We start from the raw sequence: 72,089 nt of genomic DNA on the forward strand, positions 1-72,089 counted from the left end.
TCTCACTGAGACGGATACCTGGTGTCAAAATAATGGCCTCAAGCTAAATGCCAAAAAGTGCATAGTCATCCTTTTTGGAAAAAACAAAGTGCCCATGAACTACCACATACATGGTAGTCCGCTAAATACAGAAAATGTAACAAGGGATCTGGGGACCCAAGTAGATAGTAATCTCTCCTTTGATAATCATATTGCCAAGGTGGTTAGAAAATCCTTCTATGTGGCCCACCTAATCACAAAAAGGTTTGCATCTAGAACAAAAGAGGTTATTGTGTCCCTCTACTCATCACTCATCAAACCAATCATAGAGTACTATGCCCCATTTGGGATGTACATTACAAGACACCTGCAACAGCTGGAAAGACCACAGAAGTACCTCACCAAGAGGATTACTGGCCTCAAACAGATGCCCTATGCAGCCCAACTAAAGAAACTCCAGCTGTACTTGGTTGCATACCGCTTACTCAGAGGTGATCTCTGCCTGACATACAAGGCCATGTCCAACCCAGAATTGATGGACATGCTCCACCTAAAAAAAAACAAATCCCCAAGAGCCACAAGCTCTAGGGATCTAAACCTCACCACAATGATAAATAAGATGTGCTGGAGGGATAGATTCCTGTCCCAGAGACTCCCCATGCTTTGGAACAGGATTCCAATCTACATTAGGCAGAGCCCCTCACTAACACTCTTCAAGAGAAACCTTGATGAGTGGATGGGAAACAGAAATTTTACCCCAGAGCCATTAGTTTCCCACTGGACAGAGGCACAGGGAACTAATGGCTCTGCTGGACAGAGGCACAGGGAACTAATCTAAGGGGGTGGCAAAAGCCAACACATTCTAGCTAGGCTTATAGATGCCCTCAGGCAGATAGCCTAGTACTTACCTATGAACCTATAATGCTGAGGGATCATGGCTAACCAAGTTTGCAGCTGCAAGGAGTTTGTACGTTTCTTGAGTCTAGGTTTTGAGAAAAAGATGACAGGCTTTCTTCTGGATGGTTTCTGTAGTTGTTTTTTGTTAGAAGTCCAGGCTTAGCATTTGCTGAAGTGAGCTTATAGATGAAAAGGCCTAGGCTGGAAATCAATGGAGTGTAACCGTGCCATGTCATCAGCAAACATCAAGATTGAGAGTTGATATATGTCATGGGGAAATTTGGTAAAAATGGAGGAAATACTTATGACAGGATTGATCCCTTAGGAACATGTTTGATTAAGTTGGCTGCAGAAGCGGTGGAAGTTCCTAGTTTGACAGAAAAAGGTCAGTCTGGGAGGTAGCTAGGAAACTAGAGGGTTGCTTCCTGATTTATGCCTATTTTTCTAAATATGAGTTATGAGAAAACTTGGAATCTGATATGGTCGACACCATATAATCAAAGTCTTGAAACATCGAAAATGTAATAAAACACAACAAACTACAAAAACAAACCATTTAAACACTGCACTAAATGTACCTCAGCACCTTTCTATCACATGAATATATTAGCAGCCCTCTTCTCTCCACACCATTAACATTCTCTCAAGTTCAAATGGGGCTTTCTCTCATTTATGCAGTACTCTTAAGTGCATACTAATAAGTAACCCACAAACCTGACATACATGTCCGCAAAAATCATCTTCTAACCATACATTATATAACAAACAGCATATATGTGGATTTATTTTGAGTTAAAGCATCCTACTTTATTTATTTTACTGCATTTATATATGATTCATCTGTTGCCCTGGAATTCCTCTATCTCCATCCAGAATCATCTTTTTAAGCCCTTAGGCAATCATTGTCATTTTCTTTTGTATTAAACATGATCAGTTCATTTTATTTTCTAGTCATTCGCTGACTTTTTTAGATTAGCTTAATTATTTTTGGCTTAACTATAAAACTAAATATGTAGGCTGTACTTGGGGAGGGCAACACTTTGCTGTAATGTGGAGTTCAGTAACTGTTTCAGTACTAAGTGAGCCAGTGATTACTCATATAAATGATAATTCGTTAATTTATTCCAAGATACCGTTCCTCTCTGTTTGCTAGGATAAATTAGAGCACTTTATATTAAGAAATAAAAAAATGCACATCCACATGATGGCTATCTTGGTTTACTGTAGGAGTGTATTGTTTGTGACAGCCATCTTCATTTCTGAAGAACAGCCAAGTTTCTACTGCCTGTCTTCCAGAAATAATGTATATTTTCCAAGAGAAAGAGCAAACAAAAACTCCACTTGCCAGTAGCCTTACTGGAGTCTTTCAATAATGTGTTTTCTTCCATGTGTTACATGTTTTCTGCTACTAATAAATCTCAAAGAGCTGAACAGTTATTGCACAAAGTCAGGAATCTGCCAGAAAACAAAGCAAATAGGAATCTGGAGACCGTGGCAAGAATATGGATTTCAGTAGCTATCATATTTATGCCAAACAGATGCTAATATGCATAAATTAAATATTTGGAAAATGAAAACACTGTCTTATACCAAATCCAGAGTGTAGCTTTGATGCATTCAGTGGCTATTGCTCCTAACAGCCAGCTACACCATTTGCTTTTATTTACTATTTGGCCATCAGTTATTGATCTGATCCAAATAGTTCTTCTAAACTCTTCTCCCACTACACAATAAAAGTTAAGAGTAATGTGGTAAACAGCAACCAGTTCTCCCTGCTTATCCTTAAGTTCTCCTTTTCATTTGTATCATTGCACATCAGTGACATTCTTTAACTGGACAAATAATTATAAAAATGTTCAACATTAAGTTAACCAGTTGGTCAGTACATGTCTTGCTCATAGTCGACTGACTAGCTCACAGTTAGCATTGGGTGTGGGTAAGACTAGAGCAGATTGAACTGTGGCAAGAATCAGTTAAACAACTTCTATGTTCCATTTGATTTTAGAAGTGCACTGTTTGGTGTGGGTGAAATATGACCAATCTAAAGTTTGCTGGCACTTTTGGAGTCAACCATTATCTTAAACGTATGACACTATTTCACACTTCCTCAGGCCATTAACTGATTCATATTGCGCTACTAATGTCTTTGTGCTCTGTAGAACATAATGCACGTTTCAGAAACATTTCTACCGCATGTCTTATAAAACCTGTATGTAGAAATTCTTAAGACAAAAATGTATACCCATCAGTCATCAGGTTCCCTCTTCTTATTTTATCTTGGGCTACCTATTTTGTTGGTGTCCACCTTGGTGAGTGCCCCTTCAGCAAGCGTTCCTCCCTGCAGTACCTTTAAATGTATAAACCTCTCAAAAACACCACATTCTCTGCTCTTTTTCTTTCTGTCTCTATTATCATTTCCATTTAATTCTCTTCAAACTAGTGCCCCTCCCCTATTCTTTTCTTACTCATCTCTAACAATCTGCTCTGGACAAACTTTCCCTTGCTGTTAAAATGGTTCCTTTATAAAGTGCTTTTCCAATGTAGGCATTGCTGCAGGTAATACATAACACAAAAATGGCAATATCAGCTGTTCACCAGATGAGTCCTATTCTAGTGCAGGTACTGCTACTAACTCAGCCAGAAGGGGCCCCTGTTTGACTTGTTGAAAGAGAGAAACCTCCAGCACACTGCAGCCACCTCTGCTTCCACTATGTTTCACTTTAGAGGTATCAGCATAGTTTTGTATGTTTTCTGGGCCACGGAAAGGCATATAACCATGAGCATTGGAATTTTTTGGAAGTGTAATTGCAGAAGTGTGGGATCAAGAAGCAGCTGTTGTATGCCATATGTTCAGTACAAGCAGGAAGTAAGACGTATGTCCTTTGTTGGCAATAGCACAGACTAATTCAAAATGGAAAGAGATCATCCCGAGTTGTGTGCCTTGTCTTTCTTATTTGTGATTTTGATGGTCTGAATATGAAGGCACTATCCAAGCTTCATAGTAGCTGAACTTAAAAACTGGAGCTGTCAGCCATAATTATCTGGGTCTTACTGTCTATTTCAGACTCATTCATAGCTCTCAACCTAGAAACATCAAAAATCTGGACAAGGCCCATGAAAAAATAGGTACAAATCGGTACGCTGATTAACATGTGATTTGCATACATAATTACGTAACCCCACCCACTCCAATGGAATTGTGGGATACCAACTTTCAAATGCAAACCAAAGAACAGGCAACCAAAATATTGCAACAGAGTCCCCCTGCAGCCACTCCAATGTCCCATTACCTGGCTATTTCACCCCATTTACCATACACACTAATGTGTGCAAACTGCTTTACTTCTACAATGATTATTTGGATTTTATTATTACAGCACAACAATGCACAAACACTAAGATATCTGGTAAAAGCAATGCTGTCTAACAATGAAAATAGACTTGGCATTAAAATTTGTCTGCCCTTGAAACTTACATTCATTGAAACAGCACACCACATCCAAAGAAAATGCATCTGGCCAGTGGTGGATAAAGATTATCTTTGGGCTGTTTTCAAATCATTGGCCCCTTGCATATAAAACAAGAAACATATATGTGTTCTTTTCTTTGATGCACCTTCCTGACTTTATTAAATACATTCCTCATATAATACAGCATACTTGTTAGACAGACTGCATTTTAAATTTATTATTTAAACATTTTTCCAGTAGACTGTACTGTAGGTAATGAAACAAAATGCATGAGCCAACTGCCCAATTCAGAACGTCTCCCTCATAAAAGTCTACTTCCACACCACACCCACACTATAAATAGAATGACAGCAGTGTAAGCCATAGGCATCTTGCACAGTTTCTCACACATTTTCAATTCCATTTTTTTTGGGGGAGGCAAAGGGTCAAAAACCAGGGACACATTTTAAACATTGCTTGTATAATTTGGTAAAGTTGCTAGAATAAAATGTTGTGTTGCCACCATGCATTTCACTAGTAAGGCTAGAACCCAGGACCCTATGCACTACAGTCAGAGCAACATACCACTATGTTAAATCAGTCGCTTCCTGAAAAATAAGAAGACTGAAACTTACTGGCTATCATTTAGTGAATTTGTTTCTCACTTCTCACCACAGCTCTCAACATCTTAGCACAGAAAACCTGGACAAACAAAGCCAATAATGGGGGAATACAAATTTAGTTCTCACTATAGCTTTCAACTCTTAGCAGAAAATATCAGAGGGAAAGGGAATACAAATTCAATTCTCACTATAGCTCTCAACTCTTAGCAGAAAATATTTGAGGGAAAGGGAATACAAATTCAATTCTCACTATAGCTCTCAACTCCTAGCAGAAAATAACTGAGGGAAAGGGAATACAAATTCAGTTATCACTATAGCTCTCAACTCTTACCAGAAAATACCTAGGCAAAACTCACAAGTGGTGGTGGCTAGGGACTTTGGGCTCTTTTTACCCTGTACTAAAGGTAGGTTTGAGCCTGAGTACTTCTAGCCTTGAATGGGTGGCATTTTCACACACACACATGTTCTTTCATGCTGCAGATGCAGCTCTGCTCGCATAAGAAGCCATTCAGTTCCTAATGCTGAGAAATAAAGCTCGACTTACGCATAAACAACACACACACCGGTTATCTTCAGTTATTTCATGCTGCAGATACAGCTCTGCTCGCATAAGAAGCCATTAATGCTGCCAGCCAGTTCAGTTCCTAATGCTGAGAAATGAAGCTCGACTTACGCATAAACAACACACACACACCGGTTATCTTCAGTTCATTCATGCTGGAGATATAGCTCCACTCGCATAAGAAGCCGTTCAGTTCTTAATGCTGAGAAATAAAGCTTGACTTACGCATAAACAACACACACACACTAGTTACCTTCAGTTCTTTCATGCTGTTGAAGCCAGTTCTTCCATGCTGCACAGATACAGCTCCTAATGCTGAAGCTCTGCTCGCATAACCATTAGAAGCCAGCCAGTTCAGTTCTTGCTGATAAATAAAGCTCAACTTACGCATAAACAAGTCAGAATGTAGTTCCGTTCATGCTTATTAAGCTTCTCTTGCATATCGTTCCCGCACACATTTGCGGCCAGCCGGAAATGATGTCTGCAGGATGTGAGCTCCTGCCACTCAATTCCAACTGGCTGGTAGCCCTGACAGCACTGACGTCATTGCGCACATGATGACATCATCACCAACAGCATGAAAATTGAAAAACATAAGGGAAAAAATCGGAAATGAAGGGGTGCCACTCGGGAATCGTGACACCCCTTCATTTTGACCCCAAAACTCGGTAAAAACCGAGTAATTCGGTATGGTTGGGAGGTATGGACTCATTTAAGTTTTTTCCAGCACACTTTCTAGGTGACTCAGCACAGTGGGAATATCAAGTAATAGATGATGATCCCAGCTCTCAGAAAAAAATGGGTTAGAGAGGCCACAAGATCCTTGTAACTACCTAATTTAGTATCTGTAACAAAGATGTTTGTACAGTCTGTTTAGCCATGGAGTTATTCATCTGGGTGGTGGTGAGACTCTTTTTTTATGGTTTCAGAAGAGAACTACAGAAAATGAACAGCACTGCTTCATGACACTGCATGGCTCAGCATTCAGAGAAGTGTACATTTCTTACAGGTTATTTAAGAGATGCAATATGAAGCTGAGATTGCAAAATTATAAATTATCTATACTCATACTCGGTATTTTATGGTGTTCATTGAAACTCCTTTCCATCTGCAGTTATGCTGCTATTTTCTATAATTTTTCCCCAGCTCTGCTACTACCTCCTTTACTTCATTCCATATTCTATATTACAAATACAAATGTATTTGTATCAATCGCTGGTGTATTAGAATAAACCAAATCTAACTGTTGCAGACCTTCTCTACCACTAGCCAACATCATGGCTGGAATGAACACCCCAGACTGGAAGCTCAATGACCCTTTCCTCATAAGCAGTGACAACATTTTAATTGCTATACTCATGAATACATGTATACCATCGCAATGAAAGGCAGTTATAATGCATATCATTACAATCACATAACCTTTCAATTTTTTGCATTTTACTAAAATAATATAACTGCCCTATAGCACACATTTTTTTCTTAAGATTATTTATCTTATTTATTCCATCATTATTGCAGTATATAGTAAGTACATTGATTACACTTCAAAGTCAGCAGAAAGATAGGTAGGTCAGTTACTCACTGCTGTGTGGTAAGATCTAGTCATAACAGCTTACAAATAATGTTATGATCCTTTTTAAAGTTGTTAAAAATCTTGTTTCAAACTGCAGTGTACATGGTAACCTCCACAGGAACAATTCTGGCAGCAATTTGACAGTTTTAAAAGCTGTATACTTTGTACAACTATACCATTTAGCCTGTGACAGTGTGTACGGCTGAACAATTTTTAAAACTTGTCTGTCTGTATAGTAGCGCTAAATGTTATAGCTTTTAAAGCTGTAAAATACTTCAAGTTCCTGATCTTTTTTTCTGTAGTTAATATTGCATTCTGATAGCTAAAGCTTCAAATACTATAAGCTATGCTTTGCTCTACTCTGTGAATTTCTTGATATCCATGTCTCAGACATGCAACAACTTGGTTGTGATCACAGACCAAATCAGAATTCTCCATATCTTCACATAATCTCTGATTTATTGTTTTCCAAGATAAACTTCCCATGCCACGTGTGTGTCCTAATAGTTGTGTAGCATATTTTACTGTATGCTTTTATATTGTATCTAGCCATTTCTGCTGTGGTATTGGGTCAGAAGCACAGTGGCTGAGTGTTGACATGTATACCTTTGCTAGTAGCGTGCTTTCTTCATATGCATTTAAGGTTTACCCCTCCCCTGAGGTATTGCAACCTCAGAGTCTATTATATTAAGTTAGGGGGCAAAAGGATATTTACATTTTCTTTTATGGAACTATTCAGTTTACTACTTAAGAAGGACTTTTTCCCATTGTCCTCTTCATGTTTTAGTAATAAGTATAAATATATATTTGAGTACTCCCTTGAAAATAAACAAATACCCAGTGAGATCGACCCCATAAAATGAGTAAGCAAATTTAAAATCTCTACTGAAGTAAATACTAGCTTAAACAGAACACATGCAAAACATTTATTTGGAAGTATATACATTATTTGGCCATAGCTGTTTTGTCAAGTATACTTTAATAACTCATAACTAAGTACTAGGCTAGCTGCTTTTGTGGGTCATGTTAAACCAAGCCAGTTTCCATTTTAGTGTTTGAATTAACCTATCTCATTAATGTTAGATTGACCTTACCCAGCCCTTGGTATCTAATTATATATTACCCACATGATAATAACTGAGATCATGCCATCAATAATTAAAAGGGGTCCCATGTGTGGGATAAAACATTTAGGAACTGGCTCTGTTCATCAGTAGTACAGGAGGCAGTCCTGGGGTAAATGTTCTATTACATGTCTATAAATCCAGGCTGTGCTTGAATAGGGGCAGAGATGAACCTCATTTTACTTGGACTGGGAGTCTGTTCCAGAGCAGTGGTATCATCTGCAAGATATGCCTATCTCTTCAACCCATTCTGTTGATGTTGTAGAAGAGGTTAGATACCCAGACAGATTATTTGTGATGTCATCTGACTTGCTTGTCCATAAGCATTTGGTTGGAGAATGCCTTGTATGCTAGACACAGGTAACTTCTTAGCTGTCTATGGGATATACAGTATAGTGACAGGACCATGAGTCGGTCCATGTTGGACATATTGTTTAGGCCTGGTATCCTTTTCGTATAGTATCTCTGTGGGTATTCCAGTTGTTACATGTGTCTGGACAGACACATGCCAAAGGGGGCATTATATTCAATGACTTGCCTAATGAGGGGTGAGCAAAGGGAGACAATAACACCTCTAGATCTAGACACAATCTCTTTGCTTGTAAGCAGCACGTAGTTTCATATTTTTTTTTTCTATTCTGTTCAAGTATAACAGATGCCTTGCTATTAACTCTTTAAAAGAGTTATATACCCTGCATGTTAACTCAGATGTTTTACTTTTTCACTTGCATTTACCTCAGCTGCGCTAAAACATTTAGTGACTCCATTTTTTTTGTTAGTCCTAATATCCTGTGTACTGCAGACATCTACCTTTTGTACCCTATTGCCAATTCATTCACTTTTTATCACCCAGGCAGGGATAATGGTGAATTTCTGTCTCAAGCTTAGACACAGATGGGCCCTCCCTTTCTCCCCAAGAGGAAAATGGCCTTTCATATAGTGATATCACCATCACTCCCTTTAAGAAGGGTGACAACCAGGAAATGGGTATCAAATATATGGCCAAGGGCAGGCATTTCTACAATGAACTGATAAGGGAAGCCCTATCTGGTTGAATTGAAGACAGTGCCACAGCCATCCCCACCCATAATGCTGGACTACTCATTCCCATTGCCCAATACCAATGAACACACAAGCAAGGATGCATTCTTTGGTATCTCTGAAGGCATGTCTCAGCTTTAAGCATCACTTCAGATCTCATTCCCTCCCTATGGAATGGGTAACTTGAAGCAAGCCACTCCCCCCATTTCTCCCAGTGGTCTGAGATTATAAACAAATTTGAGTAATCTAGAGACAGTCAGGGCTCTTATCACTCACTGCCATAAAAATGGGCTGTCATATTAGGGATTTCTAGTTCCCACCTGCTGTCTCACAGATAATAACAATTATTTGCCTGACTTTCTGTACAGTGATCCAGAAACTCTTTTCACAGAGCTCATCTATCATACAAACATGCTTGCAGGTACAGTAAGGTTATCACCTAAATCATGCCTGATACCTGTTCATATTAGTTTGATTTTATTGTCTGCTAAATGTCTGACTCTTGTTCTTTTTGAATGCTTTTGTTCTTGGCAATCTATAAAGTGTAGAAAGTGCAATGTCCTCCCTGTGTCTGTATGGGTTTTGGCCAATTTTTTGGTGGTGTTTCTATTCCTTTTGCTTTGTTTCCCAATTCTGTATAATTTTTTTAGGTAATCAATAAATTGCTTATCTTGTACCTTTCCTTTATATTAATCTACCTGTGCTGATAATTTTAGATTATTAGTTGCAATAATACACAATAGATCCTGATCTGTTCTGATACTGTGCATTGCTTTTATCATGTCTATCTTTTTTAGTATTTTTTTGTAACTGTTCACTTTTCCATAATCTCCTAACAGTGACACTTCTTGTCTTAATTTCTTTATAAATTTCTCTATTTGATACTTCCATGATGCCATTTAAGTTCTCCCCTTCCTTTCCCTTACTGCCCTGTGTTTTTGTGGTAAGACTTTATCTGTTATTAATTAGCCGCACAGTCTTCTTCTTTCGGCTTTTCCCGGTTAGGGGTCGCCACAGTGGATCACCTGTCCGCTCATGATTGGCAGTGGAGTTTTATGGTGTCGAGTTGCCAGCCCGGCACCCAACCTTCCACAGAAGGCACACACATGCACACACACTCACACTTATGGCCAATTTAGAGTGTCCAATCCACCTACTGCATGTCTTTGGGATGTGGGAGGAAAACGGAGCACCCGGCAGAAACCCACGTGACCACAGGGAGGACATGCAGACTCCACACAGAAGGCATCCCAGCCGAGAATCGAACCGGAGAACCTCTTGCTGTGAGGTGGCAACACTAACCGCTGCACCACCTTGGCCACCCATTAATTAGCCGCACAGTAACATGTTCTATTTCCTTCTGTTATATGACATGAATTTCTATGAACAGCCCTAATTACTGTGTTCATTTGTTTTATCAAACTTGTAAAATTGTGGGTCTTATTGACTTTCTGTAGTCTATTTCTTTCATTGATCTTAATATGTCAAGCTCTATTAAGTGAAGCAATTCTTCCCTTAGATCATCTTCTCCTGAACTAAGGTCACATTCTTACTTCTTGTTTCCTGTGGGCATTCTACAGAAAGTTCCAGAAAAATCTTCCTGTGCCATATTCTCTTCAGCTTCACCCTGTGTCATCTGTTGCTCTTTCATATGGGACTCACTAGCCTATCACTCGAAAACCTTGACTGCGTCAGTGTTGCCACAGTTTCCTGTTCCTTCCCTTGATGTGCAACTCCAACTGAACTTTTGTACTGGTTTCCACAGTTTCCTGTTCCTTCTCTTGATGTGCAACTCCAACTGAACTTTTGTACTGGTTTCCTACTGAAGGCTCTAAAGTATCCTCATTTGGAAAATGATCAGATGTTTCCCACTCCACTGGTTTCGCCTTAGTTTGGGAATTCATTATTGTATCATACTGTGATGTTGTTAGAGTTAGATTTTTACACTAAATCTTTCATTTCACTGGTAATCCATAACTTCAGTTTCTATTTCTTTAACTCCTCCATTACTCATCTCCTTTTCTACTTCTCCCTTTGTTTTCTTGTTTCTTTGCATTGTAAAACTTTCCATATCTGGATGCCTTTGTCTGTATTTCTTTCCAAATATCTTTGGTGCTTTTTTCTCTTGATTAGTGTTGCTATCTTGTTTGCATAAATATTTCACCATATTAAATCTCTTTTTCTTTCCCATGTCCATATTTCTTTAGAAGTCTCCCACAAATCAAGTTTTTCCTTATTTGGGGGGCTCATTGTTCCATCAAGCTGTGACATAGCCTCTGTTAGACTTTCTACACTAAATCCTTCACTTCATGAGTATGCCATAACTTCAGCTTCTATTTTTTTAACTTCTGCTTTACTGATTTTCTGTTCTAAGTTCCCCTTTTGTGATTTTATTTTTGTATTCTGAAATTTTCCATATCTGTGTGCCTTTGCCTGTATTTCTGTTTGAATATCTTTGGAGCTGCTTTTTTGTATTGATTAATTTAAGTTTCTCCTTTGCGTAAATATTGCATCATATCAGATGTCTCTTTCTTTCCCATGTCCATATTTCTTTTTTTTTTATATTTTACACATTTCAAAAATGTCTAGATTTTGTTCTTTATATTTTTGCACTTCCTGAGTTATTCTTTTTCAAATGGTCCAAGGTTTCTTGGTCTGTTTCATTTTTTTCATGAATCTGGAGTATTAACGGAGACAAATTTGCATTTGAAGCTTTTGACAGCTTTTCTTGTGCAAGTATTTTTATTTTCTCTAATTTCTCTCTTAGTCTTTTTGTACATCTTCTGTCCTGAAATTCTGGGCTTCTTGCATAATAGTAACAATACATAATTTATTTTTTATTGTCAATAGTCCACTCTATCATCTTTGTATCTGTCAGATTTTGTTTTTTGTGGACTACTACTTCCTTCTACAACTGGGGGGGGGCATTCTCCCCCTGAGCCTGGCCTAACTCCATCGTATAAATGTTTCAGTGTCTTGAGGATTCTACACTGTGATTTTTTTCCAGTCCTGGCACCAGTGGATTGGGTACTTGGACTTGTGCACTCAGCTGTCTTTTTTATTTTTAACCTACTTTTGTTCATGATATATGCTATATAAAATACAGTCTATATATCAGTGTTGCCTTAGTGAGATTTTGAAAAAACAGGGTTCACCTCATGAAGGTACTCACTAAGATTTGGGGATGAATTCAATTCCAGCAGTAATTTTTCTCCTTTGCTTGCTGATTTTATTATCTCTCCATTCAGACCTCTAAAACCTGGAAAGGTTACTTGTTGTTTTATAAACATGCTTTTTTAAGTGGATGTGTGAAATGTCTGGCTTTTTTAATTTCTCCAAGTCTTTTGAGTTTCTAATACCATGAAGAGAATGGACCCCATTCCTAAGTAAAAGTACGATTAAAGTTCATGAAATTAATATTGTTTCACTCTTTGATGTTATCCAGTAGCGCTTTTCGCAGCACCTGCAATGTGCCCAGTAATGACTCCTTCTGCAGTTCGTATGGAGTTACATGTACTGGTAACATATCTAAATACGATTGTAAATTCTTTTTTATCAGACTCGTTGCTCCTACTACTATTGGAACTGTCTAGGTATCTTTCTTCCACATTGCTCTTGTTTATGCCTTCAGATCCTGATATTTTATGACTTTGTGCCTTTTTGTAGGCAAGACACTGTAGTCACGGGGTGTGGCAATTTCAATGATCAATGCTACTCTTGTCTTCTTTTCTTGGACCACTATATCTGGTTTTCTAGCATGTATCTTTTGAACTGTTGGTAATGGATGATCCCATGTGATATAGACTTCTTCATTTTCTGTGATGTCTGGTTGTATAGATTAGGAGATGATTACTGAGAGAGACATTGTACTTAAGGTGTATTTGCTACGATCCAATACTAGGATCCAGTCTAATAGGGAGATTGATGTCTTGCTATACCTTCTGGAGTTCATACTAGATATAGGGGAGTTAGAGTTTATGTCCAGTCAATTGACATTCACATCATCTAGTAGTATTATTTCTTGTGGAATTGTCATGGCTATCCAATGTAGGATATCATCCAATATGACTGTATTTTCACCAGGAGGGATAAAAAGAACAATAATACTTATTTGTTTATAATTGTTTAATTTCAGGAAAATTATAAGCAGCTCTGCTGAATTTAATTTTGGTATTGGTTTGTTGTAAGGGGGAAATGTGGTGGTAGTTGGGAAATGTTAAAGCAATACCACAACTCCCCTTCTTCATTAGGTCATTACGGATAATAATATAGCTGAGAGGTGTAATTTCAGAGTAGTTTATGTTGGGTTTAAGCCATGTTTCAGTTACAGTAGGAATATCAGGCTTATGTTGGGTAATCCACCCTCAGGTCAAATTATAATAGAGAGTTTTCAGTTTATATGCAATAGAAAGCAGTTAACAGAGAGGTAACAAATAATAGCCTGAAAGGTCAAGAATGTTGCAGTGTTTATACACTTAGTTGAACGAAAGGCATCACAGCATCTGTCCATCTGCAGCTAGCTGAGTTAGCCATTGCATCTTAACTAATTATATCTTGTTTTTCAAGGATAATACCTTTTCATTTTCATTGCAGATGCTGATGTAATTTCCTTTTCTGCCAGTTTGTGGAGTCTGATCACATGGCAACAAAACAACCCCCTCTCTTCTAAGGCACTAATGCATATACCTTTACAATGGTCTCTCCCTCCCAGTTGCATTCATAGTTGATTTAAAAGGCTTGTGGACTGTAGGAGTATTTTTATTTGTCTTTGAAAGTCTGTTTAAATTATGAAAATATCTTGCATCTGCAATGGTTAAATTACTAAAGAATAGTATGTTTCTCAAAATAAGGTAGGTCCCAGTGAATGTTGGCCCTTACAGCCCCAATGTAAATGATTAAGTCCATCACTACAGCTGGCTAGCAATGTAGTCACTTATACCTACTGCCACCATATGTAGCTCAAATTTATTTTTTCAGTCACTTGTTTTATGAATTTCTCTCTCACTCCTTTTTATTTATTTTAGGCTGAAAAACACACCAGAGGGGAGGGAGGTGTATCAGAGTTTCAAAAGGGAAGGAGGAGAGAGTGGCATTCCAGTCAGGTTTATATGCTGATAGAAACAGCCTTTTTTTACAGGGATTAAATGTAGCTGTCAATCGGTGTGCTTTGTGGGTATAATAGTCATCTAGTCTTTGCAGATAGCCAGCATAAGCATCTTCATTTGTCAGAACATAAACTTTCCTATCCATTTCCTAGACTTTCAGCTTGCCTCCTCAGTTTAACACACATGGGGAAGTGAGCCCATCTTGCCTTAAACCCCAACATTCTTTGTGGTATTAATAACAGATATAAACTTAATTATTTTTATTATAAATTTTAAGTTCATGCTTCTATAAATAGATTACATTCATTTTTATGGGTATAAACCTGTACTTTTAATTATTCATGCATGATGTATTTTAGCAAATTAAATCCAAATCTTCATGGGAATTTAACATTTGTGTGCAAAATATTTGAGAGACAGAGAGAGAGAATGAAGAAAAAGAACACACACTGTCAGTGCATGACACAGAAACTTAGCTCATGTCAGAAATTATTTATCACAAATATATGACGTTCATCTTTGACAAGTGCATGGGTATCCACAATCATCCCCAGCCTGATGTAATTAATGCTAACTTGCAAACTTCTTGTTCAGAATTTAACATATGTTTTTTTTTATTTAATAATCCTTTACCCTACACAGTTTACATAAAAATTACAGATCACAAACTAAAAATATACTTTTGTATCTCTGTATTTATTTGGCATAAATTCAAATTACAAGTCATGCTTTGCCTTTACATGTCACTACATCTGTGTTTTAAACTGTGGCACATTTAATGTAATACATTTTTCTTTTGTTTTATCAGAAGGGATTAGCCCTCCCAAGAAGTACAGTTCATAGAGGATTCGGGGGGAAAAATCAACCTACGGTCCAGTATTAGGCATTACATTTAGGCCCTCAAATAGTTAATTTGTGCATGTAATTGTTCTGAACATTTAACTCGTAGAATTTGAAAACCGATTAAAGAAAGGTTGCTCTTTGTATGCCAGGGTCAATCAGTATGTCAGGTTAAACACCTGTAAAGTATTAAGTTACAGAGCACACTGCCAACTCCACTTTCTGCTTTTCTGATTCCATCAGCATGTTTAACCCCAATTACAAACACGCTATAAAAATGGTACATGATGGTCGAGATTATTAGCCATCCATGGGAAATTCCACGGCCTCTCTTCAGCTAAAAATACTAAGCAAAAGTGAAGAGATGTTCATATTGCCCCCCCCCCCCCTTCCAGGGATCAGTACTGTATTACTGTTGGTGCAATGTTTTTCACTGCAGTGAAAAAAATAGGTTACCTACATACTTTATACAGATTCTGAAAAGAACAAAATAGGAAATATTTCTGATTTTCTTATGCAAAATTTCTTTATTTTTATGCTTCTGCTCCAATGTAGTCTATGACTATGTGTCCCATCATTCTGAAAAGAAATATTAAGGTTTGGTGGTGTGGTGACCTAACTCAAGATCCCCTGCTTGCTGCATTTCATTTGATTTATAAGGTACTGTACTGTATTGTATGTAACCCGTTTATTTGCAATAAAGTTTATTCCCACTTAAAAAAATAACTGTTTTATTTAAGGACTTAAACTTAACAGTGGGGGAATAAGTCACATCTCACACCAGCCAGGTCAGTGGCTCTTTAAGTAAAACTAGACAAAGTAAAGCCTGTTATTTATCAATATGTAAGTTGTTGTTCTTGTTTCGGCTTTTCCTGGTTAGAGGTCGTCACAGCAGAACTCAGGTCTGCTAATGACTGGCAGTAGATTTTTACGGTGCTGAGGTGCCAGCTCAAAGCCCAACCTTCAACGAAGGCACGCTCATTCTATGCATGTCTTTCAAATGCCACTCGATCGTGGGGAGGACATGCAGACAGACTCCCCACAAAAGACGCTCCACCCGACAATCAAATGGAAGAACCTCTTGCTGTGAGGATTGGAAACAACGCTACCGCTGCCCCACCACAATTTATTTCTTAATATGGATGTGATAGTATTAAAGTTTTAAACTGCTAAGGGAGCTGTAGAGCAGTTTAGTTAAGTGTCATAAATGTATGCTAACTGTTTTTGCAGTTAAATTCCTGCAAATTGTTTAAGGCTCAGTCTAAATGTATTTAAATCAGTACTCATTTTATGGCTATAATTTACTGACAGGTTGGTTTTGTGCATAGTAGTAATATGATATTACAAAGAAATGCATTTTAGAGCAGATAAAAAGAAATCCAGAAGTACAAAAGAGATTCTGAGATTTCCTGTAGCAGTTTACCAAAAAAAAGTGCATTATGTAACAATAAATATTGTTGCATACATGCTTGCACTTTCCAGATTTAAGTCCTTGTCAGTGAGGGAATTGAATGTTTCACATGAAAGCCGACAGTCCAACATGGTCTTTGTGTTCCCCCTTAAAAGTTTCTTGTCTGTGTGTTGAGGGGGGAAACAAAGCTTCTGCTCCCTTCAATAATACAGTAACCTGTGAGTTCATGAACCCTGAGGTAAAGGGGATTTCCCCCACTGCAGTACAATATATTGCTAGTTGCAGCTGCATCTTTTAAACTCTTATTCTATCCCTCTTACTAGCTTGATAAAGCAATTTATAAATCTAAAGGAATGACTATGGTGTATGATAAGTAAGCATGGGCAGTCACTACAATGCCAACATTTTCTGACTGAAGCTATCCTACTATAAGTAAATCCGATAGGCAGACAGATTACTGTTAAAATGAAACTGATGATTTGTGAGTGATTAGATCATCTGGAAGCACATGCTCAGTAGAAGTGGTGAGTGAGGATTAATATGATTTTTGAGGTACAATCTGAGTGGCAGAGAAGGAAAACTTTCTGATCTGGAGGTATATGAGGTACTGTTTCTCTGAAGATGATGTTGGACAGCAAAGCTTTATTTTGGGATAACGCATACAATCCAACTATATGGATGTTATGGGTGGGAGAAGGATAGCCAAAGATGAGCCATACCATATAATGAGCCAGTGGGTTCCATGGTCTCTGTTTCACCTCCTTATTGAGTTTGCCCTGGCAAGGGATTTCCAGTGCCTAAATCAGTTGCTGCATTCTCTGAGATTCAGCCATCAGTGTAGTGATGAATATACTGAAATACGTATTGCTGCATACTGGCTGATTGCCACAGCAGTTAGCAGTGCAGATTTCAACAGCCACACTAATCTGAGTGGTTAAATGAAATTCATGTTAACGTGCATTGATTAAGCCTTTGTTGGTGTGAGGGGATCTATGCCTTCACAACACTGCACCTAGTTAATATAGCAGTTATATTGCTATTCTTCATGGAGAATGGGAGAGCAACATAGGGTTGTCAAGAGTTGTTGCTCCCACTACTGCATGTGCTTGTTTTACTGTACTTCGCTAAAACAGAGCTTCCTGATGTATCTTGGTTCCATATAAATGCTATTGTCAAAATGTGCATTCAAGTTTTTTTGATGCCAGTTATTTCAAAATCAAATATGAAAAGAAATGATAGGAGTGTGTATTAGTCTGGCCCAAGAACTGAATTATACACTTTGCATCAGAGCTTTATTTTTTCTGCATTTGCTGTGGAGTTGGTTTGGGAATGTGTCCAGTTACTCTTTAGTTTTAAAATAACATTTCTCTTTCGTACCCTTTTTTCCTTGAAGGATGCACATGCTCATTTTTATAAGACGTTAGCAGTTCTGGGCTAAACTAGTCAAAGAATTCTAAATGGATGAACATTCAACTTGTCAATTAAATATCATCACTTTTGTACTTCATAGGTTCATAAGTTCATAGGTGCGTACTAGGCTAATGGCCCTGGAGCCTTTACAAGCTTAGCCCATAGAAGTGCCATGGCATAATGCTGCACAATAGTAGTTCCCAGTGCCTCTATCAAGTAGAGCCACTGGAGTGATCCCCAGGGTGAACTTTCTATTTCCCATCCAGTCATCAAGATTTCTCTTGAAGAGGGCCAGTGAAGTGCTCTGCTTGACATGTATGGGAAGTTTATTCCATAGGATGGGCAGTCTCTGGGTTATGAACCTGTCCCTCCAGCATGTTCTGTTGATTGTGGTAATAAAGTTGAGGTCTCTGGAATGTGTGGTGTGGAGGGATTGAGATTTCTTTAGATGTAGCATTTCTAACAGAGCTGGGTCAGACATGGCTTTGTAAGTCAAGCAAAGATTGCTTCTTAGTAGATGAAATGAGACAGAGAATAGCTGGAGTTTTTTGAGTTTGTCCATGTAGGGCATGTGTTTAAGGCCTAGGATCCTCTTCATGAGGTACTTTTGTGGCCTTTCCAGCTGTTGCATGTGTCTAGTGAGGTACATGCCAAATGGGGCATTATACTCAATGATTGGCCTAATGAGGGAAGAGAAGAGAGAAATGATGATTCTTCCTGAATGTAAAACCCTTGGTAATGAGATATGCCACATAGAATGACTTTCTGACCACAGTGGCATTGTGGTGGTTGAAGGAGAGGTGGCTGTCAACCTGTGTCCCCAGATCTCTTATAATGCCTTCATTGTTCAGTGGGCTCCCATCAATGTGGTAATTAGTGGGAAGTGAGTTTTTCCCAAAGGGGATGATGACGCATTTTTTGGCATTGAGCTTAAGGCCATGGTTTCGACACCAGTCATTGATCTCAGTGAAGCCTTTCTGTAAGATGTCTACATCACTTGGAGCATTAATAATAGCTCCCAGCTTGCAGTTGTTTGTGAACTTGGTCAGCCAGAGTCCCTCCATGTTGGCCTGGACTAATGAGAAGTAGATGCCAAACAGGAGAGGACCCAGGACCAATCCCTCTGGGACTCCACTCATGACTGGTCAGCAGTCTGACTTGGAGTCTGCTACTTTCACACTTTGGGTTCTGTGAGCCAATTTGCAACCCACCTAGTGATATAGGGGTTGACACCTAGTTTGGTGAGTTTATCAAAAATTCCTGAGTGGGGAATGGTATCAAAGGCCTTGGCCAGATCAAGGTAGGCTGTATGAACTGCCTTGCCCTCATCCACAGCTCTAGTGACTGACTCAAAGATGTCAACCAGGTTGAGCAGGCATAATCTACCTTTCACAAAACCAAATTGTTAATTAGGTCCATGATGATGTGCTCCATAGCCTTACATATCAGACTCATCAGGCTAATGGGTGATAATTCCCAGGGTCTGTAGTCGCTCCTCTTTTATGGAGAGGGATGACTGTAGCAGTGTGCCATTCGGTAAGGACAAAGCCTGAGGTGAAGCTGTGATTGAACAGGGTAGACAGATGTGGTGCCAGTTCACGTTGTAGTTCATGTAGAACACATCAAGGGATATTGTCAGGTCCCATGAAAACTCTATTCTTGGCCTTGGACAATGCAGCTTTAACCTGTGCTGCAGTAATGCTGGGTGTCTGGTATTCCTCCGGTATTATGATTGGTCCTATGAGGGGGAGAGAGGGGTAAAGTTGGCACTGAATTTGTTGGCTAGTATGTTAGCAATATCTGTTGGCTCACTATAGGAGGTATCATTGTGCAGTAACTCAGAACAAACCTGGGTATTACCATGGAGATTCTTGCTATAACTATAGAAGGCTTTGTGGTTGTTTTTAGTGTCTGCCGCAATTCTGCTTTCATAGTTGGTTTTAGAGGTTTTATAATATAATAGCTGTTCTCCCTGGAAATTCAGTGCTGGTGTGACTTTTGTTTGCAGACTGATAGATGGTATGGTCTTTTCCCTTTCCTCTTTTTTGTGACTCTAGTTGACTGGGTGGGTAGGGTTATTGTCTTCCCAACATGGGTTGTGCAGGGGTGTTGTCTACCCTAATAAATTGCTCTTAAACACAGATTTCAGGGGAAGATTCATTATTTTTTTAATTTAGTTGAACCTCCATTGACTATGAACCCATTAATATATGGGGAAACCAATATTCTGGAAGTAGAACTAAGATAATATAGCACACACCTGCATCAAAAGTGAATGAAGAATATGGAGTGATGAAAACATATCAGGCACGCTTTGATACAAAGACGTAGACAGTCATGTTTGGGGCTGTGAAACTCTGTAGTGCTCAGACCAACTTAGCAGTGCTTTGACCAGATATGGTGCTGAGCTCAGGTCTGGTAACTCAGTATTTGTCATGTGGTCTTTAAAAGAATATCTCTGAGTCAAAATTCAAGACAACATGTTCTTAATTAACTAGGACACACAAATAACAATGGGGTGGAGGTTGGGGGGTTGGGAAGAACTGTAACTTTAATGGTTTCATTGACATCAAGCCACTTTCAGCAAAAACCTTGCATTTTATACCAACTGATTTTCTCATGAGAGAATTCAGCTCAATGAATAGAACATTAATCTTCCAGGAACCATGCAGATATATAAAGCAAGGCAATATATTTATTTAGGTCATGGGGAAAACCAGGGAGAAGTTATAACTTAAGGAGATTCATTTTGAAGATAAATGTCTAAGAAAAAATAGGTAAATATGTTTCACTGATTAGTTTAGTGTCAAATTATTGTGTTGTATATGGGGTTACAAGAAGCTTGTCTTGAAAGACTGGAAGAATTTAAGAGTCTATGGCAGTATAAAGCTTGTTTATAAAAGAACTGAAGATGAGTCCTAGTATAGAGCCCTGAGGGACACCTGTGATAACTGGAAGAGGTCATGTTGCCATTTCACTGCTTGTTGCCTTTCAGATAAATAACTAATGAACCATGTAAGGGATGAATCAGAGACATCTATGTTAGAGAGATGAATGAGTAAATGTTGGGGTGGTACAATGTCTAAAGCTTTGGACAACTCTATGAACACTGATAGAAATATACCATTATATCCATGTTGGTGAAGTGTAGGAGGGTGGTGTCTGTGTTGTAGTGGGGTCTGAAACCAAGTTGTATGCCCCTTTCTGCCCAGACCATAAAGTAGTAATCACTGATCAATTCTACTGTGTAATGTTACTATTATCCAAATGGTAAGTGTGACCAAGCTTTTAAGGCTATTTAAGAGTGGCCTGTACAGAGTCACTAAATACATATGCAAGTACTCTAAGAGCTTAAATATCTCTAAACAAACCAGCCACAATTAAAATGTTTAAATATATTTAATAATAAATAATAAAAGAACAAGACAATTCTCAGTAACTCAACACAGTGACAACAGAGTTCAGAATCACAGGAAATACTTTAAAACAACATTGCAGAACAGTCTCATATAAATACAGAACACATATAGACTAATCTTACTGTATTTTTATCTGTCTCTAAGAGAGATACTATAATCTATGTCTTACTTACAGAGCCAGGCAAATGCAAGTGCTGAATGGATGTTTACAGGTCCAAAGACCAAATACAAAGTACACAGAGTGACTCTTTGAGATAGTTCTTAAATTACTATCAAACATTTCTGCTGGGTTATCTCAGATTACATCATTCTTGTTATCTTTGCCTTTAGTTCCTGGGCTAACAGGAACCTAAAATATAACATCTCTGTGTCAAAAATATTTATCTCTCAGAAGTTTTTCCTGAACTGGAAGTCGTAAAACTATTAAAACACTTTTACCTTTGAAACCTGTAATTATTTCTGTTTCCAGACAATAGAAAGAATTTCTAGCTGCAGACATTCTGTCTCTTTGTTGTATTAACTAACTTCATAGCAGATCGTAAAACTCTTTACTTATCTTTAAAGAGTTTGCAAGTTAACTCTGTATGTTCCAACTTCTACCATGAAAACATACATTTACATAGGCATATAGTCCATATATATTTCTCCTCTTTTCCAGCAGGGTGCACTGTGGTTACATTTTTGAAGCTCAGCACATAACATACAGTTTACATACATTTGTAAGACAAGCCTTTGGATCATATTAATATTCACAAATGACATAGGATTGTTTACAAAATTCCAGCTAGCTGGGTTAGCAACCTTCACAATTAGAGTAGTGGTCTTTTAAGCTAACATTATGGATGTCCTTGTTAAATAAAAGCAGTACCATTTTTAAATTGTTTCTGAGCCCTGATAATGACTGGACATGCCTCTTGACCACATAAAATAACAAGTCATAATATCTCCCAACAGAGTAACATGAAAGCATTACTGAGCCTTCAGTTTGAATTTCTTCATCTCCATAAGCAACAGGCTTGCTTGCCAATTCAAGCCTTTCACCCTGACACACTCTAGCAAATGTTTCTGCTGACATAACATTGCACTTGGAACCTGTGTCAACTTTGAGCTATGTGGGTCTTCCATTTATCTGAATAGTACAAAATACTTCATTCTTTGCCCTTAAATCTACTGCATTGACTGTTTTATAAACCACTGATACACCATCAACATAAAGAGTAGGGTTGCAGCTTTCTAATTGATCAACTCGTTTCTTAAAGAGTTCACTTTTAATGAAAGAATGTGGGTCTTTTGATTTACAAATCTTTTTGAAATGATTCCACTTATAGCATTTGTGGCACTGGTGACCAAAAACGAAACATTTTTCCTTTTTAGATTCATGATTTCCACCACAATTACGACTGTTAGCAATGAAACTGGGTGGGGTGCCCATGCTTTGAATTTGTGGACTCACTCTTATGCCTCACTGAGGCTGTGCAATCTGGAATTTCCCAAAAATCTCTGGGGTTTACCAGTGAGTGCTGCGGGGGCTATAGTTGCTACCATGTGCATGGGCCTGTTTCTTTTAACCACTTGCTGCATACTATCAACATGAGCTCTAGAAGTTACTGGAAGCATGCATCAATGTTGCTGTCAACAACACTTTGTGTATTGCAAGATCACAATTTTTTTTACAAGCCCTTTATAGGCATGTATGCGATCTCCCTCCTGTTGTCTCTCTTTTGACCAAATTAAAGTGGGAAATGGGACTGTATGACAGAGACAAAAAGGGGAAGCAAGGAGAAGTTAGGATAGGATGAAGGCTGGGTAGGAGGCATAACCTTTTTCTGTGTGACAGGTGCTCTTATTAACATGATAAACAGTATCAATGACTAGTACATATTATCACAAAAGCTGTAAATAGCACTGATATCATACATTATGAATTCACACATTCTACTAGCCACAATTTTGATGCAATTTATTATTAGGTCTTACACAAGCCTATTTTTAAGAGAAAGGAAAGTTGGGGAATACACTGTTAAAGGAGACATTGGACAAAATGAGGGAAGATAATGTTGAGGGGATTGATGACTGCAAAACTAACAGGGGTTGGGCATGGACACAAAAGGTAGGGGGAACACCATAATGTAGAAAGGACTGGATATTTACAGATGCAGTCACCCTGGGTACTCTCATTACTGGGTTTCGACTCAAAAGTTGGTACCACTACTTGGCTAGAACTCATTATGGTTTCCATATGGTTGATGTACACATCCAACCCCCTGTTGACGATATCCCCCCACAATGTTTGCCAAATGCCAGTGGTTGACAAAGGATTCCTCTCCATTCACACAGCTACTAGTGGGTCCCACTGTACTAGCCTGCGATGCAGGGCTACCTGGTTATTTGGTGCAGACAAGGTAGGGAGTCTGGAGGCAGATGTGGCAGGCTGGAACCCAGATGTGCTAGATGTTTCATTTGGTAGTGGTGGTAACACTACTGCTATTACATTTAGGGGGCAGACAGACCTTGCTAGTAGGTCAGTTGCATGTTGTTATGCTGTTGCATATAATAGTAAAACAAATTTAGAAAAGCAAAGAAAAAATAAATAAAACAAAAATGTACGTAATAGAAAGGATAGTGAAAAAGGGTCTGTGAAGAGAAATGCAAATACAGTGAAAACTGTATTCTAACTATTGTTGCTGATTAAATATTTAAATAGAATGCACTTTGCAAAGCATTAAATCTTGGTTTTCAGAAACCTATATAAATATATATATGTGTGTGTGTGTGTGTGTGTATGTATATATATATATATATATATATATATATATATATATATATATATATATATATATATGTGTGTGTGTGTGTGCGTGTGTGTGTGTGTGTGTGTGTGTGTGTGTGTGTGTGTGTGTGTGTGAGTGTATGTGCGCGCACATGCAAGGGAGGCCTAAATCAGCCAGCCTGACATGCAGTCTTGCAGATGGAAGATTTATGCTTATGGCCCTTTAGGTTAGGGGTACCACCTGTCCCACTTTGCTGGGGGACAGTCCCTCTTTGGGCAGTTGTGTCCTGCAAAAAAATTTAAAAAATGGCAAATGTCCTGAGATTTTAGGACAAAATTATTTCCTATATTTTATGTAATAGTTGCATAAAACAGTTATTCTGTATCTGAAACATCCACATGTTATAAAAAAAAAGAATAAGGAACTAAAATGCTACAAGAATAAGCTTTTATTTAGGCAAAAAACTGAAGTTCTGTCCTTTTTACTGGCCATGGGTATGTTTTGCCCTGCAAAATCTGACGTTTGTACCAAAAATGTCCCACTTTGGGCATTTGAAAAGGTGGCAACCCTACTTTAGGTAGACCAATGTGTGCCTATGTTCTCTGATGCATTTAGATGTCTGGGAATGCAGTACATATACAAAGTAAACATGCAACTCAGACAGACTTGGTTCAGTCAAAGGTGATGGGCAAAGGACTGCCAATCCCATTGTAAGTTGGGAAATGTCCTGCAAACTAATGATGATCTTAAATATATGGACTTTATGTTGCTGCAGTCATATTAGTGGACAGAAAAACATATATAGAATGTATTTCATGATCACAGCTTTATACATGTGGGGGGTGGGAATTTGGGAATTGAATTCATTGACATCCCCGTCAATGTGGAAACAGACATTTACCATGAAGAGCTACTTGTGTACCTTTACAGAAAGTGGTATGAAGAAACACATCTAACATTGCATAGTTGTACAAATACCTGAGGCACTGGTGTATGTAGGTTGTATATTATAATGCCTACTACAGTTACTGTTAAAAGCCAAATATTTTTATGGCAGCTTCTATATTCTCAGTTAACCAAAAAAGTCCAGCACAAATACAGTGGGTTGAGAATAAACTTTTACTACATAAAAAGTGACTAACCCAAATCCAACAAACTGGTTTCAGCTTCAAATAGCCTTCCTCAGTGTTAATACTTACAAAAACACACACTGTTTAAATAATACATCCTAAATTGCTCCTGTCCCCCTATCGGTGCATACCAAATTAGTTATGCTCATTCAGGCCAGGTTTAAAGAGAGCTCCCAACCTTACTATCCAGTCTGATTCTTTTGCATTGTTTGCTATGCCACCCTGATTTGCACATTCTGTTCCCCTGAATTTTATCTATAATGGTAAATTGGAATTTTGCAGTATGATGGGTTAAAGTGTGTTTATAAAGAGCATTAGTGAGCCTTTTATTCCTCATATCACTTAAATGATCACTGATCCGAAATCTTAATGGATGTGAAGTTTATCCGACATAAAAGGCGGAACAAAAGCATCTAGCTAAATAAATAACCCAATCGCTACTGCAATTGCCCATAATATTGATTGTATACATTTTTGAGGTGTTGCTGTTGGCAAATTCTTTCGTTTTACACATGTGTGCACATGCACTACAATGTCCACAAGGACAGCTGCCTGTCAACCTGTCTCCAAATAAGGTAGTTTGGTGAGGATTGGTGGAGGAGCCCTTCTTGTAATGAGTGAGATATGAATTAATCATCCTTCCCCTATGTTAAGAATATTGACACTTGGGGGGAGAATATTAGCCAGTCACTCATTGGCCAACAAAATGTTCCAATGGTTATTGATAATAACTCGAAATTTGTTTGTGTTACGACCATAGTTGGTAACCAAACAAATGTTCTGAGATGTGTTTTCTTGCTGTTTCTCGATTTTTGGTCGATATTGTAATAGATTTTCGCGGTTAGATCTAGCAGCATGCATACTAGCACCATGTATGGTTCCCACCTAATAGCCCCTGCTGAGGAATCTGTTAAATAAATCCTTTCTACCAGAATTGTAAACTTGATTAGTGGAGCAGATATGTTTGATACGCAAAAATTGTAATTTTGGTATATTGCAAATAATATGGGGTGGATGGTGACTGGTGGCATGAAGCAACATGTTGAATTGTGGAAATTTTCTAAAAGTTTACATCTGCAATGTTTTATCCAGATCCCTGCTTATCAACACATCCAAGAACGTGATTTTGTTCCTATCCCAGTTCAAAGTGAAATGGATGTCCCATTTATTTTCATTTATGTAGTCAACAAACTCCAGAAGATAGGAGGCATCCCCTTTCCATACCATCCAACAATCATCTAAAAAGCGATGCCAGATGTCCATATTATCCAGAAATAACTTGTGAGATGCATCATAAATTAGCTACTCCTCTATGTAACCAATGAACAGGCCTGCATAAATGGGAGCAAAGGATGCTCCCATTGCACTGTCTCTGACTTGCCAGTAACATTCATTCTGAAAATAGAAAACATTTTTAGTTAGAACATGTTCTGTAAGGCAGGTTAGCAGAGTGTTAAAACCTGGTTGATAAAGGTTCTCTTTATTTAATCAATATTGTATAGCTTCCAAACCCACCCAGTGGGGTATGTTTGTATAAAGGGCTGTCACATCCAGGGTGCAAAGTAACCAATTTGATTCCAGTTGGGTATCCCCAATGATTTGCAAAAATTGGGTTGTATCCTTAAGTCTGGACCTAACCAGTGGTAATAATGGCTGTAAAATATTTTGTGAGGAATGCTGACAATGGTTCTGTTAAAGATCCCTTACCAAAACTATTGGTCCTCCCGGTGGTTCCTTAGGATCTTTATGTATTTTAGGTAATAAATATAAGTATTGTGGTGTGGGATCAGGAACCATAAGATGATGTTTAGTTTCCTGTGTAATAATGCCTTCTTCATATGCCAGTTGTAAAAACTGGTCTATCTCCTTCTTAAACTTGAAGGTCGGGTCCAGATGCATACGCATGTAGAAAAGGCCATTAGATAATTGTTTCTCAGCCTCCCTATGGTATTGCTCCCAGTCCATCACAATGACAGCCCCTCCCTTGTCAGCCGGTAAAATAACTAAGTTATGGTTATTGCTAAGTTTAGTTAAAGCTACCTGTTCATTCTTGGTTAGATTCTGTTTATTATTGGAAAAAGTCCTACTGTGAAAATGTAGATCTTTGAGAACACATACTCTGAAAACTGAGACATGCCTGTCCATGGGTGGCATAAATTGTGACTTACAAAATCGGAAGTCAGTAGAACTCTGAGTTTGATCATTTTCTGAAAAAAAACAATTTCAGGTTCAAAGTTCTGCAAAAATCATTTACATCATTGACCAAAACATGTTCATTAACAAAGAAAGCAGGAACAAAATTTAGTCCCTTATTCAGCAACTTTATTTCATCATCTGTGAGGTCGTATAATGAAATATTATGTACATTATTATTGCTTATGATAACATCTATTTCAAAAGTTGCTATATGTTGTTTATTGGCCCTGTGCTTCCTACCCCCCTGTGTTTTTTGACCCTAAAGGGTCATTCCCTGGTTTCCTCTTGGCTACTGGGTACTCTTGAATGGGGATAGAATCTGTGTCAGTGGCAGACAATGATTCATCACCAGAAATCGTCTCTGAAAACTCAGTTCTGTTCCTAAGAATAGACCTGGGTCTTTTCCTTTTCTTAATGTGTCTTTGTGTCGTGTCTTGGAAGCGAACATTTCTTTGTATATTAAATGGTTTCCTTTTTTGGTAATCATTGACATCCCTGTTAAATTTTTCAATCTTTTTCTTCTTAAGTTGTTGCTCCAATTGTGATAAATCTTTGGCTAGAGTGTTCAAATGTCTGTTGAAAGTTATTTCCCCTTCATAAATTTTAGCTTCCTCACAGATCTGTTTAACCTCTGAAATATATTTGTCTATAGCTCGTTCATGATACGTACTGAGGGCCTCCACAAATAACATGGATGCCTGATGTTGGGCTTCAGCCCAATCCTGAGTAAGTTGTTCATCAATTTGACTAACCAAAGGTTGCATTTTTACTCTAAGCCCACGTGGGGTAATATCCTTGACCTTATACGCTTTAAAAAGCCTTAGGTGCAAAATATGAGATCTCAACATCTTCATGCTTTTGGTTAGTTTAGAAAATATCAAAGTGCATGGATCTCCTATGGGCTTATTATTAGTTTCCAAATCTTCTTGGCCTACTGGCGTTAAGCCAAAAATCCCTAAATCATGCCGGTCTGCTGAAAGACCTTCTAACAGTGTGATTAAATCTATATTAGGGCCCTACTATGCTTCAAGGAAGATCCAAACCTAAATGCAATACAAATTTGAATGGATATTCAGATCTGTGTCTGGAAACAACAACAACAAACTCTTTACAACATTCAGAATGGGGTGAAAACACCTCTGAATATAATTATGTTTCTATAAAGCTGTACCTAAACAATTTTGCAACATGTAATTTGGCATGAGCTGGCCTGTATAATGGTCAACAGGACATGTTCTTTTGTAGCAAAAAGAATATCCCTATAATATATATCAAAACACTGGATAGCCCAAATAATGCCTCCCCCCGAATAACAGGGAGTTCCAAAAGATAGTACCTCAATTAGGATTGTCTTCCAAGCCGACCTTCGTCTCTGGCTATAAATGTATAGGTTTCAACTTGTTGAAACAATAATGTTCCAAAAAGAAAAAAAAAACCTTTATATAAAGGACTTGCCTACATGTCCGAAACTATGCCATAAAAACTCATATTCAAACTACTATGTCAAATGGCTGACATTCATCTCTGCCTATATAGAGTAAAAATTGCAAGTCCAAATGATGTTCACAAATCCCTTAGTAGTGCCAATTATCTGGGGAACTCAGTGTGTTAATATACAGGTAAATATTGCTGTCAAAATGCCCAAATTTAAAAGACAAGAACTTGCCTGTAAAACCATATTCCAAATCAACTCTCCAAAAAAGACCAAATCATTCAGTCTGAAATGCATAAAATATTCCAAAGTACTAATACGCATATGAACCCCCTCAGAACCATTTAAATGATAGGTCCAAAAGTAATTAGAATACCTAAATGTAGTTATTCATGTGTGCAGGTCATTATACACGCCAATATATGGCTTGTTAGTAATCACCATTAAATAGAAAAAAAATGGCTATTCTTAAGATCTTATAATAATGTTCTAAATCAGCTCACATAGGTATAATGTCGTATGCTCAAGTTACAATAACCCTATCTATAAATGCTTGACATAAAAAGCTCAACTTCAATTATTGTTTATAATAAATCAATAACTTCATAATATTATATAATACTTGATCGTTTTACCAACAAAATACACATTTTATTTATTTTTATTTATTTATTTCACATTTGTTGACCGGGCTAGTCTAGCTGGATATATGTCCATTTTCAGTAGAGGCCCGGGGAGAAAAGCTCCACACAATACAAATCAAATTCACATCTACAGAAGTACATATTTAGAATGCAAATACATTATATTGTAAAGATAAGAGAAGTAAATAAGAGGTTGCTAATTTATAAAGTACATAAAGAAGGTTACATATATTTGAAAAAACTTAGTAGAGTTAATAAGAAGTTATATTTAATTGTTGCTAAAGAATACTAGTTCAGAAAAGAGAAGAAAAGCAATAGTGTAGATGTAGATAACAAAGGAAGATAAAGGAAAATGAAATGGCGCAGCAGTTAGGTAATAAATCTAGAAATAATATGTGTTACTTTTTAATGACTCCAGTAATAGCTAGCACTATGATGGAGATTAGTCCAGTATTTTGAATGTCCAAGTACTTCCGTACTGTATATATAAAGAAATTATATAAATCTGACCGGATATTGTCGGTACCTGTTCGGATATCCAAATTGAGTGTAAAGTTTTCCTAGAGTTCATTTTTATACAAAAGGGATTTTAACCACATACAATTTTCCAACAGGAGATATCATGATATGTAACAAACAAAAATGTTTCACCTGTAACAGAATAAATGTTTAAAAAGTCACAATTAAGTGTTCGCACTTTGTTCTTGATGATATAGACACCCAACCCTTTTGAAATCAGTAAGTATGTAGACTGACATTTTTCACATAAATCCCCATATCACGAGTGAAAAAACATGGCGTCCGTTCATTCATTACTTCTTCGTTTCTTCGTACTATGCACAGGTATTAAAACACTGGCCTACTGACACTTCCTATAATAAGTTGGTCCATAAAGCAGAATTTTAATACACCAATCCACTAAGACAAAACTCTTGAAAATTATTATTGTTGTTTACCGTTATACAGATCCCATAGGCTGCGCCACACTCAGTGAAACAGTCCTTAAGTTATTCGCCCTTATATTGAATGAAGTTACAGTACCTGAAGTTCCATGTAGCCCAAAAGCCAACTCATCACCAAATGATATTTTGAAGCATCTATCCTACTTTAAGGTTAGTTGACATGTAGCAGCCCTTGGAAGTTTCCTTTAGGAATGAAATAGTAGCCCAAATGTCAAAGGTTAGAATGTGCAAAAGAGGACATCAGTTATACCATTGTTACAGAACCGACCTTCAAACAGGCAACAATATAAATTTGTAATCCATATCGGGTGAAAAGCCACTGCTAGATACTTCCCACTCTCAAGAGCCCCCAACGCTGTAACCAAAAGTATGAATCCACAAAACCACGCAAGTGAGGCCAAGTGCATGGACTGAACCAACAATCCAAAGTTAACCAAAAACGTCCAGCACAAATAAAGTGGGTTGAGAATACACTTTTATTACATAAAAAGTGGCTAACCAAATCCAACAAACTGGTTTCGGCTTCAAATAGCCTTCCTCAGTGTTAATACTTACAAAAACACACAATGTTTAAATAATATATCCAAAATTGCTCCTGTCCCCCTATCGGTGCATACCAAATTAGTTATGCTCATTCAGGCCAGGTTTAAAGAGAGCTCCCAACCTTACTATCCAGCCTGATTCTTTTGCATTGTTTGCTATGCCACCCTGATTTGCACATTCTGTTCCCCTGAATTTTATCTATAATGGTAAATTGGAATTTTGCAGTATGATGGGTTAAAGTGTGTTTATAAAGAGCATTTGTGAGCCTTTTATTCCTCATATCACTTAAATGCTCACTGATCCTAAATCTTAATGGATGTGAAGTTTATCCGACATAAAAGGCGGAACAAAAGCATCTAGCTAAATAAATAACCCAATCGCTACTGCAATTGCCCATAATATGGATTGTATAAATTTTTGAGGTGTTGCTGCTGGTAAACTTCTTAGTTTTACATATGTGTGCACATGCGCGACAATGTCCACAAGGACCGCTGCCTGTCAACCTGTCTCCAAATAGGGTGGTTTGGTGAGGATTGGTGGAAGAGCCCTTCTTGTAATGAGTGAGATATGAATTAATCGTCCTTCTCCTATGATAAGAATATTGACACTGAGGTAGGAGAATATTAGCCAGTCGCTCATTGGCCAACAAAATGTTCCAATGGTTATTGATAATATCTCGAATTTCGTTTGTGCTACGACCATAGTTGGTAACCAAACGAATGTTCTGAGATGTGTTTTGTTGCTGTTTCTCGATTTTTGGTCGATATTGTAATAGATTCTCACAGTTAGATCTAGCAGCATGCATACTAGCACCATGTATGGTTCCCACCTGATATCCCCTGCTGAGGAATCTGTTAAATAAATCCTTTCTGCCAGAATTTGTAAGCTTGATTAGTGGAGCAGATACGTTTGATACGCAAAAATTGTGATTTTGGTATATTTTTGGGTTAACCACTTTTTATGTAATAAAAGTTTATTCTCAACCCACTTTATTTGTGCTGGACTTTTTTTGGTTAACTTTGGATTGTTGGTTCAGTCCGTGCACTTTGCCTCACTTGCATGGTTTTGTGGATTCAGCTTCTTTATTCACCCTAACTCTCTTACATGCTCTAGTTTCCTACTGTGCATCTGCCTATTCTTTTCAAATCTGTTCAGAGGCTAGGCATTTAAAAGTGGGATAATGTAAAACATGTGGATGACACGTAGTGGCGGGTTAGTTTAGAAGCTTAAATAAATCATACTTACAGTACAGAGGTGGTGACTGCACCTTAACGTCTTCCTCCCATTGGAGAAGAAGGTCAGGAATGCAATGCCTCATGTTACTAAACTGCTGATAGTACTGCTACCCCATGCATGGGTTGCCAGTAGCATGGGAGATGGCCTTGGCCAAACTATTGTAAGACTCAGTCTTACACTGCAGCCTGTTATAGCCCTCCTGCAGGAGTCTTCAGCTGTACTCCTTATGGAGGATTTCCAGAAAAGTATTAGACGATTCCTCACATTCTCTGTGCACTAAAACAAGCGATATCCTTTCCTTCTCCAGCTATGATGTTTTGCCTTGCATAATCTGAGGGAAAAATGGAAATGACTGGCAACCAAAACAGCTTTGTCACATATGTCACACCAGGGCCAGCATTGATGGCACCTAATCTGTATGATAGATGACAAACTCAGAAAATATAGGTACTGTAGTACTTGTTTGCAGTAGAGTCCTTTATATCTTTGCATGGTCTTGAGACTACATCCTGTACGGTGAATCCATCTGAAGACTTAATATGGGATGACATTTCTCTCAGACTTAAAATAATTGGCTGCCCATGTGTGCACATCTTTGTGTAGAAATCACCTGACGTCTATCAGGTGTGCACATCATGCACATTGAGTGATTCAGAAACAATGAGATGTGCCCTAATTAGTATAATCATCGTGCTCAGCATCTCCATGATATACGTGTGACAAGCACAGAGCCTCATCGCCCTAAAGAAGAAAAGTTCTGTAACCAGAGTTTGAATCTTGGTAATGGTGCTTTTGAAAAAAAACATTCCTTATCTGCAAGACATCTTTTTAAATAAGGTTAAGTGTTGCTTTTCACACATTCATTCCTTTATTTAGTATTGGCTTATTACCTACTCTTTGCTATAAGGTCTATAAGGGATGATAGTTTGTCAGTACTTCTATATGTGTTGTCCTGCAGTACATTAGTGGGTACTTTGCAGATGTAGTGAATGTAATTGCTTGCAAGATTGTTACAGTAAATTGTAGACACATTCCTGAGCTCATATTTAGAGTAATGCTCCATGAAATTTGAATGTTCTTTGCCTTGCACATATGTCATTAGCCAGAACCTTTTTAATGGTACTGTTGTAATGGCCAGGTGGTGGTGTTCATTTGCAGTTATGTGCTTGTTTTGTTGAGAATATGTGCTCAGTACACATACACGTCTGCCATTTATGTAAAGATTGTGGATAGACATCTGTCAGGTACAACTGCAGCACACTGTATGGCCTAGTAGGATAACAGCAATGTAAGAATTAATAAGGCCAGTGCTGGAATAAGGCTGTTCATTCCACTATTTTCCATACTATCTGAGCTATACCTAAAAACAGAGCCCAAAAGAGAGTTCTACATCTTTGTGGTCTTTCCACGTCACCCGCAAACCCAAGTTTTCAAATGCTGAGACTGAGGTTGCACTAGAGGCCTTCCATTTACATTGGTTATGGTTCTTTGCTGTTCATGCTGCCAAACCAGCCTTTCTGTGACCATACCTGGGCTGAAGTGATCAGCAGTGCTAATACCATGAGTGGTCAGAGTCAAAACTATGAGGTAGTCTGCTACAGGTTCACAGATAAGATCCTTGCTGCCACCTACAGGGCAGAAGCCCTGGCATGTGAATGTAGGGTTATGGGTGATGTGTCATCAACTGGACTACCTCTTACAAAGACTGAGGAATTCTTGGTCTTGCTTAAGATAGTGCCTCATCTAAATTCCCACATGGAGGTGCTGGGTGTTTGGGCAGAGCTAAACCGGCCCCAGAGATTTTCAACTGCACATACCCCAGTTATGTACAGTGGATATAAAAAGTGTACACACCCCTGTTAAAATGCCATGTTTTTGTGATATAAAAAAATGAGACCACAATAAATCATTTCAAAACTTTTCTCACCTTTAATGTGACCTATAACCTCTACAATTCAATTGAAAAACAAACAAATCTTTTAAGGTAAAAAAATATAAAAAATAAAAAATGTACAATAAGCTGGTTGCATAAGTGCACCTTTTGATTTAATTGCAGCATTGTCTTATTGGGTAGGGGTCTATCAGCATGGCACATCTTGACTTGGCAATATCTGCCCACTCTTCCTTGCAAAAGCACTCCAAATCTGTCTGATTGTGAGGGCATCTCTCGTGCACATCCCTCTTCCGGTCACCCCACAGATTTTCTATTGGCTTTAGGTCTGGGCTCTGGCTGGGCCATTCCAAAACTTTAATTTTCTTCTAGTGAAGCCATTCTTTTGTTGATTTGGATGGATGCTTGGGGTCATTCTTGTGTTGAAAGGTGAAATTCCTCTTCATCTTCAGCTTTCTAGCAGATGCTTGAAGGTTTTTGGCCAAAAGCGACTTTTATTTGGAACTGTTCATAATTCCCACCACCTTGACTAAAGTCCCAATTCCAGCTGAAGAAAAGCAACCCCAAAGCATGATACTACCACTACCATCCTTCATTGTGGGGATGGTGTTCTTTTGGTGATGCGAAGTGTTGTTTTTGTGCCAAACATACCTTTTGGAATTGTGGCCAAAAGGTTCAACCTTGGTCTCATCAGACCATAACACATTTTCCCACATGCTTTTAGGAGACCTGATGTATTGTTTTGCAAATTTTAGCTTGGCCTGGATGTTTTTCTCTGCAAGAAAAGGCTTCTGTCTTGCAACCCTACCCCATAGTCCAGACATACAGAGAATATGGGAGATTGTTGTCACATGTAGTACACAACTGGTACTTGCCAGAAATTCCTGCAGCTCCTTCAGTGTTGCTGTAGTTCCCTTGGCAGTCTCCCTGACCAGTTTTCATCTTGTGTTTTCATCAATTTTGGTGGGAAGTCCAGTTCTTTGCAACGTCACTGCTGTACCATATTTTCTCCACTTTTTGATGACTGTCTTCACTGTGTTCCATCATATATCCAATGCTCTTGAAATTTTTATGTACCCTTCTCCTAACTGATATCTTTCAACAATGAGATCCCTTTGATGCTTTGTAAGCTCTCTGCGAACCATGGTTTTTGCTGTAGCAGGCAACTGAGTAAATGTCAGGAAAATTCTACTAGGACAGCTGAACTTTATTTAGGGTTAATCAGAGTCTCTTTAATTGATGGCAGGTGTGCACCCAAGAAGACTGAATGTTGCAATTAAATCAAAAGGTGCTTGAACATAGTATTAGTTTAAGGGTGTACATACTTATGCAACCAGCGTATCGTATGTTTTTTATTTTTTATATTTATTCCCTAACACATTTGTTTTTTAATTTAATTGTATAGGTTATAGGTCAGATTAAAGGTGGGAAAAGTTTTGAAATGATTTATTGTGGTCTCATTTTTTTTTAAATCACAAACACCTGTGTAAACTTTTTACATCCACTGTAGTTCTTGATCATTATATCATTACCTGAAAGTCCTCCTTGTAGTCAGTCTAAAGATTATTAAAGCTGTCCAACTTATGGTATAGTTACATCAGGGATCCAACAAATACAACCATCTGGACAAGGTATGAGCCTAGTATTATTTTTTCTTATGTTTATGGTTGTACAGGTATCCATTGCATGTGTAGTTGTGGTGCTAGGAAATACTTAAACTGAGTATTTTTTGCTTTGGTATATTCACAAGTGATTCTTTGTCCAGTATGGGCACTGTGGAACTGTCCCTATCTGATGTTGAGAGATCTCTAGCCTCTAATAATGGTGGTAGGAATTAGCTGGCATGGTCAAGGGCTGTAGGGTATTTGACAGAGGGAGTGTGACCACTGTATCACATATACAAACCATGGACACAGTCTCTGTGCCTGCATATACCTAGAATACAGAAACATCTGAGAGAGAGGACAGGTTGATGGGTGCAGTCTATCAGCCAAGAGTGCTGGTGCCCAGTAGACAGATTTCTGAATCTTCCCTTATGACTCATAGACAAGAAGGTCCACACAGGGGTGGTTGGTAATGGTGCTTGTCAAAGATATGGTTACTGCCCTCACCTTGAGGGTGAAGTGTCAGTGGCTGCAACCCAATGCATGTACAGGACCATTGTGGAGTCATTGGCTAGTTCCACAACAGCCATGGCAGAGATAGTGAGGTTGATCCAGGCTATGCATACTGACCTGAAGGAATGCATATCTCACATTGGACTGCGCAATGTCTTCGCTTGATCATCTGGAGGGGGGAACATCCTCACAGCTGGTCATCTGCTACATCTTCAGATGTTAGGCAGCATGATCATGGATGAGCAAGATCCCATTCCCACAGTGCTAGCACTTCCACAGGAGCATCAGTTGTGGCCTTGTCTACACCCAGGAGAGGGCATCCTCGTGGTCATGGCTGTCATCATGCTAGCACATCTCCTAGCCAAGGTTATGGTACAGCCAGTGCAACTCATGGCATTGCCAACTCTTCTGGCTGGGAAATGCTTGGGAAGCTGAACCATGTGGTATGAATGTCCTAAAACTGTCTGGCAGGCTAAGCTACAGTGATGCATCAAGTGCTGAGGCTATGCCCCTGCACAGAGAGACAGAAATGAACAAAACACGCACACACACACACACACACACACACACACACACACACACACACACACACACACACACACACACACAAACACAAACACACACACACACACACACACACACACACACACACACACACACACAAACACACACATGCGCATGCACCCTCCCTCCAATTCCCACTGCACATCCTAGATATATGTTGACCCTAGCCCTCAATTGCCGTTAACCCACCATACCCATTTTGACACTTCACATTAAAGGGTTTCATTTGCTACACCTCAGCACTAAATTCTTCCCTGTGAAAAATGTGCAGTCCTGTACTCCTTTAGCAACCAGTGCAACTGCCCTTTGTATGTTTATAAATTGGGTTGCCTATGTCTGAACATTGTTGCCCGCCTAAGCATCAGTAAGCACAGCCTTTTGTAATTGCATGAATCATTTTTGCTCTAGTGTCTGCTTAACTCTAGTATAGTTATGTTGTGAAGCTGTGTACAAGCTGCTATTTCTTTTCTAGTGCCACAGCATACTGTGCCTCCTGCATTTGGCATGGTCATACTCTGCTGCTCATTTCCCCATCTCCTCTTTCTCCACTTTTGCTGACTGCTGTGATAACAACTCTGGCCCTGCAAGAGATTACCCTGCTGTAACTGCTTTCTAAGTATAACATTGTCTCACACTTCAAACACAATAAGTATTTGGCACATGTGATGGTGATCATACTTCTGGGCACCACAGGATGAGGTCAGATGGTGAAAGCATACTTTCAACAGCCCAAACACATGCTTTGTAATGTTTCTGGCTTGGAATAGTGCATGGTTGTGCTCTTGGTCAGTTTAATAGTGTAGTTCTTAAGGATGTCGTGGGCCACGATTCTGTGGCATATCTAACATCACAAGCAAGATGCCCCCTTGGGAAGCCACCATTGGTACAAGTCACACATGTGCAACATGTGGGATGGGTTGAAACTGCCTGGGTGGCCTGCACTCATATTTTAGATTATACCCTGTGCATTATAGACCACCTGGGAATTGATGGAATGAAACCCTTTGTTGTCCCTGTACCTCCTTCCAGCTCACTAGAGAGGGCCTTTATTTTAGTGTGGGTACACTCTAGAGCTCTCAGTACCTCACAGAAATTGGCTATATCACAGAATTGTCGTATGGTGTTGCCTCTCTTCTGCATGATGCTGAAGCATAGCATCAAGAAACTGATGAAATATTCTGGAGGCAGATGCTAAGATACCCCCACTTTGCCCCCAATCAGTCACTGAAAGGCCTCTGTATCTAATATACATGAAGCCACACATACCTTAGTATCCAATTGTGTTGTCATTTCACAACTCCCATGGGCGGAGATGTGGCTAACACATTTCCAAGATTTGCTGCATATTGTCCTTGTCTAATATGTTGGTGTCAAAGAAGGCATGAAATGTTAAGTATGCTTGGATTACTCAGTGCCTCTAGAGTCAGTGTTACTTAGCATCAGACAAAGCAGCTGGACTGAGAACCTCCTGCAGATACACATTTACTATGGCTGCAACCCCAAGCATTTTTTCACAATGTACTCTGGCTGAACACTGGCAAATGGTCAAATTCAAATCTAAAGTGAGCACAGCACTGTTAGGCATTCTGAGACACTCTACCATCGTTTTGCCTCATTATCATATGCAGCACTGCATATAAATCAATAGCATACAACATGGCTGCCCACATTATTTGGCCTTGCCACATCATGTTATCTGGGTTTTCTTTATCACTCATTTAGCTGCTAGTTGTGTTAATTTGCTTAGCGCAAAGTTTCCTGAGTCCAATACATAATTACCAGCCTTCCTTACTCTGTAAAGAAATGCATTCTCTAGCTAGAGCATGACCACAGATATCCTACTCAAATTATACTTTATATGTACATAAGACTATATCATGGTATTGTCCTTTTGTCTGATCATTTTCAGACCATGTAATTTGCTATATAAATAAGTTTTAGCATGTTACTGTGCATTTGTCTCTCGCCTCTTCCTAAATGCCATTATTCATATAATATAAACATACTACCTAAAATCCCCTATATAATTTCAGTATGACTGCTACTTAATGCTGCATGCATGTATTTATTGAATGTTTCCTTGTTTTTATTAAAAAAAAAAAAATACTTACTAAATGTTAAGAGCATGTATTAAATGTTTTCTTTAATGTAAGATTACATGATCCTGAAATTAGTATATACAAGTTAGGAAAATGTTGCCGGTTCAGCTCGCCATGAAATGCGAGCTGTGGAACCCCCCCCCACACACACACACACTCACACACCTCCAAGTACTTGTTACAACACTATAATGACCTCTGTTTCAATGAGCTACTTATTTGATGAGTTTGTTCTGATGAGCTCTGATTTTGCAGTTTGTTCACTGACTTTTTTTTATAGTGGAATTAGTTCCTATTGTTCTTTTCTCACAATTATGACACAATGACAGATAAGTAAAATAGTTCCATTTCTGATGTGTGCTGTATTAATCGGCAGTGTCTGCATCTCTTGAAGCAGAATCCTGTTTGACTTTATTTACAATCAATGCAAGCAAGATGTAATAACCAGTACTGAACTTTAATCCTTGGAAATCTAACTGCAAATTAATCCAGACACTTTATCAGTTAACTTTTTTGTGTGAACTGTTTCTTTATTCCTACACTGTGGCCTTCTGACATGCCATGCAATAGTTATTTAGCAATATCTTTAAACGGCTGTTGCAGATTATCAAATACATCTTTTCCAAATATTGTTAACTTGTTTATTTGAGCTAAGTGTTATGCAAGAGTCTGTCCAAATATGATCTTTTCGTTTCATCTAAATTCAGCACAGCTGCAGCAGTTTTACCATCCTGTATTGTTTATTGACTTTATTTTTAAGACAGGAATGTTAAGTAAACTATTCAGATGACTATTAAAATTTTCACAGGTCCTTGTGCACACTGATATATAGGATACATATCAGTGCAGTGAGTGACAAAAATATTGTACACACTAATGTCAGAAGCCATAAGTTAGAGACCCAGAAAAAACACATCTGCAAGGGGGGCAAGCCACCTGCAACATTGCCACTCTAAATGTACTAACATTGAGGGTTCCCAGCTTCAAGGCACCAAAATAAATCCAATGTCATTGAGTTTCAGCAACCCCCTGAGTTAGTATACTATATGTTTGTGAGGAAGATACTATTTAACCAGGAGAATTGTAATTGGTTAGATTGTGACTAAAAAAGGATTGATAAATAGTCTAACTGATAATCAAAGGCACGTGCACTTCCATCAACAAATAACCAAATCAAGTCAAAATGTACAAATGGGAGAGCAGGACAACCAATCACCATATGTATAAGGAGTCTCTTGAAATATTGCCCACTTCACGTGACTTTTTTATAGTGGTGTCAACTGCTACTGTTATTTCTCACAGTTGTGATACGACGGATAAGTAGTTCTATTCTTGATACGTGTTGTATTAAACTACAGTTTCTGCACCTCCTGAGGCAAAATTGTGTTTGACTATTTTACAATGAATGTAAGCAAGATATGATGATTAGTACTGAACTTTAATCCTTGGAAATCTGAATGAAAATGAAACCAGACACTTTATCAGAGTTAACTTTGTTTGTGTGAAATGTTTCTTTATTCCCGCACTATGGCCTTTTCACATGTCATGGAACAGTTGTGTAGTTTAGCTACTTACAAAAGTAGTGCACAATAAATATTTTAAATGACTCCTTATACATGGTTATGTGTCCCACTCTAAATTGTACCCATTTACTTGACCAAATAGTTAAGTAAATAAGTAAAGGTACAATTTTTCTTTCCTCAGCTTATCTCATCCCACCAGACAGTATGAAAATTGCTTCTGTTCACCTCTGACAGACAGCAGCTTTCTTCACTGTGGTGGTGGTTGTTTGCACAAGATGCACACTGTATCTGTCAGAGGTAGAAATTGACAAGATATTTTATTATTTGCTTATCGGGAAAGTCTGACTTGGAATAAAGCCAATTTTCAGCAGAGGCCCGGGGAGAAACACTCCAGACACATGTCTTTGTAATGTGGGAGGAAGCCGGAGCACCCAAAGGGAACCCACACAAATGCAGGGAGGACACGTAGAATCCACACAGAAGGCACTCCAGCTGAGAATTGAACCGGAGAACCTCTTGCTGTGAGGTGACAATGCAACTGCTGCCCCACTGTGACATACAATATTACTTCATACAAACCTGCATTTGCTTCTTTTAAAGGAATTTTTTTTCAGATCTTCAAGTGAAAACAAAATCACTCTGTTTATAATAATCAGACAGTGGTTTGCAAATGCTGAAAGCCAAATCATACATTTCACCAACAATTTTTGGTATATTGGTCCTTGTTGGTGTTACTTGCCACCTAGAGCATACTCAATGCGATCGGATTTCAGTAACCACCACAAAAAAGTGGAGCTGTCATTCTGAGTCTGGTGAAATTTTTCACAGCAAGCTGTGTGCTTAAGTTTCAAGCTGCTGCTTTTATTTAACATTTAAAAAGAAAAGCAGTAGCATTCTATTGCTTATGGTCATCAGGTTTGGCTTTTCGCTTTGCTTTACAACTGTTAGGCTTCAGAATAAAGGATGGTAAGTAATGCAGAAATAACACCAGTGGAGACATGTGTGAATGGGCGGACCTTCGTTGAAGGTTGTGCGTCAGGCCTGGCAAGCCGGTACGTAAAAATCAACTGCCAATCATTAGCGGACCGGAGTTCCGCTGTGGCAACCCCTAACCGGGAAAAGCCGAAAGACACAAACAAACATGTATGCATTAACCTGCAGAGAATATAGTAAAATCATAATAATAATAATTATTCCGATAATGTGGTATAAAATTATTTGATATCTTTCTAGTTTATTAATACACCCATCCCATGTATCAGTAAATGATACAGTCTTCACATTTTATTCATAAGCAGAAAGTCAGCGGTCTGTTGATAAATTGAGTTATATACAGATTAAATAGTTTCATACTCTCTAAGACAAGACCACACAATATTCTTTATATGTAGTCAGAAATTGTATTTATTAAAACCGTTTGTGATATAAACAAAAGAATGTGTTAGCAAGAGCATAACCTGCATATTTGACAGAATGTTTTATTTAAATGGAAACGTATGCTGTTGTCTAGTATGGTAAACAATAAAATCCATTAGACAATTTTTCTGCTAAGCATGTGTAAAGCTCTTTTGTTGTTGCATTTGCAGCACTTCAAACTTGTTTGTACAAAACAAGCTGTCCTTTTCCAGTAACCTTGATTACAATGGAGAAATTAAAAAAAGGTTAAACAAAATTGATAGTAAAATTATGCTGAAAAACAAAGCCTAAATAAGATGAGGGAAGTGCTACAGTACTTAACCATTAAATATTCAGAATCACTGCTGACAATTTGTTCACTGTCTACATAGTTTATTTTCAAAACAAATGATCATGTCTCCATTACGTTTTGTCTGCAGGCTGTTCTGGAGCCTTGGATAACTGGTTGTCACCACTCTCCAGTAATACTCGCATACTGTTCTAATAACTTCCAAACACATTATTTACTTATCACTGGCCTCATACTTATGAAAGCATATAAACTTTCACACATGCCAGCAAATAAACTTAATTTGCTCATACTTTTTCATGTATTATGGTTAGATTTTTCAAAGCTGTTTTCCCTTCCCAACTCTCCACAGGAAGTATTTTCCATGCTTATATGAAGTTTCCTTTGCTTCTTCAGCCAGAAAACTTTCTTAGAGGTTTTGTTCCTGATCCAGTACCTTCTGAAGACAGATTTAAATATATGACCTTAGCTGCTCAGTGTGTCCTCTCCAAGACTTTCTGATCTTTTTTTCTGTACCTTAGGTTAGTTACTAGTCACTTCCATATATCTGTCTCTTGCGTAACTTCTTCAAAGCAGTCTATTTTTTTTAATTTGTATATACAGTATGTTAGCTTGCTTTTTACTATAGTCATGCTTCCCCCTTTGTACCCTATCCATCTGTTCCATAAATCCACCATAATGAAGACCAATCCTGAAGTGTGAATCTCAACAATGCATTACAACATGAGACCACAGCAACCTCTTAGCCCAGCCCACCAGACACATCCAATCATTCCTTTCCTTTCCCAATACTATCTGCCTGTCCTTCTCCAACTGATCCATTTTAGATCTACATAACCAAATATGCATGGAAGCAAAAAAAAAAAAAAAACAATGAAACATCCTGCCAAACTACTAACCAAAACAACTCTGACACCCTAAGAGCTCCATAATGTATCCATACAGTGAACGTCACACATAAAATATAGTCCAGTGAATCTCCATTTACCAACAATAATCCCCACAGCAAAACCTTCAAAACTTGTCTTGTCAATGGCCATCATCTGTCAGTCTTCACACTATCAACCCTACCCCAATCCTTCAACATATGACCACAGTCCAAGATTTAGTAAAATCACATAACCCTGCCACCCGCGCAACTGTACTAATCACAGCTAAGACCACCTTGACCAAATGAACTGCCTTACCTTGTTCCCAGGACTGAACCAAATATTTCAACAACAATCCTTCCCACCACACTCCTTCCTCCTCAGGTAGCTGCAACACAAAATTTAACAAAATCTTGCAATGCCCTACCATACACGTTCCCTTTAAAAAGCTGCCCAGAATTCCTGTACCAAGCATCTGCTCATTCCAAGCCAACCTGACACACCTCATCTGGCAACCCCAGTGGCTCGTACCATTGCCATATTGTCTGAATGAAAATTAACCCTTTTCCCCTGCAACTTCTGCTAGACCTTTGACGTCAGCCAAATTAGAACTAATTCCACATAGTCAACTTTGCTCCTCCAATCATCCTTCCATCCTGCTGGCCAGCAAGCCACAAACCATCTCCCCAAAATGTGCCCCCATCCCAATACTTCCTGCTTCATCTGTAAACAATTGTAAATCCACTTGGATAACCCAATCTGCCTGCCAAAAAGCCATACCATTAAACTGCTCCAACAAAAGACAACCACAATGCTAAATCAGCATGCACCAACTTATTAACCCTCACCAGTGATATTTGCTTTTTCTCAAAAAGGCCATGAACCCACAAAAGGAATGACCTGGGTGAACTGCCCAACATGCAAACTTCAAGAGCTCGAAGAACTCCAAGACATTCTTAATCCACACCTTATACATGGATTCCCCCCAAATCTTTTCTTTCAAATGGGTTACCTTCGCATCTGGTAATAAAAAACAAACAGTGCCCTGTGTCCACTTGCAGTCCCAGAAATCAATGCCTTGCTTGAGCCTTCTAACTTTCACCTAGCCAACGGAACACCCAATTCATCACACATCCCCAAAAACACCCGCATACCTTCCAATCCTCCATCAAACTCTTCACCTACTGTTAACAAGTCATCCAGATAATGTACCACTTCCTAGATGCCCACCCACTCCTGCCAAATACAATGGAAAGCAGTGCTAAACCTCTCAGAGTAGCACAAGCCACTGAGCATCCCATCAGCATAGCCTTGTCAAAGTAAAACCTAACAACCCTGCCAACAATGGCCGCTCTTCCTGTCAGACTGGTAATAAATGAAAAACAGATTCAATATCTACCTTCACCAACCATGAACCAACCCTCCGTACTCCAATAATGGTCCACAGCTGCTAGGGGAGGATGTTAAAAAAAAATAAAAACTGCACAAAAGTTGGCAATATATACTATGACATGTATTACTTTGCACCCAGTATGATGATTTTCCAGGGAATGCCTTAATGAATCTTTACAGTCCAGACATTTTGAGGGCAAGAGTCAAACACATGAGAGCAGTCATCCCAACCTCCCCATAGCAGTTAACATCTCACAGCACTTACCTGGCACTCTGCTGTTACCTGCAAGTACCTTGCAACCCAAGATCATGCAAGCCATATGCATTTCCCAAAGAATAAATAGTACACGTGCCCAATCCACCCACGAAAGCACCCAAAAAACCCAGGAAAAGACAAAAAACTAAACCACAACATTTATAATATAAGGCTAGTCGCCCCATCAAGTAGGTTATGCTTCTACTGCACACAAGCAGATTCTCTGATTTTCCCATCAAACTCCACGAAACTGCTTCCAACCACATCCGATAGAGCACAAACACCTCCCCACATGAAAAGGCCAACTAACCACCAGCCAACATGGGCATCCCATCACTCACCTGCAGTACCCAAACCAACAATGATTGCAATGAGTTGAGCCCCAGTTAACAGTTTGCTTTGGTGTGTTTTTCCTGAAAGAACTGTAACCTCTGAAACTCAATGTATCTCATTATTTAGTGACTTCTACCTTCAGTGATTTGCCAGATAACAACCACTTTTATGAGGTACAGACTGAATTAAGAGCTAAAATCTGGACATGCCGCAAAAACCAAGACAGTTGAGAGCATACATCTTGACGTTTTACAGTGAGAAATCTGAACAAGACAACAAATAATGGAGGGACAAAGACCCCAAAATAGGGATAATTTTAAAATTTGGTATATCTAAAACTTTTGGCATTAGTAAACAAAATCACTTAACTGTATGTAAGCAAATCCACACACCATATGTAAGGTTGACATTCCCAGCATGAACATTTTTTAGTACTTGAACAAGCAGCCTTCAATAACAGACATATGTATCATTATACGTTGTCAATAAATGAGGATTTGCCAAGGCAAACTTCAACCCAAGTGAGATTTTTATTTTGACAAAAATATGTACCTTTGCACTTGTAGATATATGGTTTGTCCTATGCATTTCCATAAAAATGTCCCACTCTGAGCATCTGAAAATATTGCAGCCATGGGCATGTCCTGATGTGAGGACAGAAACATATCCATCTTGGACATAGCAGCATAGGGTCCCTGCCTGGTGGCACCTTCCATAATCATCAAGGGTAAAGCCTAAAAGTACCAATTAACACCTATAACAATGGATGTTTTCTGAAAAATAGTTTCCAGAAATGGGAAGTTTATAACTTCCAAGCCTGACACTGTACTTTGGCACAGGCACCGCACATTTTGCATGCAACAACTTAAGTGAAACAGACTGAGTATAAAATCAGAAGCAGGTAATTTTTTTTTCATTACACAATGAGTCTATGAGGTTGATAAAACAGCCCACTAGCAAACACGGATTTACTTGGAATGAAAGTCTACTCCTGAAAATGTGCAAAACTATCAATATCATTTCCTCAACACAAGTTCATTAAGAGACTGCACACAACAGGTTCAAAATATTCTATTCCTTTAATTCTTGCTTCCCACTTGTAACCTCTATTAGCAGACCACATTCTCTGCCAGGAAGTTTTCAATCTAACTCCAGAGTCTAAATGGCCTTTTTAGCAGAGCAATATAAATCAAACAGCATAATTAATGTTCTTTGTCTATGCTTGGTTCAGTAACCAGGAATACATGTCTGTGATACCCCAGTGTCTCCCTAAGATCCATGCAACTTGTTCCACTGTTACACCTTCCCACAGCTCTGTGAAAATCACTATAAACCTCATGTCTCCTCAGACTGCCAAAGTACTTCTTACCTAGCATCAGCACCCAACCCAAACCACATTCACACCCTCCTTTGCCAGTTGACTCAAATACTGGTCAGTCTGCTCACTCCGGAACTGAGATTTCCTTTCCTGTTTGGTCTATGTTGTTCCTATGCATGGCCCCATAGCCAACATCCCAAAACATGTCTCCAGGTACAGGCATCAGATGTACTTCACTTAGTACATGGCTCTGAAGAGGAACTCATTCAGTCCCAAAACATGACTCCAGGCACAGGCATCAGATGTACTTCACTTAGTACATGGCTCTGAAGAGGAACTCATTCAGTCCCAAAACATGACTCCAGGCACAGGCATCAGATGTACTTCACTTGGTACATGTCTCTGAAGAGGAACTCATTCAGTCCCAAAACATGACTCCAGGCACATGTATCAGATGTACTTCACTTGGTACATGGCTCTGAAGAGGAACTCATTCAGTCCCAAAACATGACTCCAGGCACATGTATCAGATGTACTTCACTTGGTACATGGCTCTGAAGAGGAACTCATTCAGTCCCAAAACATGACTCCAGGCACATGTATCAGATGTACTTCACTTGGTACATGGCTCTGAAGAGGAACTCATTCAGTCCCAAAACATGACTCCAGGCACATGTATCAGATGTACTTCACTTGGTACATGGCTCTGAAGAGGAACTCATTCAGTCCCAAAACATGACTCCAGGCACAGGCATCAGATGTACTTCACTTGGTACATGGCTCTGAAGAGGAACTCATTCAGTCCCAAAACATGACTCCAGGCACAGGCATCAGATGTACTTCACTTGGTACATGGCTCTGAAGAGGAACTCATTCAGTCCCAAAACATGACTCCAGGCACAGGCATCAGATGTACTTCACTTGGTACATGGCTCTGAGGAGGAACTCATTCAGTCCCAAAACATGACTCCAGGCACAGGCATCAGATGTACTTCACTTGGTACATGGCTCTGAAGAGGAACTCATTCAGTCCCAAAACATGACTCCAGGCACAGGCATCAGATGTACTTCACTTGGTACATGGCTCTGAAGAGGAACTCATTCAGTCCCAAAACATGACTCCAGGCACAGGCATCAGATGTACTTCACTTGGTACATGGCTCTGAAGAGGAACTCATTCAGTCCCAAAACATGACTCCAGGCACAGGCATCAGATGTACTTCACTTGGTACATGTCTCTGAAGAGGAACTCATTCAGGCATTTCCAAGTCCTAATCAAGAACAGATTATGCTTCTGCTCATGAACCCCTCCTGAAGTAAACATCTAACCATACACACCAGCCATCCAAATGGCACAAATCTGTCCTGATTCAAAACTGTGGTGTCAATCACTGTGAAGAATCTGGCAGTAAACTGGAGCACCTCGCCTGCCAACACTCCACCCATGGGGAACACCACCCCAGGATACCACTGTTCCACCCTCCCAAAGTCACACTCCTGAGCCATTATACTACCCACCGACACTTGCAAAATAAATGAAAACCATTCATACAAAGTGTGATGACAGCCTCTACAGCCAAGTGCCAATACCAACACAAGGTGGTAAAAGAAGAGCTCTTCCTCCCGTACTATTTACTTGAAATAACTTTCTACCCCCCCCCTCCCAAGTGACCAGTCATTTGAAAAATTGTAAAAAGTATTTAAACAGAGTGCAGCTCGTGGGGATTTTTTTCTTCATGTTCTAGCATTCTATTGCATAATTTTAAAATATTGCTCTTATAGACTTAGAAACTTAATTGAATAATGGGTTTGCATTAGCATGAATTTTCTGAAGGGTATGAACAGACCAACAGAAGAGGCAACTGGACAATTAAGAGGTATGGTTGAAAAGTATGTACGTGAGCTGCCTGTCAATTCCCAGTTAAGTGGCTTGAACCGCACTGCACATGCGCAGCAATTAACCATTCCTTGTGGTGGTTTCTCAGCCCAAAAACAGCCTGGGAAACTGCTGCCCTTACAAATTGTACCCATCAGTGAAAAAGAAAAACTCTCCATCCACAAAAAAAGCATCCAAGAAGCCATGCAGTGCTAATGATTACCCAATGCCCCACCACCAACAACAACAGCAGTAAATCATACAGTTTAGCTGCCCAACCACCAGTACTCACACTACCTAAACCCTTGGCCTTGAGAACACACACCACCACCACTTTCAATGCAGACCATGTGACACCAAAGACGAAGGCCCAAACAAAATGAAAACATAGCCAAACAAATGTAAAATATTTCAATGAAAGTAAATGTCATTCAAAAAGTGCAAGCAGCAATGTGTTCAGAAGTATTTTCTACAGTGATAGAAGGTCTACTCTGTTCATAATTTTTACGTCAATACTGTAATATACTACAATGCAGAAAAATACAGAATAATATTTTCTTTTAAATTTTCATAAAAAACTTTTCAAATCGTGGGAACTACACAGTTTTGATGAGTAGTGTCAATGCCACTTTTATTCAAGAGAATAAAGCTTTAATATAGTTCATAGTGAAGTGCTAGGCTAGCTGCCCTTGTGGGCCATTTTAAGGCTAGCCAATTTCCTTTGTAAAGGTAAGAATCAAATCTTGCGCCTTGTGTCTGTGACATCTTAGCCATTATACCAACCCCCTACCCTGGTAAGGAATTCCTTTCTGATTGCTTGTTGTTTAAAAGGTTTACAAAAACATGACAAAGTGGGGCTGCTTGTTCAATTAACAGTATAAATGTTGCTATCTCACAAGTTATCAGGGATAGTTTTCCTGCAATCATCATAGATTTTACCAAATGTTATGCTATGGTTTGTCAGTTGTTTTTGAAATATTGATGTCCATTTGGAAGCATTGTATACCTTCATGACTACTGGCAAGCAGCTAAGAATATCTCCAGTTCAGTTTGCTAATATTTCATTTCATACCATACCGCTCAACTACATGTAGCTCATTCAGTTATAAAATATGGGAAAATATGAACAAGTGAAATCAGAGGTTAATCTCTTGATCTAAACATCCTGGATTAACAAACTACATCATTTTATTTCTTTCACTTTTGCCCTTTCATCTGCTGCATATCATTAATTGATAGTTAATTAAGGAATCCAACTCCAAAAATGCACCTATGGATATTAAAAGGAAATCTGCTTCAGAGAGTGCTTTACAGGTGTGAATAAATTATAATTCATTAATTTCCCAAGAGACTTGTGTTTGGAGAAGAAGGAAGATGGCAAAATAGTGCCATCCGTGGCTTACCTGGTATCATGCTTTTCTTTAATGCTGGGAAGATGAGAAGGCTTCAGGTGCTACCTGTGCACCAGGTGCTTGGATTTATATTCCATTACTGACATTGCACTACAAAAAAGGAGGGGTAGGGCTCTAAAATTCTGATCTGGCAGTCGTCTGATGGATGAGAATCTGAGTTCCCATTTGTACAAGATGGTAAAAGATCAGGTACATTTTAGCAGCCCCATAGCACTTGACACGAAAAAAAGATTTAAGAGTATATTTTTTTTATCAAAATTCAACACACAATAAAAAGCATGACATTTATTGAAATAAATATGAAGACATTTAAATTCACAGTTACTTCCAATCAGCTAATTTAGCTAGCAGGAGTTGAAGCCTATCCTGGCAAACATGGGGCTCAGGACATGAAGCAGCTCATGACAGAGCACACTCTCACACTCTGTCACTCATGTGCAGGCACACAAACACATATACGCACACACTCGGTGAATGTACGCACAGCTGGGGACAATGAAGCACAGCCACACAATCTGCCAGCATGACTTTGAAATGTGCGAGCAAACAGAAGATCCAAGCAGAAACCTATGCAGACTCCCCAAAACAGGAACCCCTGCTGAGAAATGAATTGAAGGCCCAAGCACTGTAAGGTACCATGGTTAGTGATTGTCACTATGCTGCCTAAATGCAATAATTAATGACAGACGCTGGCACATTACTGCAGTTATTTGAGATCCATTAGGCATAAAAACTCTTTCTCTAATTATAAGATATCTTTGTATGTTACGGTTATATTCTGTAAACATGCACATCTTTCTTGACAAAAATGAATTTGATTAAAAAGAGAAAATTACCACTCATGTTTTTTTTCTCAGTAATTTGTCATGTTTTATTTATACATATAAATATTAGTTCATTAGATAATGCATTACTTATTCTGAATGCCCCATTAACCTTCCATAAAGTCACCCAAGGTTTTTCAGCACAAGCAAAACTGAGAAAAAAATCTCAAAAAATTAAATATTCAAAATCAACAATATTTAGGACAAAGTCCCTCAGATTTAAGTAACCTTTACCTGTAGCTTGTCATGAGAAGTCCAAGTTTAAGATCTAGACTTAGTCTCGTATTAACTGGCTATAGACTAAAATTCCAATCTTGGGCAGCGAACATGTTCTCTTAGCACTAGCCTACATTCTGCTTCCTCCAACATTAAACATTCCAAAAAATAATTGAAGACACATCCTCATTATTTTAGGTGGTGATAACTTTATGGGGCCTGTACAGAATGGGGTCTTATTTGACTCACCACATTTTCATTCCTGCGAATCGTACTTGGTCAACTCCACTTCAGATAAAGACCATTCCTCCAAAAGCACAGACTACCGAAAATTTTTCTCTGGGAAACAAACCACTTGGCTACTAGGGAAAAAACCTCAATGGAAGGAAACTAAACGCACTCAAGTGGGGGGCTTCACCCCCCCACACACCCCCTAACTAAATATACCAACTCCGAGATCACACTACACTGGGGAAAGGGCAAAGTTCATCCTGGTGGTCAAGTGGTTAATTTCCCAGGGAAAGATTTTTGGTTGTCTGTACTTTCGGAGGAATGGTCTTTCTCTGAAGTGGAGTTGGCCAGGTATGATTAGCAGAAGTGAAAATCCTTTGAGTCAAATGAGACCCACAGAATGATATCCCTGAATTCTTAGCTGACCATAAAGTTACTCCACTAGTACAATATTATACCTGACCAAACCTTCACAACTCCCACTACTCACTTCTAGACCACTCTTGTCAATACCAACAACCCTTCTGTTTCTCATCTTACATTACAACATCACATAAGTAACCACTGCGATATCAGTTTCCACCAACAGATCATTCCACTCAAAACCCACCCCATAATTATGCTCTTCAGACCTGAACAGCAAATCAGTATCAGACAATAATCGCACCTGTCCTCTCTCAACTGGTCAACTATCATGAATTCGCCAACACAGAAATACTGCAACACAAACCCTGACCAGTACTTTCTTAAATATCCAGGACACATGCTTCTCCATAATCCCACCCTAAGAATGCTTTACATATGAATTAAAACTACTTCTAAATCTACAACATGAAGCACTAGACAGCACTATAGTCAAAGAAATCTTGACAAGCAATCTATGTCGCATCATAAAGTTCATATCTTTGAAACTATACAAAGTTTCTCCTTAACAGATCCAGGTTATTCCAGCTAGAATTCAGTCATCTAACTGGTCAACATGATCCTACAGAAGGCCATCTTGCACTCCTCTCACACAGCTGCCTACTTCTTAATGAATTTAGTAACTTCCCCTCCCTTCCCAACAGCAATCTTCAGCACCGCCAGTACATTTCCCTTTCCCCTTCATATTTAAACCCTTTTATTTGAAAGCAATAAAAAAAGACACAACTTCTGCCAAAACCAAATTACACTCAATGACCCAGCAGGCACAGATAGCCTGACTCCTTAGTTTATATACCACAGCAGAGAGTTTCTTACCCCTACCCTACAAAACATAGAATATATGACCTATGTAAAAGATACTAGGTTTTAAGTTTGCTACAGTTAATCCCTTGCCAAAACAACCCAACTCGTCTGTCCTATTTCCAGCCTATCTCTGTTTTAGTCACCCTTGCAAAATAGTTGAAAAGTTATCTTCCTTCAGATTTCTCAATATAACAATCAATATAACTACCTCTCCCTCCAAGCAACTTGGATTCTAGGCAGACTGTGATACTAGGACTTGATTCCCACATGGGGTACAACATACCAAGAACAAACCAAGACTGTTCTATACACGCTATCTGATGAAATACATCAGAATATGGACATAGGTATATTAACAGGAGTAGTATTTATCAACATCACAAAAAAGCATTTGACCTTGTTGATCATAACACACTGATAATACCTATGTTTGACACAGGATTGAACCCTGACGTTACACTCTGGTGCAAAAATTCTCTCTCTCCAACAATAAGCTGTGTATTAAACTAGGATATTCAAGCACATCAGCAGTGCCTCTGTTAAAAGGAGTACCCTAAGGAGAGTAGTGAACTGTATTAAAAATGCAGAGGGCAAATAGTTATGCTACAGGAGACATATTTGGAAAGAACTGAGCGTGTGAGTTTAATAAAGGATTTCAAGATGGTTATTCATCAGGATATTTGAGACAAAGGAAAAGGGGAATATTTATATCAATTGTAAGAGGAGTTCCAATAAAGGTTAAAGCATTGCAGAGCAGGGGGAATCTCACAGAACAAGAAGAGGCACAAATGCAGACTGCTAAACTGAAAATAAGGGATTACCCTGATAATATGCATGAGTTTAGAAAGATTATTGTTAAGCAACTTTTTTGATAACTCCAGGGCAAAAAGCTTTTAGCAGAATGGCTTAGGCAACAGAAAGTGGAAAGTGCTGTTGCCAAGCTTAGGGAGCCTATAACAAGGAAAATAACCAGAGATCCTGTAAATGTATTGGCTATATTTCTGAAATTTGATGAAAATCTGTATAAAGCAGAGATATGCAAAAATTAATGAAAGTACAAATGGCATTTTTATGGAAGAATTAAATATGCTAAGGTAAGAGGTAGATGAGGATTAATTGCAAACAGTTAGGATAGGAGGAGATTTAAGAAAAATGGTCACGTATAACCCATCTATGGGAACATCTCCAGGAATAGATGAGATTCTATGGAAGTTTGAAAGCTAGGAGGTAAAGTGATTGAGATCTGGAAGGTTTTGTTTAACAGTATTTTAAGAAGAGGAGAAGCACCAACATCACAGAAGAAACTAGTGGTGGCTGCAATACCTAAAGATGGCAGAGACCCATCAGATACAGCTTCATATAGGCCCATTTTGACTCTAAACCATGATTTTAAAGTTTTGTCTGTAATGGCTAAAATATTGGCAAAGGTGATGCCAAAATCGATAGATATAGATCATTGTGGTTTTGTGTAAGGGAGGCAAACATTTGACAACATTAATAGAACAATGATGACCCAGAGGGAAGCAGAATGTATGAAAATATCACTTTTGTTTGGTGGGTCATGATTCAGAGAAAGCATTTGGCAGAGTAAGCTGAGATTTTATGAGCAGGGAAATGAAAGTATTTACATATCCTGATAAAATTAGAAGGTTGATTAACAGGATGTATGAAGAAGGATCAGCGGTGAAAATTAAAGTGAGTGGTTCCTCTCTGAGAAGTTCTGTTTTAACAGAGGAACCAGCCAAAGGTGTCCTCTTTCCCCTTTGTTAATTTGTGTTATTTTCTTTGCCAATGGTTCTACATATAACAGATTCTGACAATCAAGGATATAATTGGTATAGTAATAAGAAAAGTTGTCTTTATTTGCAGATGATGATAAAACCAGAAAAGGACATTTTAGTGTTGTGGAACATTCTGCGACAGTTTCATGTCTTTTTGGGATTATAAAATTAATGAGGATAAGACAAAGGCAATAGCTGTTAACCATGTACCCACAAAAGAATTGGTTCCGCAATACCAGTATTTGTGAGGACGTGATAAAATTAAGTACTTAGGAGTATGGATTAAAAAGGATTCTTTTACTGCAGCTAAGGAGGATTCTTTTATTGCAGCTAAGAATATGTAGGAAGAGGCTAAAAGGATCATAAAAATTGAGAAAATGTAAACTCTATTTTATGGTATGGATCACAAAATATGGTCAATGAAAATGTTTTTAGTTCACTCAGTTTTATTCCCAGGTCAGGCATATTTTTATCAACCAGAGGAGAAGCTGTGGATAGCAATTAATAAAGAGATGAAGGATTTTATCTGGGAGGGGAAGAGTGCAAGAGTTAAGTGGGATAAATTGATGCTTCCACTAGAACATGGTGGTTGGGATTACCTAATTTGAAGGGGTACTTCAGAGCTACACAATTAAGGATACTATACATAGCACAAGCAGAAAGATTTAATTCAAAGTGGAAAGGGATGATGATGAAATGGGGAAGCTCAAGAAGCAATGAAACACTGGGATTTTGAATGCAGATCTTTATGGAAAATAACCATACAGAATATTATATTCATAAAGTAGCAAAAAGTATACTAAGTACTAAGCCAACATGGGAATTGGGAAAGGACAGTCTGCTGATAAGGTTGACTGTAATAAGGGGGTGCAGAGAATAGGCAAGAGGTGGCTGGAATTTACTAGAGAAAACTGGCAATTGGGAGCAAATAATTAGAGACAGAATGGTAATAGAATGAGAAGACACCAAGAATTAATTGGGATTGCAGGCTAAAGACTGCCTTCCTTATCAAGAATTGATAACAGAATATAGGCAAAGAGAAAGAAATAGGGGGATCCTAAGCAAAAGACCAGCACTAGTACAGTTTTTAGTAGAATCTAGAACTGCAGTTGCTGCTAAAATAGGGATAATTAGTATGGTATATAAAATATTGCACAATAACTATAGGGATCAATCAGAGGAGGTTAAAACGATTGGAAAGAAAGATTGGATATGTAATTCACAAAGAAACAATGGGAGGATATATGTATGGCTCCCAAATATGCAACAAAGTCTAGAAGATTTAGGATCTTTGCTTGGAAGTGTTTGCATAGATATTTTTTTACCTCAAGCAGACTGCAAATAATTCTTCCTCAAGTTGACTGCAAATGTTGTAGGTGTGATAGGATAGAAAGAGGTAACTAGGAACATATTTTCTGGGAGTGCAATGAGTTGGCAGACTTGGCGTAAGAGCAAATTTGTGTAACTAAGGAAATTATTTTTTGAGCTGTGATACAGAGTCAGAATTGACTAGACATAGTAAGGCCTTGGCAAGTTTAATTCTAGTTGCTGCAAAAAAAAGCAATTACTAGAAAATGGAAATCAAAGTCTAAACCAACTGTACTAGAAGTATTGAATTTCGTAACAGAGATAAAAGAATGGGAAGTGGGATCTTTAGAAAAGGGTAGGAGCAAATTACATAAAAATGGGAATTGTGAGAACAGTACATGCAGAATATTTTGTAGGAGGAAGGCAGGAGTTGAATGAGCTATGTAATGTTTTACAATGACTGTAGAGATTATAAGTGATGTGTATTGTTTTCAACTGAAAATATGTCAACAGTACATTAATAAATGTATGATTGCCTATGTTATATGTGATAAGTCAATAAATATGTTTCTTGTTTAGAAAAGGGCATTATTTTATAATAATCACTCTCTCCCCTCTCCACAGGAAGATCTGCAGTCAGCATTTCCCTTATTAATAGTATGGAGAGACATTAAAAAGACTATTCCTCAACTCATCAAAAACAAAACTCATGCTCTTTGTCGTCATCCAAAAACAAATTAAAACCACCACCACTATCCAGACTAATGACACTAGCAGCCTTCCACTTGAAAACATATTCCAGTTGAAATACTAGGTGTTTTGCTTGATGCTTTGCTCACCTTTCATTACCTCCTGGAAGAAAAAACAAAATTAGCTACATATTGTGGATAAGAAAGCTCTCTTGCTACCTTACATACTTTGCAGTCATACTCAAAGAAATCTCACTTACCCCAATGGAATATAGCTACCACTAATGGCTAAATCCTACAAAAGAAACACCAAAACTGTCCAATGTATCTGTAGTAAAATATGCAGCTTTATTACACTCTTCCCAAGAAATATACACCACTGCTTACAAATGGTTATCATTCGGAGAGCTAAACTGTTGTTAGCCTCCCAACTGTTAAACTTCTCAATGCTAAGACAATCTCTACCCTAGAAGCAAAACTCATTCTAAAAATACTATCCTGTAGCCTAAGATATCAGTCTCAGTTTGGGGCCCTACTGTACATACCTAATAGCACACTTCATTGCACTAACTATAGCTTCCTCTTCCTTGGACCCAATTTGTGGGAGTCCCTTTCTGCTCATCTAAAAGAAATCACTTCCCCAGTTTCTGCACTTAACTCAAAAAAAATAATCATGCAGCTATGAAGGCAAAATTCCATTTTGTACAAACAGGTCACATAACCCAGCTTCCTTCTCTTCCTTACTTTTTTTATCTAATCCCATTGTAAATGTTTTTTTCTTCTGTTCACTACAAGCAGAAAGGGTCTATGTTTATGCATAGAAGAGTACATTCCACAAACGGCTCTTCATCGACAATAAAAAATCAAACGTCCATTCTAGCGAATGTGTACATTAGCGAATTTAAACCCATCGAATAGTGATAGTTGTCCAACATTGTGAACAAACAGTATATGGCATGTATATACTTCTCATATGGCTGATGTATTGATATACTATGTACTGTTTACTTTCTGTGGGCTGACTATGACTGTAGACAGTAGAGCATGAAGACATTTGGGCCTGGTGCTCATCCTTACAGAAGGAAGAAGCCATGCTCTCATGTAGAGTGTAAAGGCACAGGGCTTTATGACATTGTTTTACCTCCTTAGAGAAGGGAGGAGCACAGTGGAGAAGTGTCCTTTTTCTAAATGTATTTAGTATTTTTTTTTCTCCTCAACTTAGTGTTAAGGAGCATCATTATCAGGGAGAGGCACTGGGAACCAAATGAGCAACTTACAGCTCTGACTATAAGGCTCAACTCCTCCCAGGCAGCACCAATCATACCATTTTTCTTGTGTTCTTCCCTACCCTCATAGCCCATCTCTGTTGTTGGCTCTACAATTTCTGTTTTCTTCCTAACCCCACTTCCTATACCTGCTTTTTGGTTCCGTGAATATGTAGAATTCTTACTTACGTCACTGTTGGCTAGGTTGCACATATATTTATAATGTTTTTTTACTTTGTACCTATTTTATAATATTTTAGTCATCCTTAATCTGTTAATTACCTTTGTTTTACAGTAAACGAATTGTAAAGTGTGAATAATTTTGCATGACCTTGGAATACTACTACCTTAGTTCTGTATACCCGCAGATTGAACTGAAACTGGTCAGTTATGATCAGTGATCTATCCTATTAACAAATACAAATAAATAAATACATGTGTCCAAGATCCCTTCCATTAATTAGCATTTCTGAAATCTGCTTTGTATGCACTCACCAAAATGGGACTGCCTTAATTAGGAATTCTGTTCCTCATATGTTTGTGTAGCACTAAAGTCTCTTTGCTGTGTCCTGCTGTATGACTGTCAAACTGCATAAATCCATTACTGTTTCACATATTTCTCATACTATGTCCCCTTGTGTACGCATATATCTTCTGTACCTGTGGCTATTGTCTTATCAGTTGTCCACTTCTCAGACACCCCACATAAGAAATAAGTGAAAAGAAATATAACCAAGTACATAATATCTAAACCACCAATGGTGTTATCAAGACATAACACAGAGATCTTATGAGAAATGAGTAATTGCAGACAGTAATTCATGTTTTGACACCCAATGTATCCTTTTCTCTGTTAAGGTGAAATCATGGAAATGACACCACACACACACACACACACACACACACACACACACACACACACACACACACACACACACACACACACACACACTTATGTACTGGACATTCAGAGGAGCACCATTTCACCTATCAACATATTTTTAGATTGTTGGAGGAAATCGAGCATCCTAACAAAAACACTTGTGAACACAAGGACAGGCTAACTGTGCATAGAGTGTACTCCACTAGGAAATGGATTAGAGAGCCTAGTGCTCTGATGATGAAACACTAACATCTGTACCATTGTGATATACTAACTGAAGGCAATTACTATTGAATATCCCTTCTCCCTTACCATGAAGCCAAAAAGCCTGACCAACCTATAAAATAGGACATGATTAATGATTTAAAAGCAGGAACTATCTGTAGATTCATAATTTTCCATTTTTTCCAGCCCATCACCTCTCTTTCTGCTTTTTCCTTATTACTTTCAGTAAAAACATTCCTAAATATTTTTCTTTTCCTCTTCAACTTTACAATCTCAGCTGTTCTTGGCGTATTATTTCCTTAACACCATAGTGCATTTTTTCTGCTATCAGCACATGCTGTCTTAACTGAAAGCTTGATGCATACATTCCAGAGTCATTCAGCATCTTGCCATCTGTAATTTACAGAAAGTAATGAACACTATTGTGCGGTGTAATAAATTAAATCATCTCAAGCTCCACATATCTCGATGGAGATGTTCCCCAGTAGATAAATAAAGGCAACCCAAGTAAAAATATCTCTTAAAACCCTCCCTTTTTATACTGCTTCCATGTTACATACAGTTACTTGTTGCCAGTATATATTTTCTTAACAGCCCTTCCAGTGCTCACAGCTGTTATAATCAAGTTTATATCAGGATAAGCTTTCTGTTTTGTAACAAGAAACACATTTGTACCACCAAAAATCTTTAATTGGTGCAAATCATCAGAAATACTCTACCTCCTTCATACAAAGCATCTACAGCTGATTTACCCAGTGGTTTTATGAGAGTGTACAGTTTGAAAGTTAGTCTCTATAGGGAAAAGGTCTAATTTCTGGTGTTTCATTTGGAATATGAATATTAAATATTTATTTATTCTGAATTTGTTAACTGGGGTAGACTAATGACTCAGCTCCAGCTGAGAACTGAACGGGATAACCTCTTGCTGTGAGGCGACAACTCTAAACGCTGCACCACCGCGTGATTGAAAATAATATGCTAAAAGATTAAACGAAAGCTGTGCAGCACTTTGTTTCATATATTAAATTGGTCTTTGCAGTCTGCTATGTTAGATTCTATGCTATATGATTATAGTAGCTTTCAATATTGTTTTAGAAAAATACAGTTTTTTGCCACAAAATGATTTTAAGTCTCAGTAGATCAACTAATGATGGACACTGTTATGGAACTCTTAGCATTGGCTAGCAGTCTTGCATAAAAAAAAAATAGCATGCTATCTAATCTGACAGTAGACCATATGATGCACCCAGCATATGAGAGAGGGAATGTGTGGGAAGAAGGAAGGACAGGATTAAAAATATTTCCTAATTAGCCTACAGAATAGTTCTTTGGAAATTCTAACCGAGAATTTTTCAGAAAATAAGGAGGCTGAGACAGCTGGGGCTTTGTTCTCAAAAGTCTGCATAATGGGCAGTAGATGATGCTGAAGTTCTTGGTACCACCTTTGTTTCAATCTGTCTTCCAAATGCACAGACCGTGAGCATCTTATATTTTTTTCTGCAGTGACTGTGAAGTTCCCTGGATTTGAAAAGCTAATAAATTTATGGTTTTCAATCTTAAAATGCACTAATTGCAGCTGTACAGTTTACTACAGATTCATTAAAGTACTATCTTCCATATGTATGGCAGGAATCTCTAACAGAAAGCATGCACAAATAGACTGATAAATATAAAATCTCTGGATTTTCAGAGTACTTTTAATCTACCATGTTCTACAGACAAGACTTTGTTGTCATTTCTGTTATGGCAAGGAACTTTCAAAGTTTGAATGTGTGATGCAACATTTGCAAATTGGAGGTGCTAAATAAAATAAATGAGGGCATTCCAATTTATAGTCAAATTATTAAAAAATGCTGAAAAACATTGCCAGGAAGAGCTCAAAGCCCAGAGACAGATTGTAAGCTAACATTTAGTTTGCAAGATAATTGTTTTGATAAGTACAGAATGCATTCTGCTTGCTTCCAGCTTCCATGCCATAAATTTAGGCACACCTGACAGATACATTTGTACTATGTGTTTTAGACAGGGAAAGAATTTTAGCTATTAAGTGCAGAAAAATCCAGTTAATTTTTTTTCTGTTGTGGACTCCTGTTGTGCGATATCATATCTCTAATGTTCAGGCTGCATGGTCAGCAACAAAGAAAAAATATGTTTGTGGTATCTGTTTTACACAAAGAGAGACTTTGATTTAAAATTTTCCTCTTATATGTTCTGTTTTCATATGTAGGTGTTTCCATTTATTCAGTTTTGCAGACATTACCTGTTTCTTCTTGTATTTTACTTTGTCCTCTTAGCATCTGGCAATAGAAAATTCTGGCTGCTCAGTGGTACTTCAGCGGCTGAACTTATTTCTTTTGGTATATGCTCAATTTGGAATGGGCAGACTGGTTGGGCTGTCCAAAGAGCTTGCATGTTTTTGAATGGCAATGAGACGTTATTGTATAATTATTATTAAACATATTCTTGTTTTATCTTTGTATTATATGTATTCCCCTTGGTATTTATGCATGTTTTAATCTTGATATTTTTTATATTTGAGCATTGTGTCTGCCCCAGTTTATGGTTGAAAAGGGTTCCTTGAACCATTTTTACTTACCAGGTTAACAAGTAAACAAACAGAAAAGAAAAGAAACAGATTAATTATGTTACATTAGTCTCCTCTTTCTCTTCCCCCAATTTTCCAAGAGAGTAATCCTCTTCATCTTATCTTCTCTGCCTTTCTTCCTGTCCCTTCCACTGGTTATTTAACCCTCTTATATCTCAACCAGGTCTTTTACTGTATTAAAATTCTTCTGACTATATATCCAAATGATTTCTTGATTACTAGTCCTGCTTTATCACATCTTCTAAATATTTGATCCATTTCGTTTCCAAGCATTTTGCACCTAATGTGTTCTGTCACAACTACGCTGTTGTTGTCCTACAAACCTTCCTTGTTCCCTGCATTTTCTAGAACTGGTTTTATCTTCCAGACTTCCTTAACATTTTCCATCTCTGCTTTCCTTGGTTATATCACTGCTCTATCTTTCTCACCTAATCCAGCTGACCTCTTCCAGGCCTTTTATTTTAACAGGGTTAACCATGTTTGCTACTGACACATACCATTTAAAGTCTGGCATGTCCCTCCACCACTAATCTACCCTAAGGTCTCATTTTTCATTTTATATCCCCCTCCCTCCCTATGCATATCTATTACAAGACTACTGTGTCTCATTTATTACCTTATACTTGAGTGAATTGAACCACAATTCTCAACAAATACAAGTGCCTGTTTCAGCATGAATGGCTTAATGTTTGTATACTTTGTCATTCCCTTCCCTTTTATTTGGCAACTTGCTCCCTGAAGTCACTCCCCACCAACCAAAAAAAAAGTTTTTACTAGTGGTAACATCTAACTTACATTTTGCCATCTTTAACTTGCATCCTACCTACCTATACCCCTGACATCTCAGATGCTCAGGTAAGAGCCGCCCTCTCCAAAGCAAAAAACACAGCATCAATGGGACCAGATGGTGTCCCAGGCTGCGTCCTACATGAACTCCAAGAAGAGCTAAACCCAAACATAAAACTACTGTTCAATCTTAGCCTTACTACAGGATATGTACCCAAAGAGTGGCGTACAGCAACAGTGGTCCCTCTCCAAAAAGGTGGTGCCTCAACGGATCCTGGAAACTATCGCCCCATAATCCTGACTAGCTTGGTCTGCAAAGCTATGGAAAGGATCATCATGGACCTCATAAATAAAGATATTGGGGACCTACAGACACTGGATCCTACCCAGTTTGGCTTTGTTAAGGGCAGATCCTGCCTCTTAAACCTGGTCGATTTCTTTGAAACAGTCACCAAGGCCATTGACGAGGGGAAGGTGGTCCACACAGCCTACCTGGACCTCGCAAAAGCCTTCGATACAATACCCCACTCGGGCATTATAGATAAGCTCACCAGCTTAAATATAAACCCCTATGTCACTAGATGGGTTGCAAACTGGCTCAAGGACAGAACCCACATGGTTAGAATTGCTGGAGCCATGTCAGACTCCAAACCAGTTACAAGTGGCGTCCCACAAGGCTCAGTCCTGGGACCTCTCTTGTTCAGTATATATTTCTCGGTGGTACAGGCCAACACGGAAGGACTGTGGCTGACCAAGTTTGCAGATGACTGCAAACTGGGCGCCATAATCAACTCTCCAGCCGACACAAGCATCCTCCAAAAGGGCCTCATAGAAACAGACAACTGGTGCCAGAGCCATGGCCTCAAGCTAAATGCCAAAAGTGAATAGTCATCCCTTTGGCAAAACAAAGTGCCCACAAATTACCACATAGGTGGTAATCCATTAAGTACAGAAGAAGTCATTAGGGACCTGGGGACCCAAGTTGATAGCAATCTCTCATTTGACAACCACGTGGCCAAAGTGGTTAGAAACACATTTTATATAGCCCACCTAATCATGAAGGGATTCACATCTAGATCAGGGGAGGTCATCGTACCTCTTTACTCATCCCTCATCAGGCCCATAATTGAGTACAATGCCCCTTTTGGGATGTACCTTACCAGACACCTGCAGCAACTGGAAAGATCCCAAAAGTACCTCACCAAGAGGATCAAAGGGCTCAAACAGATGCCATATGCTGCCCGGTTAAAGAAACTCCAGCTCTACTCAGTGGCATACCGCCTGCTCAGAGGCGATCTGTGCCTGACGTATAAAGCCATGTCCAACCCGGAATTAATGGACATGCTGCACCTCAGAAAATCCAAATCCCATCGAGCTACGCACTCGAGAGACTTGAACCTCAGCACTGAAATAAATAGGACATGCTGGAGGGACAGATTCATAACCCAGAGGCTCCCTTCACTCTGGAATAAAATCCCAGTCCAGGTTAGGCAGAGTCCCACATTGACTCACTTCAAGAGGAATCTTGATGAGTGGATGGGAGATCGTAGGTTTACCCCGGCTATCACTTCTGTGTCACTGTTAGACAGAGGCACAGTATACTAACCTCAAAAAAAGGCATAGCAAAATTAATTTAAAATGGGTGGCGAAAGCCAAACACACTCTGGCTAGGCTTATAAATGCCCTAGGGCAGATAGCCTAGTATGAACCTATGAACCTATGAACCACATTGCTTCTATGCGGTGTGTGATTCCCCAGACTAATAATCACCCAAATAGCTCAGAGGAGTTTTGGCTCTGGAGTTCCTATCTCATTCAGAGGATGTAGTGACTCGACTGCTAAATAAATCAGAACTATATTTTAATATTTTTAGAACTGCAGAGCAATCTATAATCTCTCTTTAGTGAAGTTTACTGAAAATGGGAGTTGGTCTACTACCACTGCTGTTTCATTCCCTTTTTTAGATTTGGATACAAAATGTGCCAGTCTATTTCTGGGATAATAGTTTTTCAGCACAGGAAGACATAATGGGTGCATCACTATCTATAGCTCAACATTTTCATATCTGATGAGGAGTGCCAGCTATATAATGCCTCCTAGAATTACTCAACATGATCTCACACCCCTTCCTACTGTTGTTGCCTATTCTATTTACTACCCAGTTCAACCCAATTCATACTTAATATGTACTTTTTATTTCTATTTTCTGTCCTCTACCACAATCCTCTTAACACATATAATGACATAATGTATATTTTCCTTTCCTAATAATTACTATACCTTCCTGCCTGTTTTTGTCTTTGTTTATTTACTGCCTCCACCTGCTTCCTATCTTTCTTTTGTCTTCCTATCAGTCTACTCCCCACGCATATCCACCTCAGGTGAAAGGCATATTTGTCCTGATAAACCTTTTTATTCTGGATTTCAGAAAGGTTATTCCACTCAAGAAGAGACCAACCCCTTCAGCAGCACAGAGCTGAGAAGTCACTTCATTTTCTCAGCTAAGCATGGTAGTTCTTGATCTTCTCTTCCTTTGGTATTTTAGCATTTGGAACCATCTGCATCTCTAAAAGGGCTACCAGATGGCCCAGCTCTGTTCATGTCTAGGCCAGTTCCATTGCTTTTCTCTGTGCTCTTTTTGTAGTCTTATGGTGCCCACTTGTACTATGACATGTATGCAGCTCCTACAATTCATGAGGAAATGTTATCATTTTATGGCTAATCTTTTCTCAGCCTGATATAGCTTTTATTACCAATGGTCCTTTCCATGTTTGATTAATTATAGTTCCTTGTGAGCGACACTCCCATCACTAGAGCTTCTCCATCCTGTGTTTCATCAGCCTCATCTGCTGCAGACATTGCTAAGCTATCAGTGCAAACACCTCTGCATTATTTCTCATGTCCACACCACTTCTGAATGTTTCTTCTTCTTGCTTGTGTTTATTCTCTTGAAATTACCTCAGTATCTAGCTCTGCATCCTATCCTTTCTTCACTACTACTCACTGTTTCTTCTCCTCCATGCATTCTTCCTCCATTACTTCAGTCCCCTGTGTTGTGTGCAGCAGTCTCTCCCTTCTCTTCTGCATTTCACACATTTGTCTAGTCACATACTACTTTCTTCTTATTTTATTTGACTCCCTCTTATCTGCTGCAGCTCTGCTTTCCTGTCAAGTCTCCCTTCTCTACCACCTCTCTCCTCATACTGTGTCTACCCAGGTCCTGTTATCTCCCATCTCAGCTGTCTGGAAGGGGCTTTAAATTGCCCAGTCATCCTCTTTGGCTGTGCTGTCCCAACTTCTTGCCCCCTCGTACTCCTTTAGCCTATGCGTCCTCCTGCACCACCACCAGGTCTCTATGCCAAACTGTCGTATCACTCCTACAGGCCCATCTTAGTCCCTTGCCTCTCATCTAGCCCATTCTCTTCTCTTCTTTTAATTTTAACTCGTGTGTTTTAGTTCTTTGCCTTTTTTTTTTTTTTTTGCTATTTGATTGCACTCTGTATTAGAGTTACCCTGTTCCTCTTTATGCAGAAAAATGCCTGCTTAGACAATTGCTACCAGTGGAATGGGTTAGGGGTCAGAAATGCACAAAAAATATTAAATGTCCTCAATAGTAGCATAAAACAGTTTTTGTGTCTGAATCATGTTAATATGGTATAAAACTACAGAAACAGTTCAAATTCTGTAAAAGTGAGCTTACAATTTAGTAAATAAAAATCCATTCCTTTGTAATGGTTCTGGTTATATTTCATCTGACTTGTTACTTCTGCATTGTACCTTGTCCTTTTGCTATATGCAGAGAACCATAACAATACTCTTAAATTTTTGTAAGCGAGCTGTTTTGGTGCAAGTGTTCTTTTATTTTCTTTCATAACACTCCATGAGAAGTGGTGCAATGCATTTTTTAATATTGTACAGATGAAGTGTTTTATAGTAACAATAGCAGCAAAAGAAAAATATTTGACTCAGAAATTAAGTATTATTTTAAAAAATGCATACTTGAAGAGCTGTACAATTTTAGAAATACATTTCTGATTATAGCAGACCATAACTATTTGAAATATATGGAGGTAAGATAGCAAAAGAGTATTTGTGCTTATTAGGAAACAGTGGTCATCTTGAAATCAAAATGCATGCACCAGGTTTAATTATACTTGTAGTGCAGAGCAGACCATTTTTGTGGTGGGGGGTTGTAGAATACTATTCTTATTGATTTGTTGGATTTTCTAAAAAGTGCTGTCACTATAAGGGTAGTTGAATGATATATTCCTATAAAAAACTGCACAGCCATGGTGGTTTAACTTTTTGGAGAAAATGGTGCACTAACTTTTTCAGAAGTGCACAATGAGTTAAGTCTTTTTCCCGTTGTCATAGTTTTGCAAGACTCAAAAATTAAAAGCCCCATCACTACTTTTATATCTTTGTTCCCTACATCTCTTTGCAAAAGCATACAGTTGTAGTCTCTGGTCATATGCATGCACATGCAATTTCATTTTTAGCATACAAGTAAGCCTTTTCTGCATTACACAACAATGACTACAGGCAGCTTCTCCTATTTTTTGATGTTACCATATAGGACCCCATACTTTGACTAATACTACAAGTGTTTCTGCTCACAAGTATGATCTATACCTCTTAAGTGCCCCACATTTAGTAGAAAATTCTGCTCTGGGGTTCAAAATAAGACAGTGCCATGAATTTCTAACTGGCCCTTAAAATTCCAACTTTTTTTCTTTTTTGTATTTCCCTTTTGCTTCCCAATGTCATCATGCAATTCTGAAGGATGAAGGTGGTGATATTGACAATGCTGTGAGCAAGTGGCAGGAAGTACCTTTTGTTTTTATTTACAAAATACACCAGCAGATGCAACATGGCCACACCTTTTACACTTGTGTGCAACATCAACTAGGCAGAGTTCAGTCAGACATGGAGGAGTGACAAACATGGGTAGCAGCCTAAATTTAAAATTTATAACTTGTACTGTTCTGCTGTTGCTGCACGTCTGCCTTGCATAAGGGAAAGCAAAGCTCAGCTGATTAACTAAACAGAGAGTTCCCTTCTCATCTTCCTTCTCAAAAGGAAGGCTTTGTAATATTTAACTTAGCTGTTAGTTAAACAAAGCAGAAATATTTTTTTTTTATTTTGTGTGGCGTGCTTGTGGTGGAAGTTGGACTGTTGGAATACTGCACTAGCTAGCCGAAAGAGAGACATTGACAGTGCAGCAGGCTGGGCTAGTATAGCACAGGACTAGAATGGGGAAGGAGGACCTGGACAAATAAAAGGAACAGGCAAAAGAGAACAGGAAAGCTACCATACAGTCTGTCAGCCCCCAGATAGATCCCATGCTCCAGCGTAAGGCCATCCACAGACAACTAAAGATGAGAAGATCATCAGGGACATGGAATGGGAGGGGGGCAGCTGCACCCATGTCCAAAGCCACAAATCTTCCAGTACAACCACCTCTTCATAAGTAATTAAGTAAAAAAAAAAATCTGCAGGCTTTGTAGTTTGAATGTTGAACAAATGTATTCTGGTTTTAAATACGAATGTCAACCATCAACATCATCATCAATTAATAATGTCATTATAGTCAGTCATTCTCTGTCATGATGGTGCTGTTATCATGTCCGAAGATAAAAAAAAAAATATATATATATAAATATATATATATACACACACACACACACACACACACACACACACACACACACACACACACACACACACACACAGAGGGTGGCTTAGCAGATAGCATCATCACCTCAAAGCAAGAGGCTCCTTGGTTTAGATCTTGGCTAGAGTGCCTTCTGTGTGGAGTCTGCATGTCCTCCCTTTGTTTGCTTGGGTTTCCTCTAGATGCTGCAGTTTCCTCCCACATTCCAAAAGCATGTAGTAAGTGGATTGGACACTCTAAATTGGTATGAATGTGCATCTGTGTGGTATGGAAGAACAACCACACAGAGCTAGTCACCCAGCATTGTGAACCTTTGTCTAGATGATTGTCACTGTTAAGGTGACCCCCTGACCCCCATGTGCATGGGAAAAGGGAATTATAAATGAATGTATATCTATATGTTTCTCTTTATATATATATATATATATATATATATATATATATATATATATATATATATATATATATATATATAAAATGAATGTGTGCTACTTGCAATTTTTGTTAACTTGTTTAACTTGAATTTGATTTTATTTATACTAGATTATATGTTATTGCCCAGAATGACTGGTGCCAGTTTTGCCAGTTAAATTATGGCTGGTTCTGCTGAATTGCTGCAGTTTTATGTCAACTCATATTGAAGTAAATTAATAGTTAAGAATAGTGCTTAATTTAAGAAGCAGTGTCTATAATTTTATAGAATATCTAAGTGTTTGCCTAATGTTCTTGCTTGCTGGTCTGTTCTGTTCATCATCATATCTGGCAAATCACTGGGGAGTCTGAAGGCACTAAATTATCACAGACATTTTAGTATATTTATTATAAATATAGCTATATATGTGTGTGTGTGTGTGTGTGTGTGTGTGTAATGCATATCTATCTATAGATAGATATGTGTGTGTGTGTGTATATATATATATATATATATATGGGTCTACCTGACAACGTCGACAAGCCACAACATCGACAACCAGTTTACCGACACCACATAACCGACAGTCCACAAGATCGAAAAGCCACAACATCGACAACCATTTTACCGACAGCACATCAAAACAAATCCCCTGTCCAAAAAGCACACACACAACACAACAACACCAAAATCCTTACAAACCCACACTAAACCTCACATACACAACTATCTACAACCTTAACCCAAACCCTAACCCTAAGGTCCGTCACTATCACACACTTACCTAACCAGCGCCCTAACCCTAACTCACTTAACCCGCCTAACCCAAAGACTATCACTACGCACACTTACCTAACCCGCCTAACCCTAACTCACTTAACCCGCCCTAACCCAAAGACTATCACTACCGCACACTTACCTAACCCGCCTAACCCTAACTCACTTAACCGCCCTAACCCAAAGACTATCACTACCGACACTTACCTAACCCGGCCTAACCCTAACTCACTTAACCCACCCTATCCCTACAGACCGTCAATATCGCACACTTACCTTACTCGCACCCTAACGTCCGTCACTACCGCATACTTACACAGCCTTTTCCCATGTCGGTGTTCTCAGCGTCGGTGTTTTCATCCGTCGGTCTTCTCAATTGTCGATCTTCTGGCGTCGGTAAACTGGTTGTCGATGTTGTGGCTTGTCGACGTTGTCAGGTAGACCCATATATATATATATATATATATATATATATATATATATATATATATCGATAGATAGCTATAGATAGATATAGATATAGATACACACACACACACACACACACACACACACACACGCGCACACACACACACACACACACACACGCACACACACACACACACACACATAAAAAAAAGAAAGTCCATTCATTACTTCTAGTTACACAAAAGCATTCTGACAAAATGCAAACAAATTTAGTAAAACTACTGGTGTAAGTTTACAAATGTTAACATATCAAAAGCCTTAAGGTTAATCACTATAGTCAAGGCATTTTTCCCTTCACACCTCCATGTGACATTCAGTTAGCTACGGAATCCTGATAACCCAAAGCCCTAAAAGTATACAACAGTCCAACATGCACTTTGTGATCTGTCATGATTTCTAAAGCCACACTTCCTGCAGTAACAGTAATAGCTTATTTATCCTATTATCTTCTTGAATGATGTACAAGATTTATGAAGGTACTGGATTAAAGTTGTTGTTGCTTTATAACCACTTAAAATGTTGATACCTGTGTTATGGCATCCTAAAAATTATATTTTAAATAAAAGAATCCAAATGCTGCAACAGATACATTTTCCAAAATGAAATCCAATATCTACCACACACAGGGGAAATAAAGGAGAAGCCAAATTGTTTACAAAGTGCTTTCATCTCCTTATTTTGCAATACTACAACATAATGCTCATTTCCTAAAGTATATTTTTACCCTGGCATGAGGAAAGACATGCAATGTCTACTCAACTATAATTAAATTGAGTTGTGAAATGTTTTGCATTAATAAGTGACAAAAATGTATGTTTTCCAGAATAGTAGAGTGTTGGCTAGAATTTCTCTTACTTGCCCTTGTAAAATAGTAATCTTTCAAATTTTCTATATACTTTTTTCTGCCGTATAAAATGGAATTTAATAAAGTGTTAATTGAAAATGTATATGTCTACTTATCAATGTAATGTATGCATGTGTTAATCATACTGTCAACCATGAACACATCTATACTTATCCTTATCTCTACTATGGTAACTATTTTTGGTGAGAGTAATTAAGCTGTATATATGTGTTCCAGAAATTTGCAGCTCAGCATGATTTGTCAAGAGATCATAAAGAAACATAGAATTGCCACATGTTCACTGACCATGAAGCCAAAGAATTTCATTGTATTACCTCTTAGCTCATGTCTGAAGTGACTTAACAAAAGCTACAAACAATAAAGTTTTGCAGTACAGTCCTCTTTAAAGAAGTATGTCAGCAGATGTACATGAATATGATGTCGAAACTGCAGAAAAATAAGTAAATAATGAAATGCATTTTACAAATAAAAATTGCAACACTGTGGCTCAGAAGTTAAGAATTCTATGTCATGACTTTAGAGCCAAGGATTAAATCCTAACCTTTGGTCAATACCTGTGTGGAATTTAATGTTCCTCATTATATGTGCATATGGTTGCCACCTTTTCAAATGCCCAAAGTGGGACATTTTTTTGTAGAAACATGAGATTTTGTAGAGCAAAACAGCTATGATCAGTGCAAAGGACAGAACTTCACTTTTTTGCCCAAATAAAAGCTTATTCTTATAGCATTTGAGTTGTTTATGTTATTTATGTTTATGTTATTTCATATAACATTTAGGTGTTTCAGTTTTAAAATAACTGTTTTAGGTTCATAGGTTCATAGGTAGGTACTAGACTATCTGCCCGAGGGCATTTATAAGCCTAGCCAGAGTGTGTCGGCTTTCGCCGTCCCATTGATTAATTAACTGATCCTCTGTCAAGCAGAGTCAATTAAGTGATCCCAGGGGTGTATTTTCTGTTACCCATCCACTCATCAAGGTTTCTCTTGAAGAGTGTTAGTGAGGGGCTCTGCCTGATGTAATTTGGAATTGCATGGCGATTCTCTGTGACAGGAATCTATCCCTCCAGCATGTTCTATTTATTGTTGTGGCGAGGTTTAGCTCACTAGAGCGCATGGCTTGCAGTGACTTGGATTTCTTTAGGTGGAGCATGTCCACTAATTCTGAGTTGGACATGGTTTTGTAAGTCAGGCAGAGATCACCTCTGAGTAAGCGATATGCCACTGAGTACAGCTGGAGTTTTTTTAGTCGGGCTGCATAGGACATATGTTTGAGACCAGTAATCCTCTTGGTGAGGTACTTTTGTGGTCTTTCCAGCTGTTGGAAGTGTCTCGTGAGGTACATCCCAAATGGGGCTTTGTACTCTATGACGGGTCTAATGAGTGATGAGTAGAGGGGCACAATAACCTCTTTATTTCTAGATGCGAACCCTTTAGTAATTAGATGGGCCACATAGAAGGATTTCCTAACTACTTTGGCAATATGATTGTCAAAGGAGAGATTACTATCTACCTGGGTCCCCGGATCTCTTATTACCTCTTCTGTATTAAGGGGGCTGCCACCTATGTGGTAATTCGTGAGTGTTTTGTTTTTCCCAAATGGGATGACTATGCATTTTTTGGCATTTAGCTTCAGGCCATGACTTTGACACCAGGTGTCCGTCTCAGTAAGGCCCTTTTGGAGGATGTCCATTTCAGCCGGAGAGTCAATTATGGTGCCCAGTTTGCAATCATTGGCGAACTTGGTTAGCCATAGTCCTCCTATGTTTGCCTGTACTTCTGAGAAGTATATGCCAAACAGTAGGGGTCCCAGGACCAAGCCTTGTGGGACACCACTTGTGACTGGTTTAGAGTCGGACCTGGAGCCTGCTATTCTTACCGTGTGAGTTCTGTCTGTAAGCCAGTTGGCAACCCATCTTGTGACGTAGGGGTTTATGTTCAGGCTGGTGAGTTTTTCTGTAATACCCAAGTGGGGAATGGTGTCAAAAGCCTTGGCAAGGTCAAGGTAGGCTGTGTGAACCACCTTTCCTTCATCTATGGCCTTGGTGACTGTCTCGAAGAAGTCAACCAGGTTTAGTGGGTATGATCTGCCCTTAACAAAGCCGAACTGGGTCGGGTCAAGTATTTGGAGGTTCCCCATGTCTTTGTT

This window comes from Protopterus annectens, chromosome 7.part0, assembly GCF_019279795.1.
Source record: "Protopterus annectens isolate FY-2018-M chromosome 7.part0, PAN1.0, whole genome shotgun sequence".
Classification (NCBI taxonomy): Eukaryota; Metazoa; Chordata; order Ceratodontiformes; family Protopteridae; genus Protopterus; species Protopterus annectens.